The sequence below is a fragment of the Brachionichthys hirsutus genome, chromosome 8 (assembly GCF_040956055.1).
Source record: "Brachionichthys hirsutus isolate HB-005 chromosome 8, CSIRO-AGI_Bhir_v1, whole genome shotgun sequence".
In the NCBI taxonomy this organism is placed as follows: Eukaryota; Metazoa; Chordata; class Actinopteri; order Lophiiformes; family Brachionichthyidae; genus Brachionichthys; species Brachionichthys hirsutus.
The window spans coordinates 8,905,933-8,975,269 of record NC_090904.1 but is presented as its reverse complement, the minus strand read 5'-3'; the positions used below and the strand labels follow the sequence as shown (position 1 = coordinate 8,975,269).

The 69,337-nt window shown below is 49.6% G+C and overlaps 6 protein-coding genes across 7 annotated transcripts in view; 4 read left to right on the top strand and 2 right to left on the bottom strand.

Moving 5' to 3' along the window:
* Positions 1 to 1,967, top strand: part of LOC137898067 (zinc-binding protein A33-like) — a 3,181-nt gene extending 1,214 nt beyond the window's left edge. For both annotated transcript variants that reach the window (XM_068742062.1, XM_068742063.1), the window contains one exon: positions 356 to 1,967. In XM_068742062.1, the coding sequence (XP_068598163.1) occupies positions 368 to 1,732 (1,365 nt within the window). In that variant the 5' untranslated portion in view covers positions 356 to 367 and the 3' untranslated portion in view covers positions 1,733 to 1,967. The remainder of the gene's footprint in view (positions 1 to 355) is intronic.
* Positions 1,968 to 9,243: 7,276 nt separating this feature from the next.
* On the top strand, positions 9,244 to 20,570 carry sdc4 (syndecan 4). Its single transcript, XM_068742411.1, has 4 exons — positions 9,244 to 9,447; positions 17,166 to 17,391; positions 17,479 to 17,697; positions 17,952 to 20,570. The coding sequence occupies exons 1-4, from the start codon at positions 9,394 to 9,396 to the stop codon at positions 18,101 to 18,103; spliced, it is 651 nt and encodes a 216-aa protein (XP_068598512.1). The 5' UTR covers positions 9,244 to 9,393; the 3' UTR covers positions 18,104 to 20,570.
* Positions 20,571 to 27,988: 7,418 nt separating this feature from the next.
* Positions 27,989 to 30,583, bottom strand: oser1 (oxidative stress responsive serine-rich 1). The gene is made up of 4 exons (XM_068742615.1): positions 30,180 to 30,583; positions 29,461 to 29,570; positions 29,207 to 29,323; positions 27,989 to 29,009 (listed from the first exon to the last, which is right to left on the bottom strand). Exons 2-4 carry the CDS (start codon positions 29,535 to 29,537, stop codon positions 28,199 to 28,201), a joined length of 1,005 nt encoding a protein of 334 aa, XP_068598716.1. The 5' UTR covers positions 29,538 to 29,570; positions 30,180 to 30,583; the 3' UTR covers positions 27,989 to 28,198.
* A 1,211-nt stretch (positions 30,584 to 31,794) lies between these two features.
* On the top strand, positions 31,795 to 34,892 carry manf (mesencephalic astrocyte-derived neurotrophic factor). Its single transcript, XM_068742317.1, has 4 exons — positions 31,795 to 31,958; positions 32,243 to 32,370; positions 33,176 to 33,317; positions 33,959 to 34,892. Exons 1-4 carry the CDS (start codon positions 31,871 to 31,873, stop codon positions 34,141 to 34,143), a joined length of 543 nt encoding a protein of 180 aa, XP_068598418.1. The 5' UTR covers positions 31,795 to 31,870; the 3' UTR covers positions 34,144 to 34,892.
* A 986-nt stretch (positions 34,893 to 35,878) lies between these two features.
* On the top strand, positions 35,879 to 38,437 carry rbm15b (RNA binding motif protein 15B). The gene has a single exon (XM_068742316.1). The coding sequence runs from the start codon at positions 35,879 to 35,881 to the stop codon at positions 38,435 to 38,437; it is 2,559 nt and encodes an 852-aa protein (XP_068598417.1).
* Positions 38,438 to 44,346: 5,909 nt separating this feature from the next.
* On the bottom strand, positions 44,347 to 57,244 carry pcbp4 (poly(rC) binding protein 4). Its single transcript, XM_068742064.1, has 14 exons — positions 57,125 to 57,244; positions 56,933 to 56,956; positions 56,678 to 56,710; positions 54,675 to 54,791; positions 53,429 to 53,560; positions 52,828 to 52,956; positions 52,031 to 52,105; positions 51,661 to 51,732; positions 50,358 to 50,399; positions 50,191 to 50,269; positions 49,057 to 49,112; positions 46,296 to 46,465; positions 44,518 to 44,764; positions 44,347 to 44,460 (listed from the first exon to the last, which is right to left on the bottom strand). Exons 1-14 carry the CDS (start codon positions 57,242 to 57,244, stop codon positions 44,347 to 44,349), a joined length of 1,410 nt encoding a protein of 469 aa, XP_068598165.1.
* Positions 57,245 to 69,337: the final 12,093 nt, after the last annotated feature.

Here is a 69,337-nt window from a genome sequence, read left to right as displayed (position 1 = left end):
GGACAAAAAAAGGGGGGGGGGGGGGGTTGATCCGGAGAGAGTCGTGATGACTATCTCAGAATCAGTTACAAATACACATCAGCTCTGATTCACTTTGACTTTTCATGGTTGGTGTATAAAGATACCAAGAACAATCTCGAACCTTTTGGTGCTGATCCAGATCACCATGTGGACGGTGTGGATCCAGTTAGGAGGGGAGCGAGCTGCTTGGGGGAGGTCTGCGCTCCGAGTGCTTTCCTAATTCTATAATTCTTCATAAGCTTTGATTTTTAGATCAGAATTTAACAGGAGAAACTTGACTGTTTACCGCGACTGCGTGCCGAACGCACTTCTACAGTCTCTGCTTTGCTTTCAGATCGGAGGGCAAATGGCTTCCAGCACATCGGACAAGCTCTGCTGCCCCGTCTGCCATGACATCTTCAGGGCTCCGGTGGTTCTGTCCTGCTGCCACAGCTTCTGTCAAACCTGTGTTCAGAGCTGGTGGAGAACCAAGCAGTCACGTGAGTGTCCAGTTTGTAGAGCCGTATCTTCGACGTTGAACCCGCCCATCAGCCTGGTGCTGAAGGACCTTTGTGAGGCCTTCCTCCTGGAGGGGGACCAGGAGGCTCTCTGCCCCCTCCACTCTGAGAAGCTGAAACTGTACTGCATGTCCGATCAGCAGCTGGCGTGCTTAGTCTGCCGGGAGTCTGAGAAGCACGCCAACCACAGGTTCAGACCCATCGATGAAGCTGTGCAACAAGGCAAGGAGAAACTTCAGCGTGAGCAGGAGACGTTGAAGGTGAAGCTAAAGGATCAGGAAGACGCAAAGAAAGTGTGGGATCAAACGGCAGAGCACATTAAAGTCCAGGCCAGCAACACCAGGAAGCAGATCACGGAGCAGTTTCAGAAGTTTCACCAGTTGCTCCGGGAGGAGGAGAATCAACGTTTGGGTACGCTGCAGGCGGAGGAGCAGCAGAAGAGCCAGAGGGTGATGAAGAACATTGAGGATCTGGAAAGAAACATCGCAGCTCTCTCAGAAGCGATCGCAGCGGTGGAGGACAAGCTGAAGGCGGGCGACATCTCCTTCCTGCTGAACTGTAATGCTCTGGAGGGGAAGCTGGACAGAGCCCACAGCTGCCCCACAGCTAGCCCACAGCTGCCCAAAGGACTTCTGATAGAAGAGGCCAAACACCTGGGCAACATGCCCGTGCACGTCTGGTCCATGATGGAGGCCCACGTCGCCTACGACACTTTGGTTCTGGATCCGAACACCGCGTGCCCCAAACTTCTGGTGTCTGAAGATCTGATCAGCGTGAAGCGAGTCGAGGAACTGCAGCTCCCTGACAACCCGGAGAGGTTCGACACTTACCCGGTGGTCCTGAGCTCGGTGGGCTTCAGCGCCGGGTCCCACTCCTGGGCCGTGGACGTCGGAGACAGCGCCGAGTGGCTGTTGGGAGTGTTACCAGAGCTGATGCAGAGGAAGGGCTACACGGGCTTCTGTCTGTGGGGGATCGGGCTGTACAACGGCGTGTACAGGGCACGGTCTCAGTCCGTCAGCAGCACCATCCAGGTGACCGGGACGCCGAGGAGGATCATGGTCGATCTGGACCTGGACCAAGGAAAGCTGTCCTTCATCGATATGGACACAGAGTCATTCATTCACACCTTCAGTCACAACTTTGAGGGGAAGATGATTCCGTATGTGTCGGCGAATAACCTGGATGTGTTATCTGGGCGGTATCCCCCTCAATAAACCGACACTAAAAAAGGTTCTGATCCGGTGCCACTGGTCCCGTTCCTCCGCAGATCCAAAAGGATGGATCTGCCGCCTCACAGCAGGAAGGCTCTGGGTTCCATTCCTTTCTGTGTGGAGTTTGTATGTTATCTCCGGGTTCTCCGGTTCCCGACAAAAACATGCAGCTCAGGTGAACTGATCACAACAGTTTGTCTGTAGGTGTGAGTGTTTGTATATAGCATATAGCACATGGGTGTTCTCACATCCACGGTGCTGGGATAGTTCCCCAGCCTGGGAACTGGGGAACTACATAACAGGGTACAGGGGGGGGGGGGGGGGTTCAGTGTTTGTGACCGTGGATCTCGGGCTCTGGGCTGCTTCTTCTGCGTGTGGCTCCGGTGGGGCCCTGGGGGGTCGTTTTCGGGTTGCTGTGGCTGCTTGGGGTGATCTGGGGGCTCATGATGCCATTGTTGGGCCCGGGATGACTGCCCCTTTCTTAGGTTGAGGTTTCAGGCATGCCAGATCCACCACTCCAGCACCTATGGAAACCCGATTTGAGAGTTATCTCCGCCCACAGATCTCTGAGTCAGTGGAGGTTGCTGGGTTAGTGTTTGTGGCTCTCACTATGCTCTCTCTCTTTTTCCTCAGATCTCCTGAGAACTTGGTGATCCAGACGTTCCTCTAGAGCAGGGGTGTCAAACTCAGATACACAGTGGGCCAACGTTGAATAAATGAACCTTTAATATGGACCCAAACAAGTTTTGCTTTAACATTGAGTATGGAACAGGCAACGCTTTTGTAATTTAATCATGAAGACATGCAAAATCGAATTTCAAATTAGAAAATGGCATTTTAAATAGAAATTGTATGTTTTTTTTATTTGCAGCCTTCTGAGGTAAATATGAAAATAAAATAACAATGAATGAACCAACCATTCAAGCCTTGGAGTAGCAAGAAAAAGTGCATAAAGAAAGCGTTAATTACTGCCCAGTTTGCAACACACTGATCTAATCTGATGTGCCCAAGCCAGATACCTGGCATCCTGGGCGGAGTTTGACATTTGTGCACTGTGTTGGTTTTGTTCTTTGAAGAAGGTGATGTTCATGCACGGTTCATTTTGTGCACCATTAAAAAATCATATACCTATGTCTTGAATCTGAAAAAAAAAACCACATTTCTTTTCACGAAAGAAGGGTTCGGTGAACGCGCATATGAAACTGGTGGGGTTTGGTACCTCCAAAAAGTTTAAGAACCACTGCTCTAGAGGCTGACGAGAACCTGGTGTATTGGGACAATTCTTGGTGATGGTTGGATGGAGGGGATAGAATTAAGGAGCACAAATAAATAAACACTGTGTATTTGTCACTTTTTGTTTGTCCATGTTGTATGTTCACTGCGGTGTGCACAGCCCTGTACGGCGGTAGGCAGGTAATAAAATTTGAATAGGCTAGTGTGGTGTGCGGACTAATTTGTATCACTGTTTGAGTTGTGCATGTGTTGCTGCGTGATGTGGACTTTTAGCACCCCCCTGTGGATCCTTGCGTGGACAGCACTGGGCGTGGTCCCAGACGCAATTGAGGTGTGGGAGCAGAAACACCTGCTGGTAATCAACAAAGAAAGGAGATAAAGGACGGCAAAGGGATGGCCGACAGAGCAGAGACCGGCAGGAGACCGGCAGATGACAGGAGTGGCCGGTGGACTGTGGCGAACCTGAAGCGAGGGAAACAGTGACCCGCTGATCTGCAGAGCCTTGATGACGGAAGAAAGGGACTCTGACAGAACCACCCTTCAGGAGGAGAAAGAAACGAGGCTGGAGAACTCTTCTATGAGATCGGCGTAGGAGACCCTGATGAGTGGCCGCCCCACGAAGAAACCGTAAGATCAGCGGCATTTCAGTTTGTGTTTTGTTTTTGGTGCCGCCGAGACGAACTTTGTGAATGGCCCTTAAGAACATATAAAAGAAATACTGACTTTCGCGTGTTGTCTCCTGCCCTGTTCTTCTTGTTACTTTATGACTTTATCCGTAACACTATAGTCTGCCGAGAGGGCAGGTGACGGGCACAATCACTATAGGAATAAAATTGCATAAAATGGTCAGTTATTATTTCACACTTTACTTTATCTGTGGGATATAAGTTTTAGTCAGAGTCTGATCAGGTGAGGTTGACAGATTTTTATTTTTTTTCATACAAGACTTTTGTACTTGTTAAAAAATGAAAAACCTGCCTGACAGAAAAGTTTCTGAAGCGTTGCTTCGAATTTTCTGTAGTTTTCTTCAAACCGTTTCAATAAACTCTTCCTGGAAAAACGCCCTTCTTCCCCGTCGGAGCTGGAACCCCTTCGTGGTGCCCCCGTCCGCCGGCCTGACGGACTCTGCTGGTTTTGGTTGGAATCGGGCCCACATGCTCTTCCAGTGGCCCCTTTAGGCTAACGTTAGCCGGGGCCTCCTGTGGAACAGGATGAGAACATCCAGGTGGGGAGTTTACAGCAGGAACGAAACCCGCTGCCAAGGGATTGTAGTAGAACCGTCTGAGACACTAATCAGAACCAGAACAGAACCGATCCACTGGTGAGGGTCAGAAAGCGACACCGGAAGTCCAACTGGACATCTGACAGAAAGGTAAATGGAAGTCCCTCCCCATGCCGAGGGTTCAGTGATCTCACCTTAACGACCTGTTCAGGTGAGGTTGACAACAAGGGGCGTGGTTTTGCATACTTCCTGTTTCAATCAGCTGTCGTGGGCGGCGTTCAGCTTGCGGCCGTGTGAAGTGCCCAAAACGCTGAGAGGGTTGATCCTGAGAGAAAGAGCCCCTTCTGCTCCAGAGGCCTTTGCTTTCCCACCTGAGCCTCAGGTGTTTGCTTAGCGCGCTGCGGTTTGAGCGTCATTTAGCTTCGGCCTGGAAATGTTGACTTTGGGCCCGGTTGCCCTTTGGAGCCCGCCGGCCCCTGGGAAAAGAACCCCCCCCCCTCTGGCTCCTGGTGAACTGTGCGTGCGTTGATTATGATGATGACTTTCACGCTGAGGAAACGTGCGGATGTGGAAACGGCTGCAGGTGGGCGGGGCTCGGTAACATGATGATGAAAAATGGCCGCCTGTGCTCAGGTGTTTCTGAGTAAATGGCGGCGAGGTCAACCGTTGAAGGAGCAGATCGTCGAACAGAAGAGCGTTCCATTAAACGGGCGGGAAACGACGCGGCTGGTTGGGTTAGCGTAGACGCTAGGACGCGACAAAGCATCCATCGCACAAAATGTTACCGAAAAATCACCCCCAGTGAGTTCTGCTGGCGCCAACCCGAGATCCCAGACCGCAGGAACAGAACCTGGGGAAGGTCCAGGTCCAACCAGGTGACCTCTGACCTGAAAATGAGAGCCTTCGTCCGTGTGTTGAGGAACCCTCGCAAGGCGTCACATGACCGAGCTGAAGTGCGTCAGGGTTTCTTTATCAGACAAAAGCTAACGGCTAAGCTAACCTTTACTACTTCCTGATCACCGCTTCACAGACCCTTCCTTTAAGCACTCGTCCTCTCCCTCCCTCACTAATTTTCACCGATGCTTGCTCACCTGTCTGACGCCTCTCCCCCCTCCCTCGGCCCCTCCTCTCTCGGCACATGGCCCTCGTGTTACCTGGCATGCTAATGCTAGCGTTTATTTTCACAGGGATACATTTTCTGGCGGTCTCTGCCAGAGACAATATTGTGCTGGAAACATGCAGGTATTGACTGTTAAGATTTGAGATGGTCAAATAAACCGGCGCTGCCGGTCTCTGGCCCGGCCCGGCCCGGCCCGACAGAGAGGAGGCTGTGTGTGAACAGCCGGTGCTAATGACAGACAGGAGGGGAAGCTGCAATCACTAATAATTACTCCTCCCTCCATCCATCCATCGCTCCCCCCCCCCCCCCCGGTCCAGGTGATTTACAGCTGCCTCTCATTTATCTTCCCCGCCTCTGATTTCAATTTGTCGTTCATTTTGCGCTCATTTCCTCCCAGCCTCTCGCTCTGCAGCGGCGGCGACCGTCAAGGCCGGCCTTTCATTCCGCTCGGAGCCACTAAGCAGCCTCTTATGCCCTGACCTTTGGCGTTCCGGGAGCTGCCGGGACAAACGGCGCTCAGCGAGGCGTAAATGATGATGGATCTGTTCTGGTAGACTTCGGGCTAGAGTTACGTCGGCCCGGCCGAGGCCTCCGTCCGGATGCGTGTGTCGGACTCGGGCTCTGGAGGCGTGCTGTTGAACACGGCACTTTAAATACGGTCCGGGGGTTAGTCGACTCACCTAGTCGAAAGGGAATAGTGCGTACAGTATCACCTCGACATGCGAGCGTCCCGAGGCACGAGCAAACCTGCCAACAAGATACGAGCAGCTTCCAGATGGTGGCGCTGCACTGGTTCAGTCCAGGTGTTCCAGGTGTTCTCCGCCTTCCGTCCTCGTCTCCTGCAGGACGGAAGTGCAGCGAGAAGACGACGATTGAGATGAAGCACGAAATGATCCATCAACATGACCGTAAGTGATTGGACACACCCGTACGAGCGGAGTACATTTACCATAATTAAGTACAATTACTGCATAAAGTGTTACGTATTGTCATAAATATTGATGGATGGAGGGATGGATGGAGGGATGGATGGACCCCTCTCGTCCATTTTCTCGGGACTCCACAGATTTCCTCTTTCTGGTGCCGCTGCGGTTCCACAGCGACACCTGCAGGCGCTAAGGGCGTCTGCTGTCTCCTCCCGGTTCGGGTTCTCCTGGCCCGGTGAAGTTCTAGGAGTCCAGATTGTGACATAAACGCTACGTTCTATGAACAAAAGCCTTTTGTACTCAAAAATGATAAATCTATTAATTATTTGATATGCTCTTAATAACTATATATTTATTTTATTTAATAATAATCAATTATTTGAATTTTGTGAATGCTATTAAAACGTGACTTAATTTTACACATTTCTGTGAAAGGTTGTAAACACAACATTCCTAATGATGATGAATGTTTTAATGAGGAGTTTGTAGATTCATCATTAGAGCTGGAGACAGACCAATAGCAGAAGGAGAAAATAAACAGATAATCTCACACCTATAGCGTCTGCTAATGACCAGCAGGAGGCGCTATAACGCCAGCAGTAAAATCCAGCTGCGCCTCTTTCGTGTTCGTTTTTTAAAATCGTGACGTCACAGCTGCTTGTTTCCTTCTGACGGGGAGTTTGGTCTTTTTGTGGGGGGTCTTTAACTCTTTCTCCAGTTTATTCTAATATAAATGTGAAAACATGAAATAACACGGAGACGGAAACATTCCACAGAATAATCCACTGCTTTCAGCTATTTAATTGTTTGTACTGTACTTTTAAAATGAGAATGAATCGATTAAATCATTTGAAAATGGGCGGAAGTGTGGGTGTGTCCTCAAAATGAAAAATACTGGAGTAGAGCCAGATAAAGGTGCGGATCCATGTTTTTCCAAACAGGGACGGGAACACCTGTTTGCCCTGCGGTGGAACTTCCGGCTGTGTTCTGGGAACCTCAATGCACCTCAACCTCAATGCACCCACCTGAGGAAGACAATGGTGAAATCCCCCAATCCCAGCCAAGCACACCTGCCTGTTCTCACCTGAGCGGGGAAGCGTCCGGCTCCGGCTCCAAACAGCGGATTCAACCATTTGATTCAAGTAAAGCATTTCTGAAGTTAGGCCAAATAAATGATTTAAAGTTATCCATCCATCCATCATCCATCCATGCATCCATCCATCCATCCATCCATCCAGGTTGCTGTATGAACGTTTCCATCGATGCTTCTGAGGGCTTTAACTAGACCCGGATGGAAATGAAGACTTTTTATTGATTATTTTTATTTGAAAGCTTTTAAAGATGCTGATTATTTACCAATAATCAATGAGGTATCAGGTATTAGCATGTAGCACACCTGAATGAGGTGCACAAACTTTAAACTAGCACTGCCCTCGGACCTCAGCCAGCGATCAAACACTTGGTGGGGGAGGCCTCGTGGCATTTTCAGTGTATAACTTGAACATCAGGATATTCCACGGTGTGTGTGTAGGTGCGTGCGTGCGTGTGTGTGTGTGTGTGTTGTCTGTTCTTATCTCTAACTTGTGCGTTATCTCTGTGTTACTTCATTTTATGGCTGACTCACAGCAGAGATTTGAAAGAGCACAAAATTCTGATCCCGAGTGACTTTATTAAAATCCATACGGTTTATTTATTTACGCTCTGCATGCGCGCGCACACCCACGCACACATTAACCTATACAGGTTTATTTCCACCCGTGATTATCTTCTAAAGTTCCTGATCGTGGAAACCAGATGTATCCAAACACAGCAGAGTGAAAACGTCAGGTGGAAACAAGACCGCTGTGGGAGGAAGCGGGGAAAGTAGAGCAGGGGGGGGGGGGGGGGGGTATTTTACCGGAAGATGACATCACCAGAAGAATTTCCATGAAGCAGCATGAATCCCCCTGCAGAAATCACTTTCCCTTTTACGGGAAAGAGCATGCGGTCCAAATATTCACAGCTTGCCTTACTTCATAGTTTATCATCATAAGTTGTCAAAAAAGAAGTTATCGTGTGATTAATGAAGACGAACAAAGATGTCGCCCTCAGACATTTCAGAAGTCGCAAGTTCTTCATAATCACATTTTGTTCTTGGTTGCTGGAGCACGTACTTCAATATTTTACTCTCGTTAACAGTTCTACATTTAAATACACATTTAATGTACTTTCCCTTTAGTTCCTGTTTCCCTGTTGCTTCCCTCTTTTAAGAGCGACATGTTCTGTCTAACTTCAATACATTTATTTACTTTTGTTACCAGATGTACATAAAGTTTTTGAAGAAAATAAATTTACGTCAAATGATAATATAGAATACAAAAATAAAAGCAGCATACATAAATATAAAAGAATTAACTACATCCTGAAAGGTAGATTTACTCAAGTACTATATTTCATTATAAATGTGTTGTAAGTTTCCAACAGATGTATTTTGTTTTTATGACATTTCCTATTTTTAATACAGATGTACTTATCGCAGCCTACTTCATTCCAAATCTCATTGTGTACCCGCCAGACAATGACAATAAATACTTTCTATTTCTATTCACTGTAGCTTTACATTATTTGATGCAAAATTATTTTTTGGTACATAAACACTGCAAATAGTTCAATGCATTCTGTTAAATAAAGAACAACTACACTCAACTTCAACATAAAACAAAATTAAGTAGACTAGATTATATCTGATCTGACGATCAAGCCAATATTTAGTTTGAGTGTTATTTTATTGTGCTTTTATTTTGAAAACAACTACCGCTGTGATTGGCTCCCATCAATGACGCGTCGCGCTGAAAAGTGGAGGGTGGGGCCAGCTTGTTGAATAAGAAGACTTTTGACCGTAAATTATGGCGAGGGGGGAGCGTCGTGACGTCACGGCTCGACGCTGATTGGAGGACAGTCGGGGGGAGAGTCAGCGCAGTTCAGAAATATAGAGCGAAGCATCCCGCGGAGCCGAGCAGTCACCGGAGAAGAACGAAGCAGCGCAGCCGGAGCGAGACGAGACGGTGGACAGTTATCCCACGACCGGTTCCGTTGGACTGTACTGGGGCGGGACGCGACCGGAGCACCCAGCAGCTGACCGCGCTGGTTCCGTTTCTTCTCTCACGCTAGCTTAAGGACAGCCATGCTAACCCTCTGCCTCGTGTTGATTGTGTCTGCCTCCGCTTTCTCAGAGTCGGTAAGTTTGTTTTTTCTGCACTAATTAAATGAAACTTTGAGTTTGGGAACTTGTTATTCTGTAAATTTGGGCTGTGATCCAGCTGGGATGACGTCACCATGGGCGTTTATTGCATTATATCTGGTTTCTTTCTACCTCAGAATTCTGTTTGATGCTGTTTGAGCACCTTTGTGTTAATGTTGTTAGCCGTCGAGCTAGCTGGCGTGCGTGTGCGTGTGCGTGTGTGTGCGCGTGTAAGTACGTGCGTCTGCTGGGTCAGACATCCTGGCAGACCCCTGCTATTATCCGGTATGGGGCCCATATGGGGGTATCTGGCGACTGCCTCCTGCCTCTGATGGGTCAATCAGCGGGGCATGTTGACATAGATGCCCCGGATAAATGCCCCGGCTGGTTTGACCCCCCTGCTGAACCAGTATGCGCATATTAAAGGGGCTTTTTGCAGCACCAAACCGACGCTGGGGGGGGGGGGGGGGGTCTCTGAGGTTGGGTGTTTATTTTAAGATTCTGCGTGAAGTTTTTTCATCCGTAATCCGCTTCATTTACTTTCAGGGCGTGGCTTATTCTTACTTGGCAGGACGGATCAAAGCCTCTTTGTTGTGTATCTATTTTGTTGTGACCTGTACAAACTGATAAGCTGCCCCCCCCCCCCTCCCCCATACCAGGCGACTTCATCAATGGTTTCTACTTATCTTCACGACACTTCTAAGGAAAACACCTCAGTGCCTCTCTGACCTTTGCACCTTTCCCATAATGACTACCCCCTGCGGTCCAGTGACGTCATCGCTCTATCACTTCCCAGAATTCCCTTCACTTCGCTGCAGCGAATGATTGGAACTCAAGCTCTCGGCTCTTCCGTCAATATTTGACTCCCTTTTATATTTTATAGCATTCTTCAGCCCATTATAGCGGAGAATAAGACTCTCGTCCACATTCACGCATTTAATGAGGATTGTGGGTTCTTTGGTGGAGCTTTTTACTCTTCACTGCCCTCTTGAGGCGATCTCTTACCTATATCTCGTCTGCAGGGAGGAGACTCATTGTCACGGCTGTGTTTACTGTGTGCTAGTCCCGGCTCCATGCCCCCGCCCCTTTCACTTAGCACAGTTGGTTCGCGCCAATGGTTGGACTAGCTAGCATGTAGCATGGAGGCAGCGCCACGGCTCCTCCGTTGCTAGCTGTTGCATTCCTCGGATCCATGCAGCTTCTGCTTCTTTTGTTCCCCCTCCCCCTCTCTAACTTTTTTTGATTTTCCCCTTCTGGAATTTGACCTTTGTTCACCTTGACCAGTCCTCTTGGGGATTTTGCACACTTGGAGGGGTCTCAATGGGGGCCCTGGGGCCTTTTCAGGAGGGACACTGTGGCTACCCACGGCTCTGCTAAAGGAGCCGCTAACCTTTCAGGTTTCTTCGCCGGTCTGCGTCCTCGCCTGTTCCCGGGTTCCTCGCCGTCTCTGAGCCGTTGTCCTTCCCGGTAGGCCGGTCTGCGTCCTCGCCGTTGTCCCTCGGGGTAGGCCTTGGCAGCTTCTCTTTTTCCTTTGATGAATACTTAGCCTCTGAGCTCTGACAATCCTGGCCTCCCTCCTTCCAGCCTTTTCTTCTCCTTGCCCTCTGAGGTCATTATTGATTGGAATGTGGGTTTGCCATTCACAGCTAATCAATAACAATGTTCTGCTACGACAATAGAGCGTGTCCTGAATGCAGAAGAGGTCTTTATGGGTGCCGCAGGCATGATTGGAATGTTTTTTTAATCAATGGAACGGATAATTCTTTATCAACTGGATGTCGGACTGGTGATTTTCTCATTCTGGGGAGTTTCTGTTCGTTTCAGAACAAAGCTGTGGCCGGGTTCGGGCCTCATCCGGTCGGATCAGGTGGAGAAAACAAACTTGTGCCTTTTTGCCATCGACTTCAGTATTTTCTGTCCATATCAAACAGTCAAACGCTCTTTAAATGCTTTAGTATAATTAACCCAATGCGGCGACTCCTGTGGTTAATCTGGGTTTTAAAAAAGTCCCAATCTGGAGATAATCCATGTTCCGCCACCGAACTCAAACGCGTTTCCTGTTTGAATGTCGCTGGTTATCCACGGAGCTCCAACCTTTGTTTTTAAGGCGGTTTTTTTTCCTGGCTGCTGAAAGCGTTCTGGGGAAGGAGGGAGCGTGATAAATGGCGTCGCCGGGACGTAATAATGGTTCCTGCCTTGTTCTCCACTGGTCTATTAAATCCCTGTGGGCCCAGGAATGTTGGCACACAGAGAGGAGGTTTTTGTCCTTCCTGCCTGCGATGGAGAACCCGACCCCCTTCCTCCCTCCTCGCCTTTTCAGCCGTGACATATTCTGGCAGTTGTAACGGGGGCTATATGAATACATTTGGGCAGAAGTCGACCATAAAGCCCTCTTTTTCTGGTTAAATCACTTTATCCACCCTTTGTGTTATTCTACTCTTGCGGAGCGGCGGCGTCAATCAGTCGGTGATTAATGTGACCGCGGTGCGACGGTCTTTGGGCCCACCGACCGGTCCACATCGGGGGTTTTTCACACGACCAGTCAGAGAAATGGGTCACAGACCTCCTCGCCTGAGGGTGGTTCATCGATGTTTGAAACTGAAGCCGCTCTGCAGCGTTTTTAAGTGACGGTGAGGCACATGTTTACGGTCTTGGGTTGGATTGTTCACAGTTCTCCTGCAATATTGATAAAAAAAAAAGACTTTTTTAAAAAAGCTCTCCTGGATTAGTATTTATTTTAACTGGCGAAGATGTAACTCGGGCCACACCCGGGTAAAAGGATTTTTCTGATTATCCTTCCTGCTGCTCTGAAGCTTTCTGTTTGAAAAATCCTTCTTGGTCAACCTGAAAGGTGAGGAAAGAGTCAGAGACGTACAGGTTTTAAAATCGACCAATGGCAGCTTCTTATTCCCCGGGAGACGTGATCCTTCACGCGGCGGCCTCTCTCGGTCTCGAGCGCCGAGCTGCTGTGGTTCTGCGGCGGACTAGTTAAAATGCAGAGGGCCGCGATGGAGCATGGAATATGAGCCTTGCTGTGTTTCCATTGGGAAACGTATGCGCGAGCCCGGAGGGAGGGCGTTTGATGTCGGACCCGCTGTCCCGGGGCACCCTGTCATACCCTGACAGATGGTTGTTCCGGGCCTTGAGCCAGAATCCCAGCGCCGATGCGCTCGGCAGCAGACCAGATGTATCTGATGTGGAAATTGGAGGGCGTGAGTTGCGTTAAAGCGCTCCACCCTGCAGCTGGGCGACAATCCGACGTCCCAGAAGTGTAGATTTAATGCGTCCGGCAGCAACGTGACGGCGTTTCGGGGGGGTAAAACTCCCATGGTCTTAACCACGACTATTTACTGCTTTCCAAAGTTTTGCCTGTTTATTATATATTTTGGGTGACATTGTTGGCTTGCCCCCCCCCCCCCCCCACGGTGTTTCCTGACAGGAAAATTAGCACCTTTTTTAAAATTCTGTGCTCGAGGTGCATATGAAAGATGCACAACCATCCCTCCGTACGGCTGAGGCACAGCTCCCGTCCCGTAATGTGTACTTAAAACCCCGACCCTGCAGGGGGACGAAACTGACCCACTACTGCAGTAGGACCGGCGGATTGAGTTCTGAACTGCGTGAGCAGAGGTTTGGCTCGATGTGCAGAGCAAGAATGCGGAGGCTAACCGTGGCCAAGCTGTTGGCTGCGTATCTGACCCACACCGAGACGCATTCCTGGGTCTGCAGCTCGGTTCTGGTTCTGGTCCTGGTCCTACATTGTTTAAAGGATAGCCAGCCAGAACGTTTTGCTTCTATTATTGTAAATTACTGGATGGCTGTTTTCTTTCCAGCACGTTTGAAATGCTAGGTATTCAGTGGGGCCGACGGACGCCAAAGATTATCGACCAACGAGAAAAACATCCAAGTGTTCAAGTTCATCAATTTCTTTGGGAAATGGCTAAAAACACAGCTTCCATTTTATCGTCATGTTAATCTGAAGGGGGCGGCGGCCTATGAACCGACCCGTAGATCTGTAGGGTGAAGAGTCGTCTGAGGTCGTAGCGGCGGCGGCTGTTTACGGCGCGCCTCAGGCTTGTATTGAGCAGACTTGATTGATCTTGGATGGGTATTTCCCGCCTCTTTCTTATTTCCTGCCATGAAGCTTCCAGCCGATCTTTCATCAGATGGCAGCTCTTCAGTGGCGGCCATTAATCTGTCTGCTGGTGCCTTTGATCTGATTTGGCGACACGTTCGCCCGAGGGACCGACAAAGACTTCAGAGTTGAGGCATGAAAACGACTTTGGTTTGTTTCACCGCTGCAGGCGTCGGGTCCGTCTGACCGTCACTCGTGGATTTGCTAACGAGGCGGGAGGAAGTGACCAGTGAAGGCCGTTCCGATAAGAACGCGGATGTTCATCAGAACTCAATTGGGCTTATCAGTGGAGCTTGGATCAACAGTGTCTGCTGCACAGCTGGCCTCCGTCTTATCGCCAACGGTCCGGAGGACAAACAACTGGTTCCGGATGCTGACGGACTTGAATGCACTTCACCGAACAATGTTTGTCTTTGAAGAAGAACCAGCCCTGAAAGATCTGCTTGTCTGAACGACTGGCCACGTGGAGAACCCCTGTTGCTGTTGGGTGGATCTACGGCATGACGGTTCTGGCGTTCCAGGTCCGGTGTAGGTTCTCCACGCTGAACTTTGTGAGCCATTTTTCCAGGCAAACAAACCTGAGGCTTTAGCTTTTACCCCCTTTCATAACGTCAGCGAGCCGTCGCTGTTCCCGATGGCGGTGTAAACACCAAGAACGGTCACGGCCTCTACCCTCATTGACGTGCATCGTGAATCGGCGGTGGTTGACGGTGATGTCACTCCTACCAGAAACGCAGTTTAAACGGACGCCTGTTCCAGGTTCAAGCTGCTACGATCCGACTAGACTAGACTAGGGCCTGTTGCCACAGTATCTCACGAGTTCAACCAATCACAGGACTCCTATGTCAATTAGAGCGACTTTATGATTCAAAGACTTGGCTGGTATTGGGTCCGTTGAGTGCTGTAAAGTGGAGTCCTTGAACTCCTGTAAAGGTTCATCGCACGCAAGTCGGTGTTTACAATCAGATCAGGCGACACAATAAATGGTGCAAATCCAGACTGGATCAAGTATCACCCAGCAGCCGGAGGGGGGGGGGGGCGGAGGAAGCAATACGGAAAATGAAGGGAGATTTCGGAACCTTTCTGGAACCATATCTTTCTTCTTCGCTCTTTTATCTCCTGAGGTAGCATCAAATCAAAGGTTAGAAAGCCACAGTAATTTGGCTTTGCTTCAAAAGGTCAAGAGACGTTGGACGTGACGTAGAATAAGGAAGCACATTCCCGCGTGCTGGTGTTCCTTTCTGTCCTTTCATTCTCTGTACCTCCTCTGCCGCGGTGTGAATGGACCAGATGCCTCCTCTCCGTGTGGGCAGATGGACGGATTGTTCCCTACTTTAATGAAGGGAGGCGGCCGGAGGCTTATTCCAGGTTACCTTGGTCATTGATTCGCTCGTAAGGAGTCCCGCCGGCATTGTTTGGTGTCAATGGAAGGGAAAGGCCGGGCGGCGGGCCCTTTGACAGAGGGCCTTTCACTCGCTGTGGACAATTGGAGGACTGGAGGAAGTTTCTGGGACTTCCTTACTGAGATCTGGAGAAATAAGCACGGGGAGGGACAAGAGGTTAGGCAGACTCTTGCTTGCCACAAACCGAGATATTCTTTCCCGCTTCTCTCCATTAAGTGTTTTGCTTTGGTGGCGCGCCACGTCCGGCTACAGGTGAGATGTTCCACTCCAGGTGTGACGGATGAGGCTGTGGCTTCACTGATTGGACGGCAGGATGAAAACAAAGTGGTATAATATCCATTTGCACTGCCTGGTTGTTCAGGATTCTGGACGGATGATGGCGGGACGTCCGGTCGGTGAAGCGGCCCTGTTCTCTCACCGGTAATCTCCCTCTGAATGTTCCTGATTAAATATCTTCGCCTCTAAAGACCAGCTCCAGCAGCCATTGTTGTAAAATCACCATGTGGGAGCTGTTTTCCATGTTGCCGTAGTAACAGAGCCACTGGTCTTGTCTCTGTTCACCCGACAGGTAACACTAAATCAAGAACATACAGATGAGGTTCTGACTTTATTCTGAAGTCTATTTATTCTTCAAATAAAAAATTAATATGCCAAATAAGAAAACTAAACGATAAAAAACTAATTACATCAATATAATGCGATGAGAATTGATGATTCTGAAGCCACTTCCTTTCTTCATTAGAGGTAAGATAGGATCGATTTTAAACCTGATCTAAAACTGGTTTTACTTTATATTTGGTAAAGATTATATTTATATTCTAAAGAGAAGGAGGCAAGCAAAAACGTCCCTTTGAACGGGCAGAAACCTTGGACAGAACCGAAGGCTCCTTCCGGAAAGTTTGAAAATCCTGACGAACAACTCGGCAGCTGAGGAAGAACGGGAACATCCTAAACGCCATAAACTGACTCGGATCCTCTGAATGACTCTGACTCACGAATCCTCATTATCTCCCGAGTGACTGATTCTTGACGTGCGACTCGGCGGGCTTGTTGCAGCTCGCAGGACTTCACGCCACCGAGTCCCGGTCCAAGAATTGGGACTGGATCCTGGTTTTAAAAGAACCTCATCGCTTCACGACCCCGCGTAAACAACGTGGACTCACTTCAAAGGTGTGACGGTGACTCGTCCTCATTGGACCACCGTGGTGCTTTTGGGAGGGGGCAGGAAAAATGGTTTCCTCGTTTGATGCCTTCATGGAGTCAGTGGAGCAGCGCCTCCCCCTCCTTGTAATCAGATGATGTTTTAAAAGGGGGGGAGGCAGCAGGGTGTGTGTGTGTTCTCAAATACTATGCCAAGCATTTGAGAACACACACACAATGCTGGGAGGCCCCCGGCGGGCTTAGCCACCAGCTAGCCCTCAAAATGAAGACTCGGATGGAAGTAATTATGAGGAAGACTCCTGATGTGGGCCGCGCTCCGTCTGTGAGTAAATGAGGGTGCTGTGGGACGTCCGGGCGGGTTTCCAACGGCGCCGTGGTCGCCTTGTGTTCTCGCGTAATTGCAGGTTTCACCGAAGAAGAACTTGTTCCTCTTCTCCCAACGCTCTGTTCGGCTCTCCTACGTAGCATAGGTGTCGTCAATACATAAGCCTCATCGTTGTCATGACGCTTGGGTGCTTCAGCGGTGGGCGGGGCTTGGCTACAGAATCGTATGGAATCGTTTCATGTCTGACGGTGATGATCTAGGAATGCTAGCTGGTGCTGAAGCTACCGTTGGTGCGTCTGCAGCCAGCCCTGAAGCTAATGTTAGCACGTGTGTAGCCAGCCCTGAAGCTAATGTTAGCACTTATGTAGCCAGCCCTGAAGCTAATGTTAGCACGTATGTAGCCAGTGCTGAAGCTAATGTTGGTTAGCCGAATAAGTTGTTGTAGATAGCTATACTATTCACCATCGTGATGATGTTAGCTTTGTGTTTTTTATTAGCATTAGCATGAACTTAAAGCCGGCAACTGGGTCAGAACTTCCTTAGCAACCTGCTATTTAGAAACAACAGAAGATGCGTTTGGTTCGATTTCATGTTCAATGATGTTGGATCAATGCTCCTCCTCCACATCAGTCCTGATTGGTTGGTCTGAGCCGTGCGACAGGGTTCTAAGCGGTCTCCGGTGTCCCAGCAGGTGAGGGAGATGGAGACGTGGATGCCCATGAAGAGCACGCAGGAGGCCGCCATGCTGACGCCCCAGGACCGCCTGGAGGCGTCGGGATCCGACTTCGGCTTCACGGACGACGGCGAGGGCAGGTACCACGAAGACGACGATGAAGATGGCTACACAGACGATGATGACGATGACACGCTGTACGACGATGAAGACTACGAAGACTTCTCTGGGTCTGGTGACGGAGGTCGGTTCCCGCGGAGACGCCGCTCAGTTTAAATTCTAATGATCAAAAGTCAAACATTGGACTAAAGGAGGAATGTCCTCTCCACAGCACCGACGGTGACTCCGCCTCCTCAGCCCGACGTCAACGACAACAAGATCCCGGAGGCGGCGCTCCCGGCTCGACCGACCGTCGGCGAGGTGGACCTCGTCCGGAACAGCAACGAGATCCAGAGGAACGAGGCCGCGCCCGGCGAGGAGCACCCGTCCAACGTCCTCATGTCCCACGCCAGCGAAGACAGCATCTTCAGCAAGACGGAGGTCCTGGCAGGTCAGTGGACCCCTGGTCTCCTTTTCTAAAGGAGCGGCGAGGGAAGGAGGCGCAGAGCAGCCGTGGGAGTTCCCTCACTCGACCAATCACAGGAGAGCAGGCTTAGTTTAGCCCCTCCTGTTTCTTCTTCCCCTCCTTTCGTCCCTTCGACGCCGATGCTCCCTCTCTTTCTCCTTTTCGGTTTCTCGTCCCCTTCAGCCGTTGCTCCTCCTCCTCCTCCTCTAACATCTAGCTCTCCCTTTCGTCTCTTCCAGCTCTGATTGCAGGAGGCGCTGTCGGCCTCATGTTTGCCGTCCTCCTCATCCTCCTCCTCATCTACTGCATGAAGAAGAAGGACGAGGGCAGTTACGATTTGGGGAAGAAGCCCATCTACAAGAAAGCCCCCACCACGGAGATCTACGCGTAGACCTCCTCCTCCCGCAAACACACACCTCCCTCTATAAATCTAAGCAGTGCCTCATCACCGTACCTCCTCCTCCTCAGCGGAGTGACACTCAATAGTCAGGAGAGAAGCCCCAACAACACAATTGATTGACTGACTCCTCCTCCCTGATGTATGCTAACGTTGTTGGTGCTCAACCAATCAGAGGCTTCGTTGTTTGCTCCCTTTTGGAAAAGGAGCAGTGGGATTGGACGATTTCAGCCACGGTCATCTCGTCCTTTTGTTTGCTTCGTCCACATCCCAAGAGGAAAGCCCCGCCCCCGGAGATCTGTCATGGCTCCTCCTCTGTCCTCCTTTCCCCTCCTCCCCGCTGAAACACTAATGGCGTGCAATCGTTTCGTCTCGGTACACATTTCCAGTCCAGTTATTTATTTTCAGCTCCTCACGTTACTGTAGCGAATTATTGATGTGAATCTTTTCTTTTAGTTTTGAAGCCGACTCCTTGTTGTGCAGTTTGTTTTCTCTTCTTTTCTTACCTATTGTAAGTTCCCGTTGTGGTGGGAAAGATTCGAGTTGCTGTAGGGCTGCCAGCCATCGTTCAAAGACGGGACGGGAATGTTGGCTAATCTCGGTTTCTGTCTCGATTGGACGCGGATGGTTTTCATTAAACTAACCTCGTGGTGCGTTCAGGTTCACGCGGGGAGAGTCCCTCTGCCCCTCCAATCCCTTGATCTGGAGGAATTATTCCCAAATCCTGCAAGAACCTGGTCTAGATACGGTCTCGGTTCTGCCGCTGTGCCTCCAGGCTTTGTTTTTCTCCGCTGGAGTCAAACCAACAAGCTCCTACAAGGTGACGCGCCTACATTCCTCGGCCCGGTCGTGTGTGGAGGGGATTCAGCGCCGTTGCGGCGGCTGGCCCCGTTTCCACAGACGGATCCCCGTGTGTTCAATATGAAGCTACAGCTCCTTAGCTTAGCATAACTGAAACCGGCGGAACGCTGCCAGCCTGGCGCCGTCGGACGAGCGGAGACACGAGCCGTGCGAGTGTTCAAGAAGGTACTTCTGAAATGTTGACTCGTCTAGCCATTCTCAGAGGAAGCGTTGGATTTCGTCTGTTGCACATCGTGTGGAGTTCATACCTCCGGCCACTAGTAGGTAGCGTTGTAATCTCTGTTGAACCACAGCGCTATGATCCAATATAAAAATTGATCGATGCTTTTTATTTTATTTTTATATCAAATCAACCAATTCTTGGAAAATACGCCGCCCAACTCCACGACCAACGCTTTCCCGCTCACTAACTCTTTTCTAAGACACAAATGTCAACATGGTTTCCTCGGGCGTCCAGGAAGTTGATGCTGGGAAATAGTCAGGTCCTCAAAACATTTTCAGGCTTCATATTTTGTGCGGATTGAACATGTTGATCAGCGCGTGCTACACTTGTACTAAGCTAAAATAAGGAACGCTAACTAGCTTGATTTTTGCAGATTTCAGAGTGACGTCGTTCCTTGCAGTCGGACTCGCGAGGTACACGCAAACCTTTCTGCTCCGGTAAATGTTGCGATTGAAACTTGGAGCTCTGTAAAGCTCTGCTTTTTCCATAAATCATTTCGTGTTTTCGCGGTTGGTCTTTGAGCTCTCTAAAGCCATGATGAACCGGGTCCAGGCTCACATTTCCTCGCTCAGACTGACCTACCAACGATTTGTACATAATATCAGGTTGGAAAAAACAAACAAACATGGTACCGAATTCTGGCAACAAAAATATCTACCAAATATTTAAATGCCAAATTGTTCTTCCTGTTTTGTGTGTTTCTCCCAGCAGTAACGTGATTTAATGTAAATGAGTTTTTATACGACCGATGCTAACACTTACTGGCCTCGTCGTTCTCCTTTTGTTTGTTTGTTTTTTCTCCAGTAGATCAACTTTTGTTTCGTATTAATTTAACTGTCATAATTTTATTGCCTTCTTTCAGGTCGGGGTGTTTCCCCCTTTTTTAAGCTATTGTATATGTGATTTAAAAAGTTTTATATACACTAGTTTCAGATTTTCAGAGGCAAATAGTTTTGGAACTTTTTATTTTGTAAGAGTTTCTCTTATCTTTCTAGACTTTTTTTTTTGCTTTTGCGTTTATGTTTCGTGTTCTGGAAGGATCGCTCGTGTGGTTGCCGTTCATCTCGTCGTGCTACGTCGACTACGAGCCGGAGAGTTTCTGTTTTTGTAGCCGAACTGAGATCAAGCCTAGGTTCTGTCCTGCGGTACTGAAACGTGTCCACACGGGTTCAAGAACCCGTTAACCCTTTCTGATCTGACCCTCGGAAGCATCTCCGGCAGCTCGGCTCAGGTCTGGTCGGGAATCATGTGGAGAATGTTCTGCTGCTTAATGTCACGTGTGAATCACCAATGGTCCGGAGAAGCCAATGAATCATTGGATTCTGCCCACAGGTTCTGATTTATTATTGGAAATAAAGCTATTTTTATGCACATTAACATTTTAAACAATGTCTTTGTCATTATTTTCTGGTTTTATATATAAAATCAGGCTTAAGAGTATCCGAATAAGCTTCCGGCTCGATTGATTTGGCAACACCTGTTAGTGGGTGTGGCTTGATGAGACGGTAAACAGCCAGATGCTGCAGGTGTTTACAAGGCAGCTAAACAAACTCGAGGTTTAAAATATGCCTTCACGTTTCACAATAAAATCTACTTCCTGTTTGATGCCCTTCGTGTGAAAAAATATTCAGGGATGAAGGATTAAAGTCACAATTTGACTGTGGGCAGGCTAATCTGTTAGCACAATATAATAGTACACGTTACCCCCATATGTATATTGGTAATGTACCCCCCCGCTCCGAATCTACTCTCCCATTCCTCTGACGACATTCCCGGTGTCACATTTCCTTCGTTGTCCCTCGTCCTGGGATTCACCTGTACCTTTCAGTTCACTGTCATGGAAATGAAGGAAAGACAAACTGCTGCAGCAGCAAAAAGGAAAATGATCTCGGAGAGAATGGAATAAAGGGAGCGAAGCCGTCAGCTTCAGGGAAGCGTGCAGCAAAGAGGAGGCCTGAAATGCATCCATTAAATGAAGGCCGATATGATTCTCTCTTCAGGTTGTTGACTTCCATGCGGAGACAAGCCGCTACCTGTCTCGCTGCTCCAGGGAAAAACCCACAGGTGAGACCAAACAAGAAAACTGCTCACACATTCCAGCTCCGACACCGGGCAGGAATCCAGAGGCGGAGAGGAGCCGAGAACGGAAGAACCCGTTTAACGCAGTCTGAATAATCCAGTACCAGAACAGAGAGACTGAAGGAAGAACCATCAGCCCCCCATCGACCAGTAACATCTGTCGATCGGCTGTTTACATGTAAACAGATGTTAGTGGTTCAACTGCTCTCCACCGTCTCTAGACTGCTTCTGGAACTGGGCCTCGGTGGACTCTGATGTCTGCTCGGGAACGTTCAATGACAGCCACGCTTTGTCTTCCTCACCTTCCTCATCAGGGAATGGAAGGTTCAATTTTGGGAGAAACTGTTCTGATGAGTTTCCCTCGCAGCTCTAAGTGGAGGCGGCTGGACGATGGACGGGATCAGGATGTGCTGCCCTTCTGGGAGTCGAACTCCTGATTGCATCGTCAGGATGTTTGTTGGGAGTGAACCTCCTCTGGAGGCAAAAATCTGCTCCTCAGAGTTTTCGCTTAGTAGTCTGTGGTTACAGTTTAAGCTAAATGCTATCAATAATGCTAACATGCTGAGGTGCAAAGTTAACCTAGCTCATTAGCATAATTAAATCTGAATGTCAGAACCAGTGTCTACAACAACCCCTCCGAAGGTTCTGAACCTTCAGCGTCTGACCAATGTTGTTGAGATGTGAACCAATGAGGCGTGGCGGGGGCTGCGCTGACCCTGCAGCCGACACACATTCTTCTCTTATCTTGGGTTGTTTTGACACCTTCACACACAATTTGTGGAAATTTCCAGAACACGTTGCACCAGGCAGAGTTTGTCTCCACGTTAACAAGTCGCCATGGCTCAAATGAAAAGGCAGAATCACATTTCATCAAATTAAAATGTTTGTTCGAGGAGGCGGACATTTCTTTTTTCTTCATTCATGAAGTTGCAGGTCATTTTAGAGCCAAACTTTGGAAACCTTTTACAAATGTTTAGTTTAATTAAATCTAGTCCAGTTATGATGGCAGATAGAATCCGGACTCCAGGCGATGGTGGTGGTGGTGGTGGCCGATTACTCTGTAAACCTGAACGATGACATTTTAAAATGTGTAAAGAAATGGGGATAGTTCAAATTACCAAAAAGTTTACACATTTCTTGATTGTCTATAATTATCAATTGACTTATTCTATTTGGAAACTTGACTTTTACTTTGAAATCTGTGACATAATTTGAATGACAACAGGAAGTTGTGTTTGTTTGATGTCGTCTTTTTAAACTGGAAAGAGGCCCCCCGACACCGAGGAAGAAGGCGCTCGTAAATCTGTCAACGCCTCGGCAAGGGTTAAAGGTCAGGTGACGAGGGATTACAGGAAATGAGGCTGTGTGTGAGAGAGAGAGAGAGAGAGAGACACACACTATCTCATTTATTTTCATTCTTTACACTTTATTTCCTCTTTATTTTGTGTTTGGATGAGTTTGATTAAAATATCTTGCTGTTGGACATAAGAGAAACCAAATACTGCAAACAAACAGTTTGATAAACCAAAACAAGAAGCTAAAAGAGGCTAAGGATGTTTTTAGTAAACTTCGGTTCGAGTGGGATCCTCGCTGGGATCAATACGCAATGATTACCGTGGATTTGAATGATGGGAAATGCTAATGCTGTGCATGCTAATGTGTTAGCGCTGAAACAGCCACCGTCCGTCTCCGTCTTGCTTTCTTTCCCTCTCTGAGCCTCATCCTCTCCCATCATAGGCCACCTTTTGTCTCCATGCAAAAACTCAAATTCCTCTCAGCCTCAAGCCGCCACACACACACACACACACACACGCACACACACATTCCTTCGCCTGGTAACAATCAGGCCTTTGTGTTTCACGCCGCTCATGTTTTCATTTCATTTTTTATTGCTTTTGAACTCCTCACATGGAGAATTTAATCATCTCTCTGCCGGTTGATCTCAAAAAGCTTTTCTTTTTTTCTTTTTCTTTGGTTTGGCGGCTGGTTGTCCGGGAGTGTTTTCCCATAATGCATCCACACTCCCAGGAGAGAAGGACAGAAGAACGGCGTGCTTTCACCTGACCTTGATTCAGACACTAGAACCCAGAAGGGTAAAAGAGGCCTTAGAAATACAAATGCAGGCACTCTCACTGAAGAAATACAGAAGTCAAAGCCGCTGTTTGTCTGTTCAGTGTTTAAATAAAGTTTTATTGACTTATTCAGTGAATTAACTTCACATTGATGGAAAGATTGATGAAGCATCAACGTTAGAACAACAGCTCCCTTACCTAAGAGACTCCCGGCTGAATCAGAATCTTTTCTTTCACCCCCACGTCAGATTTGTGTTGGACTTTCCTGCAACCCGATCACTGGAGGAAGGGGGAGGTTGCCACGCCCACCTGGCCTTTGGACTCACTCACCTGTTCTTTGTAGAACAAAAGGGGAAAGTTGTTGTGCTTTTCCAACAATCGCAGATAAGAACAACAGGCTGATCTGTTCCTATGGCGACAGCTGTTCTGTGTTACATGATGAAATGAGGTGGGCAGGCAGCAGGTGGCTGTATAGCTCCGCCTCCTTTGTGAGGTTTCAGCAGCAAAAACCTGCTGATGGCGTAACCACGGTGTCTTCTGATCTGCTCAGATCCACTGGCTTATCCAACATATTAGTATTTGTTCTGTGACATCACTAACCGACCTGTTATGATGTCACAGATATCCTGTCCATGATGCTCTGATGACACGTCTCCTCTTCTCCTGTCCCTCAGTAAAGACAATCATCAAACACTTCTACATCCTAAAATGGGCGTGGCCGTGGGGCCTGCCCTTTCTGATCAACCTGCATGGATCTGATCAATCGATTAGCTGATCAGAGCCGTGCTTGGATATTTGAATCTGATCTTTAAGATTGCCGGGGACGATGTTGTCATCGCCTCCTCTTGCATCCCACCAGCAGCAGGGAGTCGGTCGCTTCCTGTTATTAAATCTGACTGGAGGTCAGAGGTTAAGGGTGAGAGGTGGGAGACGGACGTGGTGACGACACGCAGGAGGACACGGAGTTCTGTTCACCGGGAGAGGAGACGGGAGCAACGAGACGAGGAATTACAGAAGAATGACTGGAATTTCCTGAGCAGCCCAGCTTGCTCTCTCTCTCTCTCTCTCTCTGTCTCTCTCTCTCCCTGTCCTTATCCTTAAGGAATTCCCAAACGTGGATGTGATCATCATCATCATCATCATCATCATGTGTCACACACGTGTTTATTTGATTTGTTCATGTGAACGTGTTCATTAATTATATTTACCGTCCAGGTTCACACAGGCGTGATGATGATGATGATGATGATGATGATGTCATCAGCCTCTCTGAGTTCAGACTTACGATGAAGGTTGTTTTGTTGTTGTTTATTATTCTCTAAATTCGCGTGTTTAAACTTCCCAACCAGGTCAATGTGTGGATGATGGAAGCAGGAAGTTCTCCTCGGACGGGTTCCGCCTCCCGCTTTGTTCTCCGGACCGGATCCTGTTACAAACAGAGAACAATGACGACTAATCAGAACCAAACCTGGTTCTAACCGCAGGTAAACACGTTTTTGTGAATTTGTTTGACTTCTACAGGTTTTTATTGGTCGGACAGATGTTTTCGATGAAGAGCTTCTTCCTGTCGGAGGTGACTGATGAGAGGTCGAGCCGGCGGCGGCAGAGGTCAACCAGAACCAGCCCCCACCGGTAGAACGGGTTTGTTTACATTCAGGCACATTCTTCTCTTTAATTGGATTGAATAGAACTTTATTCTGTCTTTTTTGGGAGACGGGAAACAGATGGTTCCACTGGGACGTTAGCATTTAGCTCAGGATGCTTCTGATGCTCTGACCCGTTTGTCCCGGCGGAGGCCGTGATGTCATAAATCTACTAAATCGAGATGTCTCTAGTAATATCTTAGTTTGAATGTTCACCATCACCACTGCGCTATGAGAGTATCGGTGAGGGGATTTCTTCTGCAGCAGCTTCTCCCTGTCTGCAGGCCTTTTCAATATTTTATTGTTTCAAAAAAGGAACAAAGTGTTTCCTGTGAGGTCCCAGAATGTGGATTTTGCTGCAGGGTTCTGGTCTGGATCTGGTTTCCCACAGATTCGGTTCTCACACGTCCAAACACAGACACACAATCGGAAGCATGTGGAAGCATTTAGAGCTGGCAGCTCGAAATCACCATCCCCCCCCCCCCCCCCCCGTTATCCTGAACACCACCCTGAGACCTTTGAACCTGGTCACCGGGTTCAGAGGTCAAACGAGCGGGGTGAACGCCAGGATGGATCCCAGGCCGCCCTGAAACCGGGCCCAGAGAGAGGCGCCATCCGTCGGCCACATGGTTGGCATTTAATCTGCTCCACCGCTATCAGCCAAACGGGAACGCGTCGGAATATTTATTAGTAATATAATAAGGACGTTAGAAAAGGAACCTCGTTTCCAGGAATGTTTCACACTTTCTTTGATTTGTGTTAGGAAGTTTAAAATGTAGATATATTTTTCAGAATTGCTCAGAAATTCCTGAATCCCAAATATTTTGAGGGGTGAGTGATGGGTGAGATAAGATGGAGAGAGTTTGTCCTCGGAGAGGAACCAAGGTCGTTCCAGTCCGAAGGAACTACAAATAATTGATTCGGAACGCTGGAAAAGGATCCGTGGATCGTCGGCTGGTTGGGAGCGCCAGGATTTAAAGGCTTCCCGGTTTTGTGGAATTGGTTCAGCAGTTTTTGTGCTTTCCATTTGTTTGTCTGCAGGATTTCACTAAATGTCAGAAGTGGGTTCGGATGCGGGTCAGGCAGGAAGCCACGAAATCCTGCTGTGAACCCAAATAGAGCATCCGATCCAGAACCTCGCCGCTCCTTGGTTTGGGATACTTTTTCCCACGATCCGCCGGTTCCCAGCGTTTCATGGAAGCCAGTTTTGTTTTTGTGTAGCGAGGGAAAATCTCTCGACGTTAAAGGAAGGGAACGCATTCTTAGACGGGACGCCTCCCGGGGCGACGCCCATCCTTTAGACAGCGATCGATGAAAGTCCGGGTCGTTGGAGCACGTGGTCGGAACCAGGACCTCCATGGCACGCTGGAACCACGGTCCATTTTGTTCTGTGCTTGTGCAGCGTTTAGCGGAACATTGTGGTTGTGAACCCGGACTGTGTACACACACGAGACCGAGACCAGAAGTGGATCTCGGGTGTTTACCGATGGATTCGCCGCCATTGTGCGTCGCTGTGGCAGAAATGTTGACTTTGGTGCTTAAAGGAACGGCAGAGAGTGATTGGAAGTCGTTGTAATCCTGGATGCGGCGCCGCCGCCGCCGCGGGAGCATGGTGTCGGTGCGAGCACGCCCGGAGCCCTGTTAAAACGTTCCCTTTGTGATGTCAGAGTCGGGCGCCCTTAACGCCAGCAGACTCGGATCAAAAACTGAAGAAAAATATTTCATGATGTGGAAAATTCTTGGTTGAAAAAAGAAGTATTTTAATTCGTTATTGTTGATGTCGAGATAAATCTGAGTGAAACCAAACATCTCAAATGTAACAAATCTTAGCGATGAAAATATTTCTCCGCCTTCCCTGTCAGACAATCCCGCCGCCGCGGCGCGGCTTCTTCTTCTCTTGTGATGCTTTCTAGAAGCCATTTCTTCGTGGTCGTCGTGAAACGGGGGTCACGAGGCCGCAGCCACAGTCACTTCCCGCCGCCATCTCTGTTCCCGAAACTTAATGTCTGCCTCCGAAGGCAAATTAGCGAGCTAGAATTCAGTCTGTCCGTTTTGACAACCCACGAGGGTCAGGATGAAGCTCTGTTTAGCTTCTTTAAACATTGATTATATTCTCTTTGCATCCATTACTCATTTCAAAGCGTTGTTGAAAACTGAAATAAATGAATCCACTTTGATTTTTCTCAACTCTTTGTGTAAATTATCTTTTGACATGAAGCGCCGTGACATCATCACACCACCGGCAGATGATTTACTTGTGACGTCACGTGACGCTTGTCTTTAAGCTCCTGACAGAAAACTTGTTGCCGGAACGGCATGTTCCGTTTGTTGTGACGTCACGAATCTGCGGCCGCACGGCGAGTCAGAGACACGTGGGAGAAGCTTCATGTCGGATATCTCCGAGGCGGAGAGCCAGGACACGCGGGAACAGAGGAAATGCTGCCCCCTGGTGGGCAGGTCGAGCCCACAGCGAAAGGTACCGACGATTCCACTAATGCTCAAGTAGAAGTGGATCCACCGAGTAGAAATACTAGGATTATCAGAATGACGTCATAATTTAGTCCAAACGTATCGACACGATTTGAAAATGAAACAGATTCTTGTTAAACGTTATTAGAAACATTTATTCTACATTTACGCGCCGCTTTATTCAAACGTTGTTCATTCCCACCAGAAGAGCTGAGGTTTGGAGAGACTTAGAAAAATGTAATAATCAGATTCAGACTTTAAGGGTTTCACTTTTTAAAGAAATATTCACAGGACGGCGAGAGCGAGGCTGAATTATATATGAAACATCGGGAGTATGTGAAGCAAACAGTCGTTTTCTAATTATACCAAATTATTTATTTGGTATAATAATATACCAAATATAAACTAAAGGCTGAATAGAAAGAGCCACGTTGATGTTTTAATGCATAAAGTAGGTTAAGTAGGAAATGCGTTGTTAACGGAACCGTTTGGATGATCAATCAATATAAAAGATGAAAATAGAAGCGACAAAGACATTCCTCTCGTTTATTCAGTGAAATGAAATGAAAACCGCGGCTTCCCTCCAACTTCACTTGTTAACGGGAAATTAAACAAAAAACAGGAGGGCGGAAGTCCAGCCGCTGAGGGGGGGGGGGGCACCGGTCAGGAAACGGGTTCAAGCAGTTCATGCTGGACGTTTAAAGGACATCCCCCCCCCCCCCCCCCCACCCTGGACATTTCTTTAGGTGTACATCATCTCAGCCATGTGTGACATCTTCTTGGGGATGCACAGATAATACTCCATGTAACCAGAAAGGTCCTCTATTGTGATGTCATCGACGGAGGCCCGGGCCTGCTCGGAGCAGGAGCGAGGAGAGCCCGACGACGGTGACGGTGACGGGGGCGGGGGCGGGGCGGAGGCGGCGGTAGTCCTGGGGGTGTCCTCCCGGCCCGGCAGGCTCCTCTCGCACTCAGAGATTACGTCCCGGAGCCCCGTGAAGGCGTAGACCTCCACGCCCGCCCAGCTCTCCTGATTGGACCGGCACCGACAGCGCGCTTCCTGGGCGTCGGAGCGCTTCCTCCAGGCACAGGAGCAGGGAACGTGGGGACCGTCTCCGGAGCCCTGCTCCGATAAAGCTCGGAAGTCGGTGGTTTCCGATGGTTCCGATGACCCGGGTGCGCCGAACGCCACTTTGTCGCAGGCGCTTCCACCCGGGCCGCCCTCTCTGCTTGATGGAGCGTCTCCAGAGCTCCTCCCATCCGGCGTGACCTCTCGAGAGGAAACCGCGGCTTCGATACGCGACTCGTACCCGGCGCGAGACCCAAAAGCCAGCGGAGACGAAAGGTCTTTCTGGCCCGGGGCGGATGGCGAGGCCGACGTCCCGCCAGGCTCGGACACAGCCAGGCGCTGTTGCTTCAGGCAGCCACTAGGGGGCGGCGCCGGCGCTGCGGTGCTGCTACAGTAGGTGAACTTGGGAGGGTGGAGGATGGGGGACTTGGACCTGCGGCGCCGCTGGGTTCTGGACACGCCTCGAGAAGATTTCCTCGTGCAGCTGAAGACGGAGGGAAAGAGAAGATGTGATGGGAAATCAAACGTCGTGTAAAAAAACGAATGATGTCATCGGCAGGCGGAGGCGGAGACGGGTTCCCAATGACATCATCCTCCCGCCGGTCCACCGCGGGACTAGAGAATATCTATGGAGGTAATCAGATTACATCCACGCTGAGACGGAACTCTACACCCACCCACCCGTGCCAGTTGTCCTTTGGGCAGCCGAGTTTGGACTTCACCGCGCCGGCGTCGAGACACGCCCACGACGCCGCCCTGGGAGCCGTCGCCTCGGAAACGCCGGCGGCGCCGGGCAAGCTGGAAACGGACGAGAGTTTATCACGGCAAAAGTCATCCACCAATCACAGAGCAGCAAACAAGAGAACGCAGGATGTCAGGATGCCGTGACACTGCCCCCTACAGGCAGCGGAGCGAAGAAGTCAGCCGTCGCTCACCTCTCGGCGTCGACCCTCAGCTTTTTAAAGGCCATCTGCAGCGTCTCCTCCTCACAGTCCTTCCCCCCCGCCTCCATGGTGGGAGGGGGCCGCTGGGACCAGCCCCCCAGCTGCAGCAGACACACAAACCAGTCTCTCGTCAGCAGGACAACAGAATAAATGCTGTTAATGCCCCCCCCCCCCCCACACACACACACACACTGGAATCTCTATTTGAGGGTTTATCGTAATATTTAGATAATATGAATTTAATCTTATAACTGGTGAAGTCGTTTTTACCTCCCGGGCAGTTCTGAAAGCAGTTGAATAGATTTTAGGTCCGGTGTCGGACACTGACAGAAACATCTGGAACCAGCTTGTATTGATTATTAGTCAGACTGATCAGAAGAAAAGTATGAAAGTGCTGCAAGTAAACATCGCTGGGAAGACACAGGAGTTATTTGTGGACTCAGAAAGGTGGGGCACGTTAAAACAACGAGCCCTTCTCGGTCGTTGGTTCCAATCCCCTGCCGGTGCCAGACACGTTGTCATAAAACTAACAGTTAAATTATTAGCACGACCTGTTGGATAGCGAACATCAAAGATCAGCCCGCAGCTGGTAAACACGGCGTTCCCACTAGCGGGCTAATGCTAACGAGCTACTAGCTGCTATGCTAACTGGCTGCGCGTCATCGCGACGTCATTTCGGACCGTGTAAAAAGTCCGTCGGTGATACTCACGGCTCAGGATTTCCGGGTCGCTCTAAAAGGGAGATACTCCCGGGGCATAAAGGGTGCTTTCCTGGAAACTGCCCCCCCCGGACCTTGACGAACCAGCGAGGCTAGCGGCTAGCGGCTAGCGGAGCTGCTGCGAGCTTGAAAGGCTAACACTCCGTTAGCGTCTCCGCTAAACTGCAACCAAAGACGAAAGCAAAATCCTCTTCCGGGCAGCGGAAGCAGCGCGAAGAGGACAATCACCGATTATTACCCCGGCGATGAGCGACGGACGCCGCGACCCCGAGCTTTCTGCGTCCTTGTTTACAGTCGCAGTGACTCTGCAACTACCCGCAGCGCCTCTGACGTAGGCAGGACAAAAAAAAACACACTGACGTCACTGTTGTCGCGGTGGAAACGGGCAAACGTTGCCTTTGATATCGGACCGAACCGGACGCGGCGACATATAAAGAGATTCGATTTTTATTCATGTTATAATGTTTTGACTGTTTGTAGGCCAGCGGCGATGATGACGTCACTGTTATATAACAACCTTCCACTTTGAAATGTACTCTATAAATAAACCTGCCTCTGGTAACTTTGTGGTATTTTGAGACGTCGTGCATTAAGGAGTTCCTCCTCACACTTCAGCACAGGTGAATGAAACTAATGACTCAGAAGTTCAAAGGGGATTTCTACTCATTTAAAATCTCACTTCCCCACAGAACTGTCCAATACGAGCTGTTCCTCTGAAGTATTCCATTCTTTATGCTGTCCCTTCCGGTCCTTTCCAGTGAAACACCCTCAGCTCTCCTGTTCAACCTCCCGTCTTTTGGTCAGTCGTCTAAACCCGACAACATAGCGATCTGAAGACCACACCATGCTGTAGAGACACGTATTCTTATTCTACTGATCTCTGATGTAACAACGATATATTGCACATATTTTAGGTCTGCATGTCACATTATAGACATGTTTATTCTTTACTAACTGCTAACTGGAAGCAACAATTAGTATTCATATAGTATGTCCTGATGGCTCTTTTTAGGACTACTTTTATACGTTTTTCTTTATTGTATTTGGCATTTTGTTCTATTCTAAGATGAAATACTTTCATATACGATTCTAAATCATTAGAAGCACACACCTGCTACTGTTTATCACTTCTATCTATTCCAGAAGGTCGTGTTCCTCTGATCTCTCAGGAAGTGATAACAGAACGTGACGTCAGAGGAGAGGAGTTGGTTCTTTTAATAAGAATATATAAATGTTTTCAAAGGGAGGAGTCTGCCCTATGAATTATAATTACTTTTTACACGTCATTCTTTAATTTAATTTGCTCCCTCAGTATTTTCAATCCTCATTTTTCAAAAACAGCACTATTATTAATATTTTTCTCCTTCAATAAGAATATTAAACCAACATTTTCATGCTAATTCTTAATAAGGTGACGGGGCGGATGTGGCCCAATCAGATGGCGCCAACTGGATGTTGCTCGCGGGGCGTTCCCTTTGCGCCCAATCAGAGCAAAATGCGTGTAGGACAACAGGAAGTGTATTACTTTTTGACCAATGAGATAGCGATATAGCCTTGCGTCACACCGGAAGCCCGACGACCGTGAGTCCGTCGTAGCTGTGTTATACCGGCGTCTTCCTGCGGCGTAGCGACGCGTGACTACGGGGCTGTTGAACCGGGAGAAGACACGGACGTCGGCCGAAATGTTGACTTTAAGCGGACTGTCGGTGGCTCTGGCGCTCGCCCTGGTGCCCGGACCCGCCGGAGCCCTGCGGGAAGGGGACTGCGAAGGTAAGGCTTGACTGCTAGCTTCAGCGTTAGCTCTGCGGCTACCTAGCTTTAGCAGCTTTTAAACATCCCGGTCATCAGGGTTGGACTGGCGGCTTTCTGTAAAGTGGAGAAAACGCTGTTAATGATAATTTGAATTCTAATTTCGCCCAGGGATCAGTCAATTATTCTGATTATCTTGTCATCTGAAGTTTGAAGTCCAGCCAGCTGAGCAGCATCACATTTCGGTCTTCTTCAGGATGGGCGCTTCTCATTTCATATTTTCATATTTTGCTCTTCTCTTTCAGTGTGCGTGACCTTCCTCGGGAGGTTTTATCAGTCGCTCAAAGACAACGGAGTGAGTTTCACGAATGGCGACATCGAGAAGGCGCTCATGGAGATCTGCGAGGAGGCGAAAGGCAAAGAAAACCGCTTCGTGAGTGAACAAGACGCCGGATGTGTGCCTTTAACAGTGTTACAAAATAAAATACACTTTTTAGTTTCACCTATTTATCTTACACATAATCACGTGTAGCATTTTCTGAATTTACAAGCAGGTGATAAACCGGGTTTATCAAATCCTCGACTCGTAAAAACAGAATACATTTTAAGGGAATCTGAGTTATTTTCATTCAAACGTTTCTGTTTTCATAAATTAGTGATGTTTTTAAAATCAGTTGAAACAGTTCTTCCACTTCTGTGTTGAGGTCAGATCAAAGATACTTTATGAGCGAGATGACCCACGCTGAGACGTGATGCCGATAGCAACTTTATTTTGAAGTCGCTTTGGTGTCTAAATGCTGCAAGGATGTAGGACCTGGGGGGGAAAAGGGATTCCCTGTTTACTTTGGAGACGATGTGGTGAAATAGTCTGTCATTGTCTGTGATCACCTCTTTCACCGCAATCAATAGAATCAGCAGCTGCTGTTGGACAGCTTTCAGGGTGGGGCGGGTCCGAAACCCGAGTGACACAGGTACAGGAAGTGACTCGTCTGCGAGTCGCCTTGTTCTGAGCCGTATCGGGTAACGCCATCTTTTTCTGTCCTGTTCATGAGGATTTGGGGCGGAGCTACAAAAGGTGAACGGTGTAACCTGCAGGATGGTGTAGTTAAAAGTAGCAGCCCCCCCCCCCCCCCCCACCTCCACCATCTGCACACGCGCTCCACACGACGACGACTCCAGCCGCTTAGCCTCCGCGCTAACCTGTGAACAGTCAGATCTGATTTGCTTTCCCTGTTTAGTGTTATTACATCGGGGCAACAAGCGACGCCGCCACCAAGATAAGCAACGAGGTGTCGAAGCCGCTCAGCTCCCACGTCCCGGTGGAGAGGATCTGCGAGAAGCTCAAGAAGAAGGACAGTCAGATCTGCGAGCTGAGATACGGTAAGGCGGGAAGACGTCTGGTCCTGCTCAACTTCCACGGCAGAGCCCGTGGACCACCAGTGCTAATACTAATCCTGACCACTAGGTGGGGCAAAGACGAGGACAGCCGATGATCAGCGATCAGTTTTTATGCAACGAAGTTTAAAGCACAAACTTGGAAGCGCTGAACTCGCTGTAAGATTATTGAACATGAAATCTGGCTGTGGAATGTGTTTGTAGCTTTTTAGCATTTTGTAAAACAACTGACGTTGAAGGGTTTCAAGAAACCGACCTCGAGGGGAAGATCCAAACGCAACAGACAGATATCAGCGCAGAGATGTCTTATTTAACGGCTTTTCATCTGTTTTTAATATTAAACCGTGCTAAAGAGAACAAACAGACACAGGAAGCGAAACATTAGCGCAGCGAACGGAACCTGCTCAGGTAGACTCCGCCCTGCTTCCCGGGTCTTTGCTTCGTCTCCTCTCGTATGTTCAAACTCCAAAAATCTGCTGCACCTTCGAGGCATTTTAATTTCCATTTTTTTTGGTGGAGAACCGGGTCGTTGGAGAACCGAGGTTCCACTGTAGTTTGCATTTCTAATGACTAGATGATGTGAAGCAGCAGCCGGGACATCACCTGTCCTTGTCTGTCCTGTGTAGACAAACAGCTGGACCTGACCTCTGTGGACCTGAAGAAGCTCAAGGTGAAGGACCTGAAGAAGATTCTGGAGGAGTGGGGCGAGTCCTGCAAAGGCTGTGCAGAAAAGTCCGACTTCATCCGTAAGATCACGGAGCTCATGCCAAAGTACGATCCGGCAGCCGCCAGAGCACGGACAGACCTGTAGCCAGGAGCGCGGGCCAATGGGAGCTTTGGACTTGAAATGGGCCGGACTGCTCGCCAGGAGGAGGAGTTACTCTGATTTGTTTCTCTCGGGTCACTTTAAGTTTGGGTGTCACACCGGTTCGTGAATATAGATGTTACTGTAAACCCATTTTAAACCAGAACCAACCGTGTTCTGGGAAGGAATTCCCAAGGAGCGCCGACTAAAGGAGCAGATCCCCGGAGGGCAGAGGGCGTTCCTTCAGGCTCATCTTGGTGCCGACTCGCTTCAGGAGGACAATGGCGTCTTGTTGGGGAGTGTCTTCATACGATGCCGCCACGCCATCATGTACTTCAGGAAAACCACCAGTTCTGGCTTCCTCCCGTCAGATCACAAGCGCCCCCTAGCTGTATGAGAGAAAATGGAGCGACCTCATGCTCAGAATATTTCACTCCCTTTCCTTCGTCTTTTGCTGCAGGAAGATAATACTGTTTACTTGGCTTCAGCTAAATGCTAGCATAGACGGTGTGCATGACGATGCTAACGACCCGGTTTAACCGTTCTGGTTCGGATCCAAGACGGTTCCTGGCAGAGCTTGACGTAAGCTCCTCTTTCAAGCAGCGGTAGAACCATCAGGTGTTTATCCGAGACAAATAAATGGGCTCGAGTTGGACAGAATTTTCTCCGACTGTCCCGCAGCTTGTAAATCTGCTTTCACACCAGGCCGAGGCGTTTGTTACCGTCCCAATTTTTCATTAAAATTTAAATTCTTCCACTACAAGTCGAGCATTTCTTTCAACACATTTTCATTTAGGACATGTTAAAGTTTCAAAATTACTTCTGGGAAATCAACTATGCAGCTTTGAGCGACGTCTGTGGAGAGTTCTTTAAATGACACTGGATGAACAAGAGAAGTCGAGGCGACAGCAAAACCCCCAAAGGTAAGAAATAAAGGAAATGCAGAAAAACTAGACGGATAATCCAACCAAGAAAGGAGGAGTGTCCAAATACAAAAGTGGAAGCTAAAAGCAGGAAAAATGAACAGGAGGAAAATATGAATTTTAAACTAAAATAAAAAATTCAAAATATATTTATATCGGGTTGTACAGTACACAAACGGTCATGTATTTCGGTTTAAAATACACACTGTGCGACGTGATGATTAATTGTGGATTTAAATGACGTTGGAGTTCAGCCAGACGTCTGAAATATGGATTATATTTCATGCAGCTTCTTTTTTTGACCTACAAACCAAATATAAAACATACAAATTGGGTTAAAAATAAGGGTTGAGTTTTTAATTTTTTAGTTGTGGTGGAAAAATTCAAATAAATATGACGTAACACATTTTCTATAAATGTCTATTCTTCACCAAAAAAATAAAAACATTTAAAGAAGGAATCCCGATAAATGTATTTGTTTCGTGGTCCTGCATCTGATTGGCGCTCGAATCATTACGTCACGCCGTAGCGGCTTCCGTCAGACGTCATTCTAGACCCCGCCCTCCAAAGGAAAGCGCACATTCCTATTGTCCAAGATGGCGGCGTAGACGTCGAGCTTCTGATGCTGACATGTTTCTAAACGATTTCATGTTTTTATTCCGTCTTATGTGTGAACATCCAGCGGTCGCAGCGGCAGCCATCTTTTACCGGAGCTTCCGCCCGCTTTGTCTTCTCTGCTAACGCCCCCCGGTGGTCGCTATTCGGACCGGATTCCCGTTGCAGGCAGCGAAAAGTTTCAGCTCCATCATCGCCTGAAAATGAAGAGGCAGGCCGGGAGAGAGACGAGTCCGTCCAGGGCCGTCGCCAAACGGATCCGGGAGCGGGAGCGGGAGCGGGAGAGTGCGCGGAGAGAGGAGCTGCCTACGCCGCTGCCGCTGCCGCTTCCGCCGCCGCCGCCGCTGGCGCTGCTGCTGGCCGACACCCGGGGCTATCACCGCCGGAGCCGGAGCAGGGAGCGAGAGAAGCCGCGGCTGAGGGAGGAGCGAGCGGCCGCGCTGGAGCTGCAGCACCGCCACGAGCTCAGCCTGCTCGGCCGCCCGCCGCTGCGCACCGCCCCGGCGGAGCTCCCCGCCGCCCGGCCGGGCACGCTGGAGTATAAAACGCTGCTCATCAGCAACCTGGGCTCGCAGGTCACGGACGAGGACGTGGAGGACGCGCTGTTTCACGAGTTCAAAAAGTTCGGTGACGTCAGCGTGAAGCTGTCCCACACCCCGGAGCTGGGCCGGATCGCCTACGTCAACTTCCGGCACCCGGAGGACGCCAAGGAGGCCCGGCACGCCAAATCATCCCGGCTGGTGCTCGGGGACCGGCAGCTGAAAATAGAGCCCATGTACGTCCGGAGGCGGAGCGTCACGCCGCCGGACGTGGGTTATCTGCCCCTCCACGCGCCCTACGCCTACAGGCAGCGCTCCCTGTCGCCCCCCCCGGGCCCCGGCGGGAGCAGCATCAGAGACCTCCGCGCCAGACACTACGCCCTGGAGAGCCTGGGCCTCAGCAGGGAGCGGGAGAGGCTGCTGGATTATTATGGGATGCTGGATGAGCGGGGCCGGCCCTACGGCTTCCCCCCCCTGATGCCGGTGGTGGAGGACCTGAAGCCGGAGGACGACCAGCGGGCGACCAGCAACCTCTTCATCGGAAACCTGGACGGGAACGTGACGGAGCTAGACCTGAGGCGGTGCTTCGACAAGTACGGCCTGATCGAGGACGTGGTCATCAAGCGGCCGTGCCGCGTGCTGGGGGGGGCGTACGCCTTCGTCAAGTTCCAGAACCTGGACATGGCCCACCGGGCCAAAGTGGCCCTGCAGGGGCGGCTGGTCTGCGGCAACCCGGTCAAGATCGGCTACGGCAAAGCGAACCCCACCACGCGGCTCTGGGTGGGGGGGCTCGGGCCGGGGAACTCCCTCACCGCCCTCGCCCGGGAGTTCGACCGCTTCGGAAGCATCCGGAACATCGACTACGTGAAGGGGGACAGCTTCGCCTACGTCCAGTACGAGAGCCTGGACGCCTCCCAGGCCGCCTGCACCCAGATGAGGGGCTTCCCCCTGGGGGGTCCCGAGCGCCGTCTCAGGGTGGACTTCGCTAAAGCGGAGGAGAGCCCCTCCCGGCCGTTCCCGCCCGGCTACCAGCCCCCCGTCGCCCCCCTCGCTCACTACGACCTCCTGGGGGAGGCCTACAGCCGCCATCGCAGCCTGGAGAGGGAGCTGAGGGGGGTCAGGGAGCGCTCCTCGCCCCCCTCCCACGGCCTCCTCCTCTCCCAGCGGGACAGGGACCGGGCCCTGCTGGAGAGAGACTTCGCCGCCAGCCCCACCCGCAGCCTGGAGCGGAGGGTGGGGGGGGTGGAGGCGTTCGGGAGGGGCGGCAGGAAGAGCCGCAGCAGGAGCAGAGAACGCTGGCTGAAGGAGAGGGAGGAGAGGCGGAGCCGGAGGAAGAGCAGGAGTCCGTCCGCCGAGAGGCCGGCGGAGGAGCGGGAGAAGGAGAAGGAGAGGGGGCGGTCGAGGATCCGAGCGCCCGGGGGGGCTGCCTCGCCTGACGCGAGCCCAAACCGGGCCCGGGTCCGAGCCCCCGACTCCACCACGGAGCCCAGAGACCACTCCCCCGACGGCGGTGCGGCGGGACGGCCCCCCGCCACGAACGAAGACGAGCCGCCGTCCGGCCGCCACCACGCCAAGAGGTCGTCCGCGGAGCGCCTCAACAATCACCACCCCCGGACCGGCGAGGGCGCCGCCCCCGCCTCCCCCGCCCTCCACACGGACTCCTCCTCCTCCTCCTCTCCCGGCACGCTGTCGGAGTTCGCCCAGGCCGCGCTCCCCAAGACGTGGAACGGCTTCTTCGCCCTGAAGAACAGCCGCTTCCCCACGGAGCTGTACCTGCTGGAGGGGGGGGCGGCGTTCTTCAGCGCCGCCATGAGGGACACGCTGAAGCTGCAGAAGCAGAACCAGCCCGGCCAGCTGAAGATCGCCCAGCGGCTCCGCATGGACCGGACCCGGCTGGACGAGGTCTCTCGCCGCGTCAAGCTCGGGCGCCCCGACGGCTTCGCCGTCCTCCTCGCCGTCCAGGGCCTGGTGGACCGCCAGGCCGCCGCCCCCGAGCCGGCGCTGCAGGTGCGCTTGCTTCGCCACCTGGTCACTTACCTGCGTAACAAGGAGGCGGCCGGGGTGGTGAGCCTGCCCGCCGCGAAGGCGGGCGGCCCCGGCGCCACGCTGTACGCCTTCCCCCCCGGGGAGTTCTCTCAGCAGTACCTCCAGGCCGCCAAAAGGACTGTGGGTAATCTGGACGAGGAGCACATGGTCGTCGTGATCGTCAGCGACACCAACTGAGCCCCCGGGCCGCTGGCGGGAACCTGTTTTACGCCCCCCCCCCCCCACGCCCCCCCCCCCCCCCCCCACGTCGATCCGGCTCCTATTCCCAGACGCGTTTGAGGGATTTTACTGCTGAAACATGGAAACACTAAATCTGACACTTTTATGCTCGTTTACTTTATCCGCCTCCTCGTTCATCTTTTTACCAAGTGGGTCCGGCCCGTATGAGCGGGACCAGGACCAGGACTCAGCAGGAGGAGACGTCCGGTCGCCTCTGCCGGACCGACCCGACCCGGTTCTGTGACTGTAAAGTGTTTCCCCGACGGAACCGTTCCAGTCTGGGTTTTTGTTTCGCTGCATGCAGGAAGAAAAGCGTGTCTCGTGTGTTTATGGAATGTTGGCTCCTCCTCCATCCTGCTTTTATATCGTATTTTTAATACATCAGTCCATCCGTCCTTCTTCCTCGTCTCCCTTCGACCCTCCAGAACCCGGACTCTGTCTCTCAGCACCGTTTACATTGGATCCAGACGACGGCTGTTTTAACATTTTGTGTGATGTAGGAAAAAAACAAACCAGGAAGTGTTTGAGTTCTGTCCGGAAGAGTCGCTGCTGCTTGTTATTTAGGGACCTTCTTTGTTTCCATGGTTACGAGCCAAACTTCGGCTCCCACCTCTGTCACCTGGAGAGGATCATTTTAAACTTTATCTCCGATGTTTGATTGAGAATGAAACTTCAAACATTCCATGGAAGTTTATGAGGCTTCCTGTTGATCTGTGTTCTGATAAATGACAGGAAACACTACGGTTTGAACAGGAAGCGGTTCCCTGTGGGGGGGGGTCACGGCTGCGTGAAGATGGCGCCCCCGAAGGCCACAAAAAGGAAATGGATGAATAAAGGAAGCTGCTTTTGATTCATAGGAAAAACTCGTCGTTCTCATTTGCTCAGATGAGAGGATGAGGAGAGACTTTCTGACACGCCAACAGGAAATGATTATCTGCAAATCGTATTCATGTGATGTCAGGTTGGACTTAAAGATTGTTCCCGGTCCAGAACCAGGATAAAAAAAAAATCTCTGCAATATTTGTGAAATGAGACAATTTTCAACATAAAAACAGTTCAGGAATGAAATCCGATCCCGAGTCGTGTTATTGGATTCAGTGCACATGAACGGATCCGGTTCTGATCCAGATAAAACCGCCTGCTGGATGATTTTAAGAATTCAATTTAGACTATCGATTAAGGGCATCGATAAATCCAGAAACTGTTCCAGCTGTAAAGGAGGCGTGTTTTCTGCTGCTTCCGTCCAGCTGTTTCCCGTAAATACTCGACTCCACCCGACGGGAAAACTTCTGCTCCCAGCCTCACTTTGTTCATCTAATTATTTGTCGTACAAACGTCTCATTTCCATTTTGTCCTTTAACTGAGTTTTGTTTTTGTCATATTAAAGATGAAAAATGTTTAAAGAACTAATTGGAAGTCTTTCTCTAAAAATCCGTCTGGGAAGTTGGGATGAAACCCCCCCCCCCCCGTGATAAACCCGGAACAATCGGGAAATAGAGCACAGACCTCCCCCAAGCAGCTCGCTCCTCTCCTAACTGGATCTACACCAAAAGGTTCTAGATTGTTCTTGGTATCTTTGTTCTTGATGTGTATTTTAAACTGATGTTTTTAATCCATAAATGGGTTTTAATGTTAAAATGTAATATTTGATCCTGACCTCATTCTGGATCAGAACCAGAACACATGTTTCATGATGGTTCACATCGGACCCCTTTATGACTGGGATTTCTGGTGAGTGAATTGAATGCAGATTTTACAAGGTAGGATAAAAAAAAAAGCCCCCATTATAAGTAAATGGGAAAATCCAGATGTTTCTGTATCCGGATCGATCTCAGAATTTAATGGATCAAAGTTAGACCAAGACCCATCTTCAGATTTTAATTCATCAGGATCCATGCAGAAGTTTTTCTTTAATCCTGCAAAACAAACATTCGGCGTCAAGTCAATTCAATCAGATTTTCGGGCTGGAATTCTTCTGGTGGGAACTGAGGACCAATCAGAAGAAGGTTTTCAATCATGTGACACCTGTTTACTTCTCTAGTATTCTATTTGGCTGCTCCGTAGTAAACTCCTGACCTCAGATAAGAATCACGGATCTACATCTTTATCTAAATTCAGAATGCATATTTATAAAAACCACTAAATCCTCCGTGTCGCACCTGAACGCGTTCAGCTGCAGGTGCGTTGAGTGGGTGTGACCACCAGGGAGCAGCACAGACCAACCAGCAGAAACGGGTCCGCTCAGGTCCGGGGTTCGGTTTGCTTTTGATCCGCAGTGTGTGTGTGAACGTTGTAATTTATCCGAGCGCCATCATTCCCTGTAAAAACACACTGCAGATTAAAGTCAACCACTAGGGGGGGTCCGGGTCCGGGACCGGGTCCCCTCTGCCTCCTTCCCTGGAGGCGGAAGTCCTTTGTTCGAGCTTTGGGACAGACACAAGGACCATGGCCGAACCTCAGGAAAACTTGAACACATGCAGACGAAGGTGCCGCTTACCCACAATGCACTGCATCTTATTTCATTTGGAAGGTCCGACCACGTGACATCACAGCCGAGCCTCTCAGCTCTGTCTCCACCCCAGCATCAGCAGCAGCGATGGAGGAAATGGAAGGCTGATGAATTATTAATGAGGACTCCAATGAAAAACATGAATGGGCGGGGCATGTCATGCTCTGCTTCCTGAACGTCCAATAGAACCCTGTAGCAGCCTGTAGTGGGTCAGATGGTTTCCATCAAGGATCAGGAATCCCTCAGGAACCAGAACCAGGATCTGGATCCACAATGCTGGCCATTAAGCGTTGGACCAATCAAGATCGAGGTCAGGAAAACACTTTAATATCTGCTCTACCGATTCATCCCGTCGACCACCACCGATACGAACCGAAACGAATCAATCAGCAGTTCTTTTTTTCAGTGTTTTATTTATCAGAACATGGCATGAATATAAAGACGAAACAGAATCAGAAACACGACAGGCGGATCCACGAAGAGCAATCCTCCCCGCAAACACAGAGAAGTAGAAAGTACAGCAGAAAGACGGGAGTACCTCAGACTCGCTAGGGAATATGTCGCCATGATGGAGTATTCATGTTTCAGTGCAATACAATATTCATAACGTACTCCTTCTGTACGCAGTGGGTTCAGAGTAAATGTGTACTCCAGGTGTATTGTTGTGATTGCTTTGTGTGTATTTGTAGAATAACTTTAAATGAGATCATTATTATACCGAGTTCTTCCGCTACGTCTCGTTTAGTGTCGCTCTGACCCGAGGGTCTGAGTCGGACAGCGCAATTACCCTGAGGAGCACCTTTGCACTAGTAAAGCTAACACTGCTAGCAATGTTCCGCTCATGCCAAACTCAGCCAATTTGGTAATTTTAATCCAAATTCAGCTCTCGCTCTTGGTTGGTATCAATGATCGGTTTGGATCCAATCTGGCCACGATCTTGTTTCATTTAGCAAAAATCTACTGAACCGATTTTCTAATTATGAGTCTTTCATAAGGGCGGATGCATCGAGAGCCAGGTGAACTCAAGGAGCGTCCAGGTAACACACGGAGCGTCATGTGAACTCACGGAGGATCCAGGTGAACTCAAGGAGCGTCCAGGTAACACACGGAGCCTCCAGGTGAACCCACACACGGAGGATCCAGGTGAACCCACACACGGAGGATCCAGGTGAACCCAGACACGGAGGATCCAGGTGAACCCACACACGAAGGATCCAGGTGAACCCAGACACGGAGGATCCAGGTGAACCCACTCACGGAGGATCCAGGTGAATCCACACACGGAGGATCCAGGTGAACCCAGACACAGAGGATCCAGGTAAACCCACACACGGAGGATCCAGGTGAACCCAGACACAGAGGATCCAGGTAAACCCAGACACGGAGGATCCAGGTGAACCCAGACACAGAGGATCCAGGTGAACCCACACACGGAGGATCCAGGTGAACCCAGACACAGAGGATCCAGGTAAACCCAGACACGGAGGATCCAGGTGAACCCAGACACAGAGGATCCAGGTGAACCCACACACGGAGGATCCAGGTGAACCCACACACAGAGGATCCAGGTGAACCCAGACATGTTTTTGCATAGACATCGATTCAAGTCAGACTCATGCAAAAGAGAAATGAGTGAAGGAAACGAAAGGTGAACGTGGAGGACGAGGACAGTTCAGTTCATCAAGGACATCTGACTGTATAAAAATAAGTGAGCTTGTTCAGTTTACCACATCATCATCATCATCAGTATTTTGAACCTATGGATGAACGAGCCGTCAGATTTTCATGTACATGTCACACACACACACATTTACCCTCCGACGTGTCGCTACTCATTCGGCTGCGTTTGGTATTGCTTTCAGTGCGTGGACCAAGGCCTGTGTGTTGCTGTCAGTGGTGAACTAGTTAAAGTAACTAAACTAACCAACCCGTCCAGATTGTCTTTCTGCGTATTTACACGTGTTAGTGAGGACGAGCAAACATGCAGCATTAGTCTCTGGAGAGGACAAGAACTGAGTGTAACCCCCCCCACAGTAAAATAAAAGGCTGCTTTCCACTGTCACAGGGAGGAGCCACAGAACTGGAACCAATAGAAGTCCAGTAGACTAACCTGGACAGGTGCCCCCTAAATGTTACCTATAGCAGCTTTTCACTGCTTCTTGGGACGTCGATTAAAAAAATAAATTCTGGCATAAATGATAAAAAGGAATGTTGCTGCTTTATGACAAGTTAAAGTACAGGACATGCCAGAGGAAATCAAAGCTGCTGATAGGCCAGATCGTTGCAGAGAGGCACCAATCAGATTGCTTTCTGCAAATTGAAAGGTGCCGTTGCTCCGCCTGCAAGTCCGGCATCAATTATTTGGCATTTAATATTAATTTACTTGATTCTAGTTCTGTGGATGCTGAAAGTAGAGAAGCAGAACAAACATTTTCAAACACGTCTCCCGTTAGAAGGTGTGTGTGTGTGTGTGTGTGTGTGTGTGTGTGTTTAAAATGTTCCGTTTGAGCTACACTAGTCACCTAAAGGTTATTAGCGTTAATGGAACAGTAGTAATTATCTTATCCCACTTCAAACCATCTTTGTTTTCACACAACTTAAAAGAAAGAAAGAAAATGTTTTACAGTGTTTACCTGCAGCCATGTTGGAAAAATAAACGGCAATAGTCCTTAAGTTAAAAAATAATTTAAACAATGAGCATCGTGACCAAAAACAAGTGCAATGCAAAAAGGTTTTTAAAAAACTCTATACAATAAAAATAAAGCCGAAACCGAAACCGAGCAGAAAGGAAGTCGTCATCCAAGCAGACGTCGTGCACGAAAAGCCGATTGTCCGGCTCGGTGTTAGTGACAGGGAATATTCATGTCGGACAATACGCTGAGTATAAGAGCAGGAAGAGACGGGACGGAACGCTGAAGAGTCTCTATGGCTTTTGTAGGCTGTGGCCCAAATAACCTTTCACCTCAGCATCGTCACAGAGGAGCTAGGAACAGCACCCGAGCTCCGGCCACCGCTCCGACCAGGCAAGGCAAAGACAGAAATATCTAATCTCCTAAAGTGGGATTATTGGAACAAGATGATGGGAAAAGGCTGATCCTCAGGGCTCACGGACAAATCGCAGTTTTAGCTGCTAAGATGGAGTTCCGATCAAAGACTACATCGGCAAATCAGGTTTGAGGGATGTGGCTCTGCTTCCATGTTGTTACATCTGAAATCATACATGTTCCAATTATCCCACTTTAAAGGACGCCCACCAGTCGGGGGGTGTGTGGGGGGAGGGGGTTAAAGAATAAAACCGCCCTCCATCTGGAACCGGCCTCTGTCCTAGGAGCTGCCTCCGTGATTCAAACTTCCTCCATCAGTACGGCGAAAACTTCTGTCTCTCCGGCTTCTTCATCCCATTGGCCGAGGAAGAGATCTTTGCCGTGTATGATGCCAGTGCCGCCGCCGCCGCCGCCGCCGCGGCGTGAGCCTGGACCGGCACCGCCGCCGTCTGCATTGAACCTGGCATGATGGGCGTACCGATGGCGGCCGCCGCCGAGGCAGCAGGGGTGGAGAGTGCCAGGTAAGGGATGGACTTCATCCCCAGGAGGCTGGAGAGGGGAAGGGCGTAGGGAGCGCCCAGGATGGGAGCGTGGGGCAATGCGCCGCCCATCGCTGCCAGGGGGGAGGAGGAAGAGGCGGAGGCAGGGGGGGCAGGCTGGGTGAAGCTCATGGTCAGATCAACGGGAGACGGCATGGAGGAGGACTGGGCGGTGGATTTGGCGGTCTCTAAACTGGAGGAGGGGAGGGGAGGGACGGGGGTGGGGAGGGGAGGGAGGAAGAGGTGGGGAGAGGAGGTGGAAGGAAGGGTGGAGCCGGGGGAGGAGAGGGGTAAGGGAGAGGACATTTTGAATGAAGAAGGGTTAGAGGGTTAAATAAAGGCATGTTTTGAAAAAAAAAAAAACAAGAAAATTTAAAACAAAAAGGACAATTTGGAGAATAAAAATGAAAAAGAAGGAAATTGGACAAAAACAATAAGACAGGTGTGTTTTGCTGGAGGTTGCAGATTATTTTGGGGAGGGTTGTTGTACGATGGGGGGAGTGCTGTTTAAGTCAGGGTGATGGCTTGGGAGGGGGCTTTGGGAGGAGGGAACAAAACCATTTTCAATATATTAGGATGGAGGTTTTATCAGAGCTGCTTGAAAAACAGGAGAAAGAAGCGTAAAAAATATTTATACCAGAAAGGAAGAAAGGAAAGGAACTTTGAGAAATGAAAATACACAGCTTTTATTTCATTTTGATTGATTTAAGGAAATTAAACGTTTTACTTTCTCAGATAAGAATGGAGATGGAATCAATAATTTATCAATAATGTTCTATTTTATTCCACCCTGCCTTCCTCTCTCGTCCCTTCATAATAATAATAATAATAATAATAATAATAATAATAATAATAATAATAATAATAATGCATTGGTTTTATAGAGAGCTTTTCTAGCAACTCAAAGATGCTTTACATTTTGGTGGTGGCGAAGCTACTATTGTAGCCACACCTGCCCTGGGGTAGACACACCTACCCTGGGGTAGACACAGCCACCCTGGGGTAGACACACCTACCCTGGGGTAGACACAGCCACCCTGGGGTAGACACACCTACCCTGGGGTAGACACAGCCACCCTGGGGTAGACACAGCCACCCTGGGGTAGACACACCTACCCTGGGGTAGACACAGCCACCCTGGGGTAGACACACCTTCCCTGGGGTAGCCACAGCCACCCTGGTGTAGCCACACCTGCCCTGGGGTAGCCACAGCTGCACCATTGGCCCTCCTGACCACCACCGACATTCACTCGCTCACTACATTCACACAGGCAGTGTCTTGCCCAAGGACACAACGACAGTGTGTGGGAGCTGGGATTCGAACCCCCGGCCTCTCGATCAACCAACTGCGCCACCGTCGCTTCGTGATTTCAAAGTAAAAGTTTCAGGGTTAAATGTTTTGATTTATGGCTATTAAGCCCCGCCTCTCTTCCTTATCTACGCCCTGGAAGCCATTTTTAAAGGTAAGCTACAACAAACGTTTATCGTCTGCACCGTCTCGTTGCTGTCGTCGTCTTCTCCATTTTAAAAAACAAAGACGGAGCTCAAACTCCGGACTAATCCCAGGATTCTCTCCGAGGCGGCGTTCAACCCCGACGTGTTGAAGGTCGAGTCCACGGAGGATTTGAACTAATCTGTTTTTCTCTGTACCTGACAGCGAGTCTTTGCATTGACTCTGAAGTCCCGGGTGTATCCGGATACTTCCCTTCCCTTCGGATACTTACCATGAAGTGATCAGGTACTGCGCCAGGTTGATGGCTATCGGCGTGCCGGTGATGGTGACGTGCCGGTCGCTGGTGCCGTCCATCTGACTGCCGATCTTGATCTGAGCCCCCGATACCTGTCGGATCTCGTTTATCTTGGTGCCCTGGCGACCGATTATTGAACCAATCAGCTGTGGAGAGGACGACACACACACGATCAGGATTAGAGACGTTTACAGACACAATCAGAACCGACTGCATCCACAATCTTGTTGGTAATTCCCAGTTTTCTGGCCCGTCAGCCCAAATCTGTGAACCCCAAACATTCCAGAGCTTTTTTTTTGTGCCTAATTCCTATTCAAATTCCAATCCACACCGAAACGTAAACGCACATATCCGATTCATATCTAGTTCATTCCCACGTGTGAACGGGGTCTGATTCCCGGAACATCGAATTCTGTGAGCTTCTTCCCCGTTCAACATTCTTAATTTGTGTCCGACGGCACACAGGGGATGGGAAAAATGGAAATTGGGTCAGTTGAACAATGCAGTGTAAAAACAGGCTGGGAGCAACAGGTGGTTGATGTGTGAGCTATACTGGTCCCAGTGGGGCCTGCTATGCAGGGGGGGGGGGGGTCACAGCAACAATGGATTGGTATTCCTGGTGGGGGTCCGGTCCACGTTAAGGTTGAACCTGGAGCTGAGCTGCATTCAAGCAACGTTTGTTAATGATGTCATCAAAAAACGGTGAAATCCCTCCACGGACTACAAACATGTCTGCTGTGTGATGCATCCGTCGACGCCCACATCCGTCCATGATGATATGAAACGTAATGTTTTCGTGCCAACAGCAAAAATGGCGTAGAGTTGGCGGTAATGCAGCTAGAAAATAAAAACGCCATGTTTGTCACGCCCGCAGACGTTTGTCGTGTTTTGCTTTACACTGCCCCCAGTGGCCCGTTGTGGAACTGTGTCCCGACGGAGGCACACCTTCCCGCAGGAGTCACATGACAGCTCAGACGGTGACATCATAGCGGACCTGCGCTGCTAGCAGAGGTTAGCGCTCTCTGAGCGGCATCTCCTTTCCATAAATCCTGCCTCCGTTCAGCGTTCTCTCCTCTGTTCCTTTGTTCCTTTGATCAGCTCATAACCCAGATATTTTCTCCATTCGAGCTCTGCTCTTTTTCCCTATCCCTCGTTCACGTGTTTCATTCTTCCATTGCTGCCACTTTCTGTCTTTCATAAGCCACAAACATGCCATTCCTTACAAGTCCTTCAGTCGACAGGCTGTGATGTGGATCTGATCGGTGTCCCGGTGGGCTATTCGTGGAATAGGCAGTGTGTGTGTGTGTGTGTGTGCGCTGCAATGACATAGTGGGCGGCAGATGAAGCGTCAGATGGTAACAACCAGGTCAGAACGGTTTCACAAATGAAATGGTGAAGAGCCGCCGTCACCAAAACAAAAAGCTGTTGACGTGCATAATTCGTTCTGTAATACTGTTAGAAAACCGAAACTATATTTCCCATAAGACATAATGGAAACCAGATTAATCCGTTCCGCTGCACCGAGGTGGTTCTGTTTATCGAGGGCATTTGTTTGTTTGTTTATCGCCATGTGGACGGTGTAAATCCAGCCAGGAGGGGAATGAGCTGCTCGGAGGAGGTCTGCGTTGTTCTGTATTGATGTATTTATGCATCGAAACAAGCGATAAATACCATTAAAGTTTCTCTCATTACATGGTTTAAAAATTCACACTGCCACCTACTGGCCCGGTAGGCACATGACATCGTTTTCTACCGTTTGCACCAAAACTCTTTAAAAAAAATGCGAACAAGAAACTTTTGCGTCGTGGTAACGGAGGAACGAGAGATCGACGGGTTAAAGAGTACATCTGCTTTTCAAAAAACGCGATACTGTCGCTCGATCGAAGAAACAACAGTTTACACGATCCGCTCCAAACATGAATGTTTCTTAAGAATAGGTAGGAGTTGTTGCCATGGAAACGCGAGAGATAAAAATACGAAAAGGGCAAAAGTTCGGCTCCATCATGTTGTGGATGTGTGTGAGATAAAAAGAATAAAAGATCAATGGCAGAAAATCCAAAAAGAAATCTTCAGGGCATTTGTCTCATGATCCAAACCTGACAGCGACAGAATATCGAGGATGGAATGAATATTCCGTTTATAAACTGACAGAGAATTTTAATTGACACTAATACTACTACTAAATTCTTTTTATTGATTTGTCCCTCGGAGGGCAATTTGGTGATCATGAGAAACAGATTCACGAAACCCGATCCATCCTGCAGATGGCAGGAGTCCACGTCAAACGATGACCCAATGGGACCGGAACCTCCACAGACCAGAGAAGAAGACCCCTCAATCTGTGGTAAGAACCTCTGGTTCAAAGACGCTCGATGGATGGACGGATGAAGATCAGTCAACATGTCCATCAGACGTCGGGCGTCCTTCATCGTGAGACGGACCCGTTAGCCTGGAGTAAACAGCGTGACGTGAGCTGCTGTTTCTGGAATAAAGTTCAGATCCCTTCATGGTTTTGCCGATGTCGGAATGACGCAGGGACGATTCTCTTTGACCAATCAGAGCAGTGGTAGGCGGGTAAATGTGACCAGTATAAAATAATCAATCGTCCTCAGTTCAGGTGGTTCATGAAGGCAAATTCAGCTCGTCGATACAGTTATCGATCATGTCCGATAACCAAAGGTCGGGGTTCACTTCCCGTAGGAATAGCTGATTGGTGTCGAGTTACGTCTCCACTTACATCGTTTGGAATGAGGAGCTCCTGAGATGTGGTTTGGGGGTTGGTGTCGACTCCTCCTGAAAGAGAGGGAAGGGAGGAGGAAGAGGGTGAGAATCAACCGACACACATCTTGCTTTAAACCTTTGATTCATTTTAATCAAACAGTTGTGTTGTTGTTTTTTACACTTTGAGGCATCACAGGGATTTCAGCCTTCCCTCTCTGATCTTTTCTGCCCCCCCTCCCCCCTTTTCTTGTCCATTATTGAAACATGTTCTCTGAATCAGCCTTGTCTCGCCGTGCCTTCCATCACGCCTGCACCGCTGCTTTCTGCGACCGCCTGCTGCTGCTGCTGCTTGATTCGCGGCTGATACAACGGCGCCGGTTCCCTGTTGGAGGCTCCGCCTGCTCCTCACTACACCGCCGCCGCTCCGCCTCCGCTCACGAGTGGATCACCGGGTGGCTGCAGAGGAGACGCTCGTGCAGCTTTTCTACTTCTTCCTGCTGCTGCCGGGTGGTGGCGCCCCCTGGCCTTGTTGGATTTGTGTGTATTATAACACAGTTTATGGAGAAATTCAAGAGGCCGGCCCGGCGGCCGTTCTGTGCTCTTCCATTCATTTACACGCCACCATGCATGTAAGTAGCGTGTCCGTCTATCTGGACGCTCGGAATGATGGCGTCCACGTCTCCGTTCTTACCTGAGAAGCTTCCGACAGGCTGGGACGTTTCCGTGACTGACAGCAGAAACGATGCTGAGCATCTTTAAAGACGAGTCCACGGCATGTCGGATGACATTAATCCATTCTTCCAAACACTTTCTGTGTTTTTCACACACGGAATGATGAAACCGGAGGAAACGGCGGCGCGTGTGTCTGATATGGAAATAAGATTTCTGAGTCTAAACACACTTGTGAAGTCTTTAAAAACGAATTCAGCGGAGAGAGAAGAGGAGGATGAGGGAAAAGACGCTGGAACGACTTCCTGGTTCAGGGTCATCAGCAGCCAATCGGTGAAGAAGCTACGTTGATTGATGGCTTCAAAGAATCAAAAACTGTTTGACCTCACAATGACCCACCGTTTTCCATAGAGATTTAGAGGTTACATGACTATGATGGGACTATTATGAGAAGGCAAGAGGTGCGCTTGTTTTCACGCACCTGGGAGAAGCTGTACAGCTGATTGGCTGATAGCGGCCAGGCCCTGCTGCTGCATCGACAGCTGGTGGAGCTTCGTTAACTGAGGAGAGAAAGACATGGAGGAGAAAAGCAATGACATCACAGGTGACATCACAGGTGACAGGTAAATGGTGTCGCTCTAGTCTTACCTCTGAGTGTGGAATGCCGTAGTGACTGTGAACAGCGTAGGTCTGAAACAGAGAAGGTTTTACAACCAGGATAGGTCATTACTTTCTAATATTAGACCCTCTGATTGGTGGAGGCCGTGCCTGCAGGGTGTGCCAGTGTAGCGCTACGACAAAGCTAACAATTATACTTTTATAAATTTTTATTTTTTAGCCAGACAATTCAGAAAATGCCCCAAAACTGTCATGTTTTAAGGTGGAACAAACAAAATATTGGTCTAAATCCTCGGAATAATCTGGGTTCTGCGTCTATCTGTGCTGGTTCTGACTTCAGAAGACCAAAAAGACGCCCCATGACTTCCATGAGAAGATGGAAACCTGTGGGATAAAGCACAGAATTCCAACTCTGCAGCTGAAAGTCCGTTTGTCGGACGTCTTCCGATATAAGACCGGGATTGATTCTTCCAACGACCCAAATGAACTCTTTGGAAACCCAACTTTCTCTGAATAATCTTCCTCTTTCGCTTGAATATGTTTATTTCTCCAGGATCGTGACATATAAAGAGCTTTCCCGAGGCCGAAGCCCAAATCCCAAACTGAACTTTGGGAGCGTCCATAAGCTGAGCGTGTGTGTCGGAATACACTCCAACACACTCTCATGGATCTGTGGTTCACCACGCCTTATATAACAGCTTTCAGAGTTATTATCCTGCATCACCACGGCAACGGAAATCATGGCGATTTGGAGAAATTTTAGGAAAACGTTCTCCCATCAGAATTTTTTTTATCTGACAGGCGGGTCGGGAATAATCGACGGCACCGTGCTGTCTCTGATCTGCAGGTAAATACTAACACACACAGGAACACGTGGAAGGCGGAGCTTCACGTCCAAATCACGACAAAAATACTCCAACATATCGATCGGTGGCTTCATGCACCAGAAATCAGAGACCCAGCGACTGGGTCCGGGTCTCCGGCCCGGAGCGACTCATTTGAACAAGATCAATCGTTCACCCTGACTGCGATTTGTGTGTGCAGAAGCTAAGCTAGCGGATCGGCTACATAGTCTGAGCCCGGCTGGTAATTGGAGCGCTGATGCTCTAATTATCCTCTCATCATCCTGCTCCTGGATGGAACCCGGTGTTCCCGTAAATCTGTCCATGATGTTGTTTTGAGGAACAAACACCTGTCGCTAACGCAGGCGACTGCAGTCTACTATTGTGACCAATCAGGAGTGCTTTAACGAACCGATTATTTGAGGCAGGGACTCTCACCTGGGAGAATAAAACCAAAGTGACTGAATATCTTCTAGGCCCGGTTTACTCACCTGCTGCAGGTCCACGCCTCCCTGGGCCACTGAGAAAAGGGGGTGGGATCCAAAGTCCGATGCCTCGAACACCTTCATCCGGGACAGAGACACAAGCAGAGTCGACAAAAACAGACACTTGAAAACAGCTACCGTAACCATGACAACAAGCTTCCTGCATCATGACTTTCCATCTTGACCTTTTATCTTTTTAGCTATCACACACCCTCTTCTTCCTCCCTCCTCTTTTTCATCACTCCTTACTTCCTTACCTCCTTCATCGTCTGCTGATTTAACTCCCCTCAAACATTTTCAGGTCTATATTTTATGTTTAGTTTTCTTATCCTCCGTTGATGCTGAATCGGTCCATCATCATCCTTCATCTTCTCACCTGGTTTCCTGCCAGCAGCATACTTCCCGGAGTCGGGCTGGGTCGGTACGGAATAGTCGCTCCCTTTGGCGGAGACTGAGGAGGAGGAGGGAGACAGGAAAGAAGGCGCAGAAAGAAAGTGCTCATAAATGTTAGCACGGATGCTAAACATTAAAAAACATGTTTATTCCTCATGTAATAAAATAATGTTTTATTAAAGTTTATTCAATGATACCAGAAAGCATCACTGACTGTTTTCGGTGAGGAGGAGAAGTCCCGCCCCCACCAACGTTTGTGATGTAATGTAACACAACCATGAATGATAGAGTTCAGCGTTTCCGTTCGGAAGATGATAAGAGTTGGTGTTACCCGATAAGAAAGACTCGTTTTCTTTTTAAGAGTATTATTAAATTGATGCTATCTGGTGCCGTGTTCAATAATAACATCATGTTGCATCAGGAAAACGCCGCGCATCTCGTTTGTCTCCGCGTTTGAAGATGAAGACATGCATCAGGGAGGAATGAAGGTCACGCTGATTTAAAAGCGTAATGCGTCTGAAATGATGCCGGAACCGAACCGGCAGCAGAGACGGACGTTTGAAACAGCGGTGCTTGTGTGTTGCTTTGCTAATTCATAGCTTCATGGAGCTTTATGGCGAGTTTCAGCTCATCAGAAACAACTCCAGTCAACTTGTGAAGCTCTGCAAGCCGCCTGCTCGGCTAGCTGGTAAACATAGCGCAACACTTAGCGGCTAATGAGTCAGATACCTCCTTCCAAAAGTGTTGGAGACCAAAACGTGTGTGACGACGGACACACACCTCCAGGATGACGGTGCAGATGAGCTTAATACATTGGATGATGGCGTCCTGGCTGCCTGATATCGTCACCTCCCTCTCTGTGGAGTTGGGGAGGAGATCACCTGCGACCTGCACCTGGGCGCCTGTCGTCTGCACGTGCACGCACGCACATGCACACACACACGCACACACACACATAGTTTTGTTTATGTTCATAATTCATGAGGTCACGCGTCGCGTCACGCGTGAACACACGAGACGAAATGAGGTCACGCAGCCAAAAACAACAAAAGTGGATCTAAATTTATTCTATATACAGAAGAAGCTCGCCCGGGCTAAACTAGTCTGAATTTTAATTACACATGGAATTTGACTTTTAGCTTTCTCTTGTGTTGCTATGGAAACAAACAGATGGCATCAGGCATTATACTTTATTATACCGGTGTAGCTGCAGTCTTTTTCAAGGTCGTCTATCAATGTGTTCGTTCATACGCTGCGTATTCTAACCGTCACAAAGAGAAGTTTGTTTTTGTTTTGACTCCGCCCCCTGCTGGACGGATGGCTGTTCCAAAAACCGTGCTCACCAAATAAAGCACACCAAGCAGAGTGAGGCGACGCTCACCTCTCGGATCTCCTTGATCTTGGAGCCTCCCTTCCCGATGAGGGAGCCGCACTGGCTGGCCGGGATGACCAGCCTCAGGGTGACGGGCGGCTTGCTGGTCACCGTGCCGTTGGCCACCAGGGTTGCCAGATCCTGAGAGAGAGGAGGAAACAGCTGGCGTCAACCTGACAAGTCTGACTGACTCGCTTTCCCTTTGAGGGGTTTAACTCCTGGAGAAACACGAAAACAGAAACTGATCTGTGTTCAACAGGTAACATGCGGCAATAATGACGAATGAGAAATTTATTTTGGCAGTAACTCCTCCCACACCTGAAAAACAGGTCCAACGGTCAAATATTTCACCAGATGTCAGACCCAGCCCCCCCCCCCAAAAAAATGATTTGTACACAGGAAGAGAAATAAAATCAGAAATAAGATGAAGAAGGAGGAAAGGAGGAGGAAAACGTTCCTTCAGCCTGTTATTTGCTCTGGACAAACATCCGCCAGGATGACCTTGGCTTTCTTCAGCATCTCCACACACACCCTCCTCTTCCTCTCTGCCACGTTTTCCTGACTGTGCTGCATTCACTTCAATAATCAGAGAGTGTTTGAATGCAGCCATAGTTTTCTATTTAATATTATTTAAATGTACTATTATAGTCATTATTATTACAGTAATATTCCTGCATATTTCCTAGGACAGCGACGCCGATCACAACACATTCAAAACTCCTGAACAACCAATCATATGCATCCACACACACATCAGCCAATCAGCTACCAACAGGGACGGCTGGGATTAATGATAATGTGGTTTCAGGCCAATCAAAACCCCAATCACGTTTCTTTAATCCTTTCATCAAGCGTCTTCCGTCCAATCTGCCTCCAGTCTTTACACAGCACCTCCTCCCTTCTCCTCATCTTTATTCCCTCCTTCGCTCTACCTCCGCCCACCAGATGAGGATCACTGAGATTTAAGATCCAGCTCTCCGTTCTCCACAGACAGAACCGGTTTGGACCAGTGGAGCCAAACTGACTGTCTTTACATTAGCATTGAACATGTTGGTCTCTCCACTATGAGAATAACTAGATGACATCATTCCGTGGGCGTGGCAAAACATCAAACTTGCGGAAAAACTGGGTCAGACATTAAATTTGTCTAAACTACGGAGCGGCCATGTTGAGGGGGAAGGTGTGGTGTGTGTGTGTGTGTGTGTGTGTGTGTGTGTGTGTGTGTGTGTGTGTGTGCGTGTGCGCGTGTGTGTACCTCCTCCAGTTTGAAGGTGATCATGGCGAATGCTTTGAACACACAGTCCGTCTGGCCGGTGATGGTGATGATCCGCTCCGGACAGGAGCCCTCGGAGATGTTGATCCTGGCGCTGCTCTGTGGGTCCAGAGAGAGAGAGGGAGGAACGGGGGAGGGAGGGCAAAGGAGGGGGCAAGGGAGGGAGGAAACATGGGAGGGGAGAAGGTCAGGGAAGGCAAGTGTGGAAGGAGGCAAGTGGTGGAGCAGAGTGGATGTGAGTCAGGAGAAAGGAGGAGAGGGGAGGTCAATGAAGGGAGGAAGGGGAGGGGAGAGAGAAAACACATTAGTGGCGGGGGGGGGGTATGTGGGCCAACAAGGAGAAGAGGAGGAGAACCTATTTCCCTAAGATGCTCCCCGCTCCCAAAAGGAGATTCACCTGTGATGCAGGAGCAGAGAGGGATTACCAGGAGGCTGGAAGAAGGAGGAGAAAGGAAGGAGGGAAGGAAGGATTTAGGAAAAAGAGGTGGGGGAGGAAGGAGAGGAGAAAAGGCAGGGTGATGGTGAGGAGGAGGATGGGGAGATGTAATTTGAGCACAAGAGATGAAGAGGAGAGGACAGTTGTTAAGAGGATGAGGAGGAAGGGTAGGAGGAGGAAGAGGATGGCAGGAAAGTGAGGGAAAGGATCAGGAGGAGAGGAAACAGTGAGCAGTGAAAATATTTAAGGAGAAATAAGAGGAGCTGCAGTAAAAGCCAAACGGGATGAACGAAGAGGAGGAGAGGAGTCAGGAGGAAAGTGAGTTAGGAGGAGTTTAGATATTAGAACGTTCTGGTCTGATCACCTCCTCTTCCTCACGATGGTAACAACCTCACAGTCAGTCTGATAACATCACAACCAGTGATGACATCACAACCAGTCTGACCACCAGCCTTTAAACTGGAGATAAATCAACAGGAAGAACCAACAAAGAAAGAAATAATCCCTCGAATCCTCCTGTTTAACTCCTCTATCAATACCCGTCTTCTCTTCCTCCCTCCTGTGTTTCTCCTCCATTCCCTCCTCAGCTCCTGCCGGCCGGCAGGCAGGAGGAGGAGGAGCAGGAACCTGAAGTTAAAGCCGACATGAAAACAGTCGGCTGTAATGGAGGACAGTGAATCCGGCGTGGAAAGGACGGATGTGCGGCGTCTCGTCACGCCGCCGGTTTAAGAGACGTCAGATCGAATGAAGGAAAGCTATCCGGAGCTGAACATCGTTCGGGATCCGCTCCTTCTCTCCTGTGAGACGCCGGGTCTTCCTTGTTGTGGTGTTTGCCTTCATCCATCATCTTCCCCCCCCCCCCCATAATGGGTGAGATGTGCAGCTGTCCCTCGTCTCGCCGTCGTGGGAGTCGGCCTGGTGTCTTCATTACTCTTCATTTGGAGCGGAGGAAGGATGGAAGCCCATGTCATTTAACCGGATTACTGTGCTGTGCTCTGCTTGATTAGGGAGTCAGGATGTGTGTGTGTGTGTGTGTGTGTTTGTGTTAAGGTCTCCAGACTGACATGCGTTTATTGACTGTGAGAACAGGGACTAACAGGACGCCATGCCCTGAGACGATGCAGCTCCATTGTGGGAAATGCAGCCTTGAAACTCCGGATCCGCCTCGGAGCTCATTAGGAAACCGGCGGCGTGTTTGTGCTTTTGATCCGTCGGTTTGCGTTGGGAACGAGCGAGGAGGGAGGTTGGAGCGTAGAGAAGAGTAACGGGAGGAAGGCATGAATCCAGCAGAACCCTCCATGCACGGATTGGGTTTGTCCTTGAGAGGCAAATATCAGTCTAAATATTCACGCTTCCTGCATCCAGTCACGGAAAAACGTTTAGGAAGGAAGACAATCCGCTTTCTCTTCCTGTCCTCCTTTCCTTTTTCTGCCTTTCCCCCCTAAATCTACCAGAGGAGGTGCTGCCTCGGAAGGGTTATAACCGATTAAGAGGAGGCAGGAGGAGGCGACGCGGAGGGAGGTAAGGAGGAGAACGGGCGGGGCCTCACCTCTTCTCGTATTCTCTTCACCGTTTCTCCTTTCTGTGGAAACACACGGAGAACAAAGACGGACAGCCATCAGCATTCCATTTGGTTAAATGGACAATCGGTTTATTGAGTTTAGACGGTTATGATGCTGAAAGGAGGAGAAGAGGAGGAGAGGAGGAGGAGAAAGACATCGTCCTGACTGCCAATGAAGAGAACTGATGGAATCTAATAATTATTTCAAGGCTTTAGCAGGAAAAGGTGAAACCTACAGCTCACCTTTCCGATGATGCTGCCCACTTCCTGTGGAGAAAACACAAACAGGAAGTGTTAGCACAGAAATGCTTCGCACACAATCAGAAACTCTAATCTGATTTGTTTAAATCCCTCATCAAAGAGGTGCGATAGAAAAAACACGGCTAGCAGTAGCAACAATATTAGCATTAGCCAGCTAACTGCAGCATCCGCCACCTTTCCGTGCATGAGGAGGCGCAGCGTGAGCGTGACTCCCACGGCTCCGTCTCCAAACTCCTGTTCACAGCTCATGGTGGTGGAGGAGGTGTGGGTGGACTCTGCTGCTGGGAGACGCATGAAGGTCCAAGGCCCGAGGAGGTTCCAGAACAGCACGGAGAACCCTGGAGCGGTGAGGTGGGTCCAGGGAGGTCCGGTTCTGGGGCGGACTGAAAACAGAAGAAAGTGGGAAATAAATATCGGTATTCCGTGTTCTCCAGGTAGCGGGACATGAATGGTTCTCAACCCCGAGGAGGAGCAGCTCCGGGATCACACTGGTTCCACTGGGGTGTGTGTGTGTGTGTGTGTGTGTGTGCGTCAACACGTCGAGTGGAAATTTAAAAACCAGAGACAAACCCAGAGACAAAACCCAGAGACAAACCCAGAGACAAACCCAGAGACAACCCCAGGGACAACCCCAGGGACAAACCCAGAGACAAACCCAGAGAGACAAACCCAGAGACAAAACCCAGAGACAAACCCAGAGACAAACCCAGAGACAAACCCAGAGAGACAAACCCAGAGACAACCCCAGAGACAAACCCAGAGAGACAAACCCAGAGACAAACCCAGAGAGACAAACCCAGAGACAAACCCAGAGAGACAAACCCAGAGACAAACCCAGAGACAAACCCAGAGAGACAAACCCAGAGACAAACCCAGACTTTGTTTGCAGCCTGAGAGTCTGCATCGCCTGATCTCATAAAAAATACACACTCTGAACCAAAGTAGGTCACAAATGTGATGCGCGCAGACACACACACACACACACACACGCACACACACACACACACAGAGGTATATTAAACTTCAGAGAGAAGGGGAGAACACCTGAGAGGAGAACGAGTACAAGAAAAGAAAAGATAAAAAGAGGAGAAAACAGGAAGAGTGATGTTTTTATAGGAACACTTGGGAGGTGTGTCCAATTATTCTCATGAATTCATGTCTTCACAGGTCAAGCGTTTCATTTCTGTGTGTGTGTGTGTGTGTGTGTACAATGCAAGCACAAAACATGAATTATTGAAGATGCTGCGCCGCCCATCCCCCCCCCCACACACACACCCCCCCCCCCTCAAACACACACACACGCTTAACATTCCTGTTGACCTGTCCTTGTTGAAACATCTGCAGGGAATAAAGCATGATCATCCAGGCATGAGGTCAGCACTCAGCGTGTGTGTGTGTGTGTGTGTGTGTGTGTGTGTGTGTACAGACATCTGAAGAGGTTCAAACTGCAGTGACCTGCTGTGTGGAGAGACGCTTCATTATTAGACCGGCGCGTCCCGGTTTAGCGATCAGGTCCTAATCAATCACTTGACTAGAAACATTTAGATAACGTGCGTCAAATGAATCCAACACATACCAGCCAATCAGGGGCCAGAACAGCATCAGCTGACTGACGATGAGGAGTAGTAATGTTATTTTAGAGTCTGCTGAAAATCGAAAAATCTAAATGTTAGAATATATTTACATTTTAATAAGACGCCGTCTGACCTATCACAGATCAGACGTCTAACTAAACCCTAAACAAACGGCCAATAAAAGCAGACCTGGCAACCCGGAACATGAAACACCTGACCTCAGGTGTGCTGCAGTGTAAACTGTCTATGTATGTACTGTGTGTGTGTGTGTGTGTGTTGTATGCAATTTAAGAATGTACTGGTATTTACACGAGTGTGTCCGCTGAGACTAACGCCTGCAGACGATGATGTCATGGTACGGGATGGTGGGACGGATCAGAGCGAGTGACATCACTGTCTCTATCCATCTCTGTGCGTGTGTGTGTGTGTCTAAATGAGGATGACACCAGTCTCTATTTAAAGACAACACAAGGAGAGAGAGAGAGAGAGAGAGGAAAAGAAGAAACTATGAATTGAGGTTCAGATCAAACTGGCGTCAACACGAGGATGAGAGAATGGGCAAGAGACACAGATAAGACAAAGGGAGAGAGAGAGAGAAGGGTGGTTCTGTTCTGCCACAGTAATAACTGTAATTAAAGAGGACATGCTAACGCTAGGATGCTACGGCTAACACTGTAATATATGCTAATGCTAAATATAGAGAGGTCACATGTCAGGATGGAAACACAAACCCGAGAGGAAAATGGATCTGACTCCTGAACCAGGATGAGACAACCCGGAAGAACCGGAACCCGAGGAAATGTTCCGGGTTGAAAGGGAATGTTTCCTGGAAACTTCAGAGGTTTGTCCTACCTGGGCACCTGTATGATGGATGGGTGGATGATGGATGGATGATGGATGGATGATTCATCTTTGTGAGTCTCGCTCATCAAACCTAAATGTTGTCCGTGTTTCTAGCAGGAACGTTCTCCGGCCATGAAACCGACTTCTCAAGAACGTTCAACTCTTTCTCCTTCCCCGATGACCCAGATTCCCCGCGGCTGTGATGAAGGTTTCGTGGAATGTTGCGTGTTCGTGTTGCGCACCATCCGCTGTACGGCGGAATACGACGTGATGGACCGGGCTGAGACGTGTTGCTATAGCGACGGCCGGAAGACACGGAGAAGGAAACGAACCTTGGACGGATAAAGAAGCGTCTGTGACAGGAAGACAGACGGCGCTCCGCCTCCGTTCAAAGGTCACCGGGGAACGTTTGAATAGGACGACAGGATATGCCGAGGAAGAATCACACCTGGCGCTGACTCTCAGGTAACGCTATGGCAACCCGGGAGGAAGACTTCATCTTCATCCGCATGAAACCAATCAGGGCTTTTCTTTTAATCCGCAATGTAGTTTTCTAGAATAACTATCAGACCACTAATGAGATAATAATGTGTTCCAGCTACCTGGGCCTGGAGAACCCTTTAGAGGCGGGATGTCAGCCCGATAGCGGCGCCGCTCAGCATCCGGAGTATCCGGAACAACATCTCATCCGGCGCCGAGGGACTCCAGCTGCCATGACGGATGCTTTCACAGAACTCCTTTGTTCCATGGACCGAAGGAATCAAAGCTTCTAATTGAACATCCAACAGACCTGCTTTATTTTATTGATTTGGCTGTTAAGAAAGAGTCAAAGCCACAGCCAGGAGAACGGATCTGGGGGGGGGGGATGGAATGAAAGCCGTCCTTTTCATTTATGATTAGGCTGCATTTTGATTGTGTGTGTGTGCGTATGTGTGTGCATGTGTGAATCAATCTGCTAATCTATTCCTCCTCCATCCGTGTACACTTATTACGGCGGAGTTCAAACCGCCCCAGTGGGGCAGGAGGGCAGGGAAATGAAAGGACCGGAAAAGGACCAGGACCAGCAGCAGCTTAGGAAGGCCGGGCTAATCGGAAAGCTAGAAGGCCCCTTCCAGGAGCTCATCCCATCCCGGGTGTCCCAGATACAGCCGTTAGCTTCCAGTGGGACGCCCCGATCCAGACCCGCTCTGCTCATCACCACGCCGAAATAACACCAAGAGTTTCAGAGCGCCGACGATCCAAATCCCTTTGATTCCCGCTTCATCTCCGAGCGGCGCTGTTTGAGGGTGTGTATTTTACACTCTAATTGGCAGATGGGGGGGGGGAATAAAAGGGAAGCTATACAGAGAGAAGGCCCTGATTTAAAGAGGAGATGGGAATACTGTCAGCAGTATCCCTGCTAAACCGTTAGACTTCCATGTTGGACGATCTTTCTGCATCAGAACCAAACAGGAAAAAAACTTTTCGCTACTTCCTTTCTGACTGAAGCGATAATTATTATTTCTGAGAGTAGAATTAAACCAACGGAGAGAATTCAGCCAGGAATTCCAACACGACCGACATATCCACTGATAGCCTGGCAGCTCGCCCGTTAGCCGTTCTCCAGGCGATCCTTTGATTCTCACGCCGCCGGATGTTCAGCTCACCAGTGGCTTCACGTGATCACAGACAGACTCCGCCCCCTGCGTGATAGGCTGATTCTCTCAACACCTTCTTTATTTTCGCCGTTCCCGTTCTGGTTAATAACAAACCGAGCCGTTCTGGGATTAAAGTCAATGATGTCATGAAGTAAACTTCCTCCGTGTTCCAGCGATGATGAACTTCAACGTTTAGAGCACTATAGTCATATCACTGTGTGTGTGTGTGTGCGTGTGCATGTGTGCGCGTAGCGCCGCCCTAAGGCGTGGCACGTGTCTGATGTTAGACACGCAGCTGTTGGACACGAGGACAACTGCAGGGTGGACAGAAGACCAGACTGAAGACGCCGCCGCTGATCCAGCAGAGCAGAACGGAATTCTGTCTATGGATGCGATGCCGGAACGCCGGCGGAACCCCGGAGCAGCTCCCATGCCCTTTCTCAGACATCTGACTTGTGCTGTCGTGTGTGTGTGTGGGGGGGGGGGGCTTTGGTCCCACAAGACCTCATTATAGACCCCCCCCCCCCCCCCCATTAGAGGAGAATAGACATTAGGTAGCGGTTCTGAAAGCCCAGTGTTCACGTTACTGTAACGTGATCCGGGACGCAGCGGCGGCGAGGCAGGATGACATCACTACGGGGCGGACAACCGTCCTCTTCCTCATTCATGCACATTTCATCTGCAGCCTTTTCAGTTTTCCTTGGATTGGATTCCTTGGATTTCTGGATTTGGCTTATCCTGATCCTGGTGACGCGGTGAAGTGATCCCGGTGAAGTGATCCCGGTGAAGTGATCCCGGTGACGCGGTGAAGTGATCCCGGTGAAGTGATCCCGGTGAAGTGATCCCGGTGACGCGGTGAAGTGATCCTCTAAGTTTTCAACGTGGCACACGGACAGAGATGCAACGCTTGGAATCTGGAAACTAGAAATACTGATCATTATGTGTCCATCATCATCATCATCATTTGTGTTTATGATGCTTTAATCATAAACACCCCCCTCAAGCTGGGGTGTTAAATTACTCCCATCAGCACCTGCATCGCCCTGTCAGCTCCCCTCCTCCTCCGATGCTCTAACTTTGCTCTCTCTCTCTCTCTCTCTCTCTCTCTCTCTCTCTCTCTCTCTCTCGTTATACAACCCAACACTCAGACCTTCATCTCCTCCTTCCATCACCCCATCGTTATATGATCCTTGCATCCCTCCATCATTCTGTCTCCATACAGTAATGATTGAGCAAACCTGAGAACACCCCAGAGACAGTGAGAGAGGGCAGAGAGAGAGCGAGCGAGTGAGAGAGAGAGAGAGAGAGAGGGTGATGGAGGATAGAGTGACGGATGTTCGGATCAATACCTTTTAACGGGAAGATGCTCCCAGTTCAGGTTACAGGTCTCTGACAGACAGACACAGAATAAAAAAAAATTAGATTTAAAAGCCGAAAACACAGAACATACAAACCGGAAGGATTCGAACCCAGAACCTTCTTGCTGTGAGGAGACAGCGCCGCCCACTGCACCACTCCAACCCCGTCCAACATCTTCCATTGAATTATTTTGTTTTCAAACACGTCTATAATTTTTCCTCACCCACCTCATCACAGAACTCTGAATCTCTGCAGATCAAACAGACTTCTGGACCTCGATTAGCAGCCTTTCTGAATCCATGGCCGGCCCGGGGTGCCACCTCCCACCCTCACCTCCCCCACGAAGCCCACCTCCTTCACCGAGCACGACAGCGCCGGGATCAAATGATTCCGAGTACGAATCACGATGAGGAGGAAGGTAGCTGGGAGACAGGGAAGATGGAACGACATGAAGGGATGGAAGAGGAGAGAGAAGCAGGGAGGAGGAGAGAGGAGCGAGAGGAGTAGGGAGGAGGACAGGGTTTGAAGCTAAACTGGTTCCGTCGCTGTTGCTCATTCCTGCTCCTCTGAGGCAGAACCAAAAGGGACAAAATAAAAGCTCGGAACCAAACAGTTGGAAAAAGGTTCCGTCTCAGCAGCGACTCCGTAACCGGATCAGTTCTAGACGTGTGGATCTCAGCAGCCACCGTGACTCAACAGAACCGCCTTCCTACTAGACTCCCATTTCAACTACCACAAACCACCAGGACTCATTTTTCACAGTTTGGACTTGGAATTTTGTGGATTCCATGAAACGCCTGAACGGCCCGTGTTCCGGTCAGTCCCCGGGTCCAGAGGGATTGGGCTGTGATTGTACGCTACAGCGGGAATGGCAGCGCTCCCAAAATAGCTCGGGCTTTGTTAAATATTTCAGCAACTCAGATGGTGGCATAAGGAGGAGGAGGAGAGAGGAGGGAGAGAAAGGAGGAACAAAACCTGAAAACCACAACGCCACCTCTGTCAAGACTCAACGAGGCTGAGCAGGGAGGAGGAGGCTTCCATAAGAAGCCGGACCTGATCCTGACCCGGCTCTAGATGCTGGACTTGATCCTGATCCACTTACAGTAAAAGGTATCGATTCCTGCAGGACAGGCGGGAAAAACCGAGGTGAACTGCGTCCCAAGCATCCGGATGACGCTGAAGACGGGACAATGATGCAGTTTGAGCATCATGCGGGAAGCTGTGTGTGTGTGTGTGTGCGTGTGCGTGTGCGTGCGCTCTCACATGTTAAGTTAAAACTAGGTCAGAGCCGGTTCCCAACGTGAACGTTCTCTCACGTCTAAAAATAGAAGCACAAGAGTTAATCAGGAATAACAGAAGCAGCGAGACGAACGAGAGGGCGGGGTGGGCGTGGCCTTATCTGCTGGTTCATGGGGCTCAGTATGACATCACACACGCATCACTTCCTGTGCAGGTTCACATCGATCCATTCTGGGAAGCGCTCGCTGCAGTCGGACTGTCGCTCTATTTATGACTCCAACACTGCATCATCCCCATCCATCCACCCATCCTCCATCCATCATCCACCCATCCTCCATCCATCCTCCATCCATTCATCCATCCACCCATCCATCATCCACCCATCCTCTTACGAGGGCTGATGCCTCATCCGTCTCCCGCCTCCCCATCACCTTTGCGGGATGCAGGGCGTGCATTAGCAGATTAAACAGGGAGGGAGAGAGGAGGCACTTCCTGTCTGTGCCAAATCCCTCAAGCTATATTCCCTTCCTCCTTCCATCTTCCTCCGTCCTTTTCATTTGTATCGCCCCCTCCTTCCTCTTTTAAGGCGTCTGCTACATTTCATCGGGAATGAGTTCTCTCTTTTAAAGTCTTTATTTATCCTTCTGCATTTCCGTCCCCGAGTCCGTCTGATCTTTTGCTTTCCTCTGATTATCTCTCCATACTTCCATCATTCCGTCGTTTTCATCCCTTCATCACGGCATAATTCAGCTCTCTGAAACGGAGCCTTTCTTTCCCCTTCATCCCCCAGACGTACTCCTTTTCCGTCTCCCTTTGTTCCGTCAGGATTCCAACATAATTCCTGCTGACAGGCGTCATTGCCTTCCTCGAGGAGGCGATGCTTCACCGCCGTCTGTTTGTTTGTCTGGTGCAGGACTTCGGAAAAAAATGACTTGATGGATTTTGCCGAAACTTTGTGGGACAGTTTGACGTGACGGAAAGACAGCATTAATGTCCGAGGTGGGTTCGGGTAAACGGTCCGGCTTCAGGAACTTATCCTCTTTTTTTAAAGGTCAGAAAGCGACAGAACTTCTTTCATGTTTGCCATTGGCTCATTTCAGGAACGAAACCCTGAACAGCCCCCTGATAGGCTAACCCTCATCATGTGATCAGGAACTTGAGAACATGACTTTGACTCCATTTCTGATGAGTTTACAACTCGGCAAGTCATAAGAGAAGCGAGGCAGAAGCAACCAAATCAGCATCCAGAACACTGGATGAGTCAGGAGGCGGGGCTAAACAAGAAAACACGAGTGGATGGAAAATGTAGAAAAAATAAACTCAAAAACGTGAAAGAGGTTACTGTTTGAGTGAAATAATTAGGGATGAATGGAGAGAAAGAGGGAAAGAGAGAGAGACACAGAGAGACACAGAGAGAGACGGGACAGAGGAACAAAGATTGGCCTTGTGACAGGATACAGTGGAGCACTGTGTGTGAATTCAACCTCGTTGTTCAGAAAAGATAGAAAGAAAACAGAATCATGGACACACACACACACACACACACACACACACACACACACACACACACACACACACACACACACACACACACAACAACCCATCCTAATTGCTTTCATTGACGAGAGAAGAGGAGATCAAGATGAGACCCGGTTCTGTTGATACAGCAGAAAAAAAACGTCCAGACTTTTCTCCATGTTTATCAGAAGTAGAAGAACCAATATCAAATCAATGAAGAACATATTGATCGTCTCTCGTGTCTTTAGGACGCCTTATTGATCGCTTATCACTCTTCAGCTTTATGAAGAATAACAGCACAGAACAATATGGAACTGGAAGAACTACCATACAACTAATAGAAGCAGGCAGGAACGCCGTCCCCTGCAGGCCACCGTACTTTGTCCTCATTCAAACGGGCCGAGCCACCAGCTGGAGTTCTGATTGGTCCGGTTGGAACGGATTCTGGCACCTTGATAAAAAACCAGAGGCTTATTCGATGTTTGCTAACGGAGGTGACACAAGCGGTGCAAATTGAAATCCGTCCCGATGAACGGCTCGGTTCCGTTTGCGTGACACGTTTGTGGCGATCTCGGAGCGAGCGTTCCGTTGGGAGGCGTGAAGCGAGGCCTCGTCCGAAGCCGCCCTACAAAACCACCATTTGTCGGGGAGAAAAGCTCCTTAGCGAACAGGAGGTAGCATGGACACGCTAAACACGCGAGTGTTTCTGTGCAGAAAGCAATGCACACAAATTGACGCGTAAACAGGAAGTGAAGTCGTTTGTAGTCCAAAGACGCAGCGTTGAAGGAGGCCGGGTTACACCCCCCCCCCCCTGTTGGGAGACACGCGGCCCCTTGTTTCTGCGCCTTCATGGTGATTGGTGCATCGAGAACGACAAGGACCGGTTTGTCCGACAGCGCAGAAGGACTTAATTTGAAGCGCGCCGCCCTCCTCCTCATCACAAAGACATGCCCTTCTTCCTCCAGCTGCGAGACGCCGTTTGACGGAACAAGGCTGGAAAATCTGAACGCCGCTGAAGTTGAGATTCAGTAAACTGGAGATGACACGCCTGTAGACCAACACTATGCTAAACGCGCTCACCCCGGTTTGCGTGAGCACAGTCTGAGCTGTGGTCATGTGACACGAGCGCGTTCCTGTTTGAATAAAAGGCTTTTTAAAACGTGCACATTTGAAACCACAGAAAACATAAAACAACAGAACCAGGAGGGACGGCATGCAGCGACGTCTCATCATCATCTGACAGCCAAGTGCTATGCTGCATCGGCTAATACCGCGCTTCCATTATGAGTCGCCACAGATACACACATCAATAATTCAGTCCAGAAGCCACCAAAACATTTCGGGGAAGAAACTGTCAGAAGAACAGCAACTGAGCCCAGAAAAGTAGCTCAAAGGCTAACAAATAGCATGCTAAGTAAAGGTGTAACTGAATAGGTCACATCTTCATCTCCTCCTCCTCCTCCTCCTCCTTAAGCACCGTTCACCAGAGTGAGCTATTAACCTCAGGCCTCCTCTATCTGATGGGTCAGCACCTCCTCTTGCCCCCCCCCGGCTGAGCCTCCCCTCGCTGGCGTCCTCTGGAGAGTTTAAATGCATTAGGATAAGAGGTCCTCCTCCTCTATCTCGGCCCTCCTTCGGGTTCTGGAGCTTCTGGGTCCGACTCCCTCTCTTAAGTGCCGTGCAGCTCTGCCTGTTGTCCACAGTCTCAGCATCCATTAGCCGACGTTAATCGATGACGTCCGAAGTTCTCCCAGCCGTTAGAGGCGGGCGGTTCCGTCTCACCTGAACGAACCTTGAGTCTCAAAAGACGGAACTCAGACGCTTCGCACGGCCTCCGGCCCGCAGACGCACGGCTTCCATTAATTAACAAATTGCCTGACAGCGAGCCAACTGGCTGTCCAATAAAGACCCAGCAGCTTGAGAACGGAGCGCCGCGCTCGGCTGGGATTCCATTCGGATTCATCGGAAGCCAGATCCGGCTCTGCAGGAGGAGGGCGATGCCAAATTCCCCAAAGAGAGCCGCTGTTCATAGACGTCAAACCGGAGAGCATGATGGAGGAGCCGGGAGGAAGGAGTGAGGAGATGGCGCACAGGGATGGACGGCGGCGGAGGACAAGCAGAGATCCTCTCACTAATTAAGAGGCGTCTGAATTTCAATTAACGCTGACCTCAATTTCAGAGAAGAAGACGGAGGCGATGAAGAAGAGGAGCAGCTTAAGTAAGCTTCCACGAAAACATTGGGTTTTTCCTTACAAAGCATCCGTTCTTGTCTGGAGGACGTTGTAGCCACGCCCACGCTATGACACGCTGCTCCCGATTGGCTGCTTTGCTGTGATGTCATCACGCTAAATGCTCACTGTGTTACACATCGTTGTGTTTTCAATCCAGTTCATCAGGAAAACCGATGGACCAACTCGGACCCTGGTCTGTCTCTGGTTCTGGGGGCGGGACTTCATGGTCACATGATGAAGGTGAACCTATCAGGCGGCCGATGCCTTTAGATGCATTGCATGGTGGGAAACCGAGCCGCCTTGGTGGAGGTTTGAGTTCTGTCCAGTTTGTCGCTGGCTGGGGAAGAACCTATCAAAGAATGGATTATGGTGTGGATGTGGATAAAGGGGCGGAGCCAGGATCCATACTATTATCTTAAAAGGCTTTTTGAGTGGTGGTGTTGTCGTGAATGAAAAGAATCGAGAGCAGGAGAGACATGACGCAGCCCTGCTGGAGACGTCATCAATGAAGTCCAAGATTCATTCGAGTGATCGTCCTTTTCAATCCTCGGAAGGATCCAAATCAATAAAACCAAAAACATTTTACCAAGTGAGTGACTGCTGCAAACAAACAAACAAACAACACCTGGAATTAGGAGCACTAAATATCCTATAATTAAAGTATTGATCACGAGTACGTTAAAGTTATCGGTCGCTCCACGACAAGCCGAAGTTTGTAATGTTCTCCTCACACATGGGCCTCCCCAGGGACCTCCTCCCACCTCCTCCTCAGGGACCTCCTCCCACCTCCTCCCCAGGGCTGAGGTGGATTAATTCCGTGGAATCGATGACGGGATCAGGATCTTTCCTCTGGATCCTCCTGGGCTGCTTCTCCATTCACAAATGCAAAACCTCCCCAGCTAATTTGTTTAGCATCCAGGAGGTCACGTTGTTAGCCTCGAGGCACGGCCGCATGCAGCGAGGCCGCTTTGAGGGCGACACTCACACACTAGCTATCTACGATTGGCTACACACTCACACAGCCGGCACCGCTGGGGCGTCGCTGTCGTGTGTTGGTCCATGTTGGCGTACGTGCTCCTAACGAGCTGCAACCGGCGACCGTTTCCTTATCACGACAAGCGGCGGCGTGTTCCTCGATGCTCAACAGGCCACAGGCTGGGTGGGGCCTAAAAATAGCACATTACCATGAAACGCAAGCTTCCTACCCCCCCCCCCCACACACACACAATCGGCCACCAACCCAACAACAGAGGTCAGATTAGACTCTTCTTTTAAAAGCTCATCTCAGCGAGGATGGGGGGGAGGGGTCTGTGGATCTGATCCAAAACCAGATCCAGATCCAGATCGGTTTTTCTTTAACTACGAAAGCAAGCAAAGATTCCACACAAACTCCCGGAACCAGCTGCTGGCCGGGCGGCGGGTTTCAAGAGGGTGAGGATGAGTTCTGGACCATTAAGTTCTGATGTGGATCCATCATCACTCGTTTCATCCGTTTGTGTTTTGATTGGTCGGTTTTAGGATCATCAAAAATCTACAGATTTCCACTAAACCTGGTTGGACGGCCCACGGGACAGGACGGGAGGGGACGGCCCACGGGACAGGACAGGAGGGGACGGCCAAAGGGACAGGACGGGAGGGGACGGCCAAAGGGACAGGACAGGAGAGGACGGGAGAGGACGGCCCACGGGACAGGACGGGAGAGGACGGCCCAGATTCTGATGTGGGTCCAGAACAAGAAAGGCATCAAGGATTAATGACAGAAATCATTTTCACAAATTATTGCACTGATTTATTATAGGAGTGGCTGTGACGTCACGGCGCCACTTCCTCCTACATACACGCTTAAGAAATTCAGGATTATTCTGATCTTTTTACAGGATTACCTTCAGATGACACGCACACACACGCACGCACACCCCCACACTATAGTGTCTTCTGTCTGAACATCTGTGAGCCGTGTTGAAGTGCGTGTGTGTGTGTGTGTGT

Excerpts from the sequence above, each read along its gene's own strand:
- sdc4 (XM_068742411.1), top strand. The coding sequence starts at position 9,394 with ATGCTAACCCTCTGCCTCGTGTTGATTGTGTCTGCCTCCGCTTTCTCA. Across the intron at positions 17,392-17,478 it reads CTCTGGGTCTGGTGACGGAG|CACCGACGGTGACTCCGCCT; the intron begins GTCGGTTCCCGC and ends TCCTCTCCACAG. Across the intron at positions 17,698-17,951 it reads CAAGACGGAGGTCCTGGCAG|CTCTGATTGCAGGAGGCGCT; the intron begins GTCAGTGGACCC and ends CGTCTCTTCCAG.
- manf (XM_068742317.1), top strand. The coding sequence starts at position 31,871 with ATGTTGACTTTAAGCGGACTGTCGGTGGCTCTGGCGCTCGCCCTGGTG. Across the intron at positions 31,959-32,242 it reads GCGGGAAGGGGACTGCGAAG|TGTGCGTGACCTTCCTCGGG; the intron begins GTAAGGCTTGAC and ends CTTCTCTTTCAG. Across the intron at positions 33,318-33,958 it reads GATCTGCGAGCTGAGATACG|ACAAACAGCTGGACCTGACC; the intron begins GTAAGGCGGGAA and ends TGTCCTGTGTAG.
- oser1 (XM_068742615.1), bottom strand. The coding sequence starts at position 29,537 with ATGGAGGCGGGGGGGAAGGACTGTGAGGAGGAGACGCTGCAGATGGCC. Across the intron at positions 29,324-29,460 it reads CTGAGGGTCGACGCCGAGAG|CTTGCCCGGCGCCGCCGGCG; the intron begins GTGAGCGACGGC and ends GTCCGTTTCCAG. Across the intron at positions 29,010-29,206 it reads CCAAAGGACAACTGGCACGG|CTGCACGAGGAAATCTTCTC; the intron begins GTGGGTGGGTGT and ends CTCCGTCTTCAG.
- pcbp4 (XM_068742064.1), bottom strand. The coding sequence starts at position 57,244 with ATGCGTCTCCCAGCAGCAGAGTCCACCCACACCTCCTCCACCACCATG. Across the intron at positions 49,113-50,190 it reads AGCTGTACAGCTTCTCCCAG|GAGGAGTCGACACCAACCCC; the intron begins GTGCGTGAAAAC and ends CCTCTCTTTCAG. Across the intron at positions 46,466-49,056 it reads AGCTCCTCATTCCAAACGAT|CTGATTGGTTCAATAATCGG; the intron begins GTAAGTGGAGAC and ends TCCTCTCCACAG.
- rbm15b (XM_068742316.1), top strand. The coding sequence starts at position 35,879 with ATGAAGAGGCAGGCCGGGAGAGAGACGAGTCCGTCCAGGGCCGTCGCC.